We start from the raw sequence: 72,089 nt of genomic DNA on the forward strand, positions 1-72,089 counted from the left end.
TCTCACACTTCTTCAGCCTTATCTTCCAATATTTTACTTGTATTGAAACTGGGAAATATGTGTTGATACTTTCCTTGAAAAGGAGGACTTTCTATGGGTACGCTTTTTCTTTTTAATGAATATTCCTATCTTGTGCAATCAAGCATTCTTCATGTGTGTCTGCCAGTCTTCTGTTCAGTACTTGTGAATCCATTAACCACTTTAAATCAGTTCTGATTGAATGATAATAGCCCCAGTAATGCAAAATTCTTGCAGGTTCTGTGGAAGTAGATGACAGTTTTTTTAATTAAAAAAAAAAAAAATGGAGAAAATGTCTTGGCTGAAGGAAAGGGTTTCAGTGTGAACTGAACCCCAGACGGTTCACACAGGATTATGTAGCTGATGTATGAACCTTTGATTATTGCACTCTTTAATAAAGCAAAGCTGTAGGAAACAGTGTTTTATCCTTCTGTTGCTTTAATATAACTTCAGTAGCTACTTGTTTAAAGTGTTCGTCTCTGTACTTACTAATGCATATTATTATCCTCCACTTCTGCATGATCCAGCACATAGCTACTGGTCTGATCGGAGGTGATAGGTTTACAAATTCTAGCTCTGTCCTCTATGGCGAGAAAAGATTTAAGAGGAAGTACTTTTTCAAAGAATGGAAAACGTTTTTGGAGGCAGGAACAAAAACAGCTGTGCCATTAGATAAGTAGAACTTAAGATGTGAAAGATCAATGTAATTGAGATGTGATTTTATACACGTATGTGTTTCTATGTGCTCTGCAGCCTGAAACATGAGGGGTTAAACAGCAATTGTTTTCTTTAGATGCCTTATCAATCCACTTAGAAAGTGGCAAACAACTGTCATTGCATCCAGGAGGTGCAAAGCCAACAATCTGCTGAGAGAACTAATGTTGGATGTGAGTTCAGATGTGGAACTGTTCTTTTACCAGCACTGCTTATAACAGGAAGCTGCATTAACATCATCTAAGGGCGGTTTTGTTCTGGAGCAGACCCAGAAAGAGGTATAAATATATGTTCCAATCATAGAGGATCCTTGTTCTGTTGGATTAGAGATGATTAATGTCACAGCCCAATCCATATAAGTCTAATAGATTTACAATGTATTTTATGGGAACTGCCAAGTCTCCTGCTGTCATTGCTAGAACATTTTGTCTGATCTTAGTTCCATCTGCTTCCCGGTCCAGTCTCTTCCTGGCATGATTGGAGTTCTTCATCCATGGACCTCTAGCTACTTTTGATCATGGTTTTGCCACGTTATGTCAGAACAGGGCTCATGGGGAAAACAAACCTAACTGAAATACTGATCTGAAAATCAGGGAGATGCAGAGATTTGACCAGCAAACACCAAACCCTCCCAGTAATCCCTTTTCAACTATTTAAAAAACAAGCATTGTCAAATGTCATCGCCAAGAGCCTCTTTGACTCCCTGAGAAAACTGAATGATGGCTTATCATCCAGGCAGAATTCTGTTCTGATATGATTCTGATATGATTTTGCTAAAAGATGAGCATATTTTCTAGTCTTTGGCAGACTCTCATTTTACAGCACTAAAGGTGATGGACTAAGATCCTTGGCTAATGTGAAGTAATAATGGTTTTGCCCATGTTTGTAGATGTAGACAAGTTTAAATGGCATGAGAAGCTGGATCAATATTTTAACTGCAGTTTACTTCTCTTGCCCTTGCTATATACCTCTCTTTGCATGGGAAGAAAACTATCCTTCAGTAGTAGTGCAAGTCCCATCTGAATCAAACCATTAGTTGTTTTTTTTCCCCCAATACCTCACTTGCATCCCAGGAAAAATATAAATTCCAAGCTTTATACATCAAGATTTTTTTTTTTATTTTTCTTGGATACAGCTAAGTAACTTATTTTTTTTCCCCCCTTCGGGATGAACATAAGGAGTAGTAGGCCTACTTGGCATCTGTTGAAGTGTTTCCTCAGACAAATCTGCGTGGCTGCTACCCGAAATTCTGTTCACACATTTGCACAACTCGGTGCTCTTTCTTGCCTCCTAGAAATAAAGATTGATTTAGAGGGCCAGTTCCATGCTCTGTGTTTAATTAAAGCCTACACTGTCCTCCTTTTCACCATACTGTCTTTCATGTCCTGGAACTCTTTACAGAGCGTATAACTGGTGTTATTCAATTTACCCTTTTGTGATCTTATTTCTTACCATTAATCACGGTTTTTTCATCTTTACTGCAAAACCTTCCAAATCCATCCATATTCTTCAGTGTGGGCTTAATTTCTCCCTGCAAAAGCTTGCAGACTTTTCTTCTATCTCAATTTTCTGATTCTGAAGACCTTCAGGATATTAGTACTCAGCTTTTCCACAGAAACCCTTGTAGCAGCCCTACTGATTTTTTAATGGCCATCAAAAAAAAAAAAAAAAAACAAAAAAAAAAAACCCAGATTTTCCTGTTTGTTATCTACAGCCCATTAAAATACTTGCCTATCTCTCCCACAGCTGCCCAAGTACCTTTTAAGAAAATAAAAATAACTTTAAAGTTCTTTGTCCTTGAAACTGCAAGGCTGTATGATTCCTGGCTGATGTGCATGCTCTTTTTTCCTCAAGGATATATTTTTGCCTACCAGCATTTATTTACTATGTCTAGGGATGTTCTCTGAGAGAACATTCATGTGCATTTCTCAATTTTACAGTGCTCGTGTGAGTGTGTTACAGAGCAATCATTCCTAAGCAAAGATTTGTGGCTAGCACTCTTTTCTCTCTACCCAGCAGTTTGTAAAGTTTCCCTATTTCTATTGTTAACAGCCTATAGTAGAAGAAATTTGATATTAAATGAAGTTTTAAAGGGCTCTATGTTTCAATAAAGATTCATAGTATTCTTACATAGCTAAATATTTTTAAAAACCTATGAACAAATTTATAGTAGGTATCTCTAACTGTGTTTCAGGGTATCTTCAATGCAGGCATTGTTTCACGGTACAATTTGGATCCTAATAGTGGGATACACATTTCTGTGGGGTAGATAAACATACATTAAGCTCCTGTTCATATAGCTCCCTCTGACACAAATATACATATGCACTTGTATATGTTGTATACGTTAACAACTACACATGAATATGCACGTTGTTATTTAGAATACAAATCCAGATTCTTACATTCAGCTTTTAATACACTGACAGTCCAAAAGGATGGTGAGATATTTCACAGTTACACAGGTAAGCATGGGTTAAACCACACAGACTACTACTAAAATATGGTTCCTTAATGTATGTAAGTGGAAGTGTAAAGGTTAGCTGAAGGTTGCCTTCGAACACAGCTGCTGTTCTTAAAAATCAAGAACTTCACAAAGAGGTTTTAAAATACCGATTTTAATATAAAGTCTATTAAAAGTGGCATTATGGTACTTTTTATATGTTTCTCAGACTGCCACTCTGAGAACAATTAATGTAGCTTAATCCATTTTTTATTCATTTCTATCTTTTTGTCTTTCATCTGGCTCTTTACTTCAGCATGAAAAAAACACTGAATTACCAACCCCACTGCTTCAGCTTCTACTCTAAGTATATAACCTGTTTAATGCAGCAAAAAGAATAAAGAAATAGCAACAGTGTGTGTAAATGTTGACAATTTTGAAATGCATCAGGAACTCTTCAAAGTATTCTATCATTTTGAAAAGCTCACTGTGAAAATTACTTTGTATGGTTGGCAGTTTCAATTTTTCTACCTTGACTTGCTAATACGAGGTTTTTCCAATTGCAATGAGCACAGCTCAAATGTGAAACTGATCAAAAACATTTTAGTTTTATTTCATTGTCCAATTCAAATGGAATATTTGAAATAAATAAGATTTAACTTAAATTGGCATAGATACTATTAGTAACAGAACATAATTTTCTGTAATGGTTACTGACGAGAAATCATGATTTCTATGAGACAGCATTTGGTCCAATGTTGAGCAAAGTCTTTCTAATGTACATTAAACATCTTGATAGCTCAAAGCATGTTTGGATTTAAATGAATCATGATAACATTTCAAATGAATGTACTTTATTTTTTAAAGCCTAGTGTTTCTTGACTGACTGATATTCACTAACGCTGGCAAAATCTCTACACTAGTGAGAGTTTTCCAAAGGTAATGCTTAAATGATTTCCCTGGGTAAGGTACTCTGAAAGTAGATGGCAGTTGTGAAGTGTATGACAAATTCCTGCTTCCTTGAGATTTTACTTCTGTAGCTACTGTAATTAATAATTATGCAGCCATTAGGATTAAACATAAATGTCACACTGATGCTATTCTTAATGAAGCAGATTTCATACACTCAAAGATGAATTACCCAATTATACATTTACAGAGGTAATATTTGAGCTGTCACTCAGTATCTGGTGATGCTGTGCTTACTAAGATTTTATACTACTTTGCGCTCTTCAGCTTGGCTTAAAACTTTTCCTAAGTGTTCTCTTTGAAAGTACCAATTCAAATTGCTCTTGATATGACTAGCAGTTTCAGAATTGTCTGTATGCTGCAAACAAATTTTGCCCTTCCAGTATCAGCAGCCTACTTTCTGAGCATCTGATTAATCTATCTAATCTACAGCACTCAGCAAGAACCTAATGCCATCGCATAATTATATTTCCCAATTAAATATAGATTGATTTCCTTTGGAGAGATTGACTCTTCATGGTGTGGGTGGGTCTCAAGGAGTGTTTAGAAAAATCAAGCTAACTATCAGTGGAGCTGGTGGTTGTAAACCCAAGAGAATGCAGGCAAAATGCTAAAGAATGTCACCAGCCCATGCAGGTGGTTAGGGTGAACAGATCAGACACAGGAAAGTAGCAAGTATGAAAGCTGGAAATAAAAAATATTTCTACTGAATGAATGTATACATTCATTCATACTTGGATGATAAAGTTGGGTCAACTGCTGTTGTCTACATTGCTTTTATATATTTCTCACACCTGACTTTGGTCTGTGTCTAGCAGTTGATACACAAGAGTGCTGTTACCTACAATAATAAGACTCCAAATTAGTAGTAAAACACTTAATCCTCTCTCACTGAACTTAATGCTCTGACTATAATGCAAGAGAGTACCTGGATGATGCTAACATTTGAAAATAGCTGCGCTGTTCACTTAAGAGTTGCAAAGTAGAAAGTGTGTCCAAGTTACTGAATGAAAGTCCGTGAAATTTTAGTAGAACAGTGATTTCTGAAACTGGGAATGCTTGACAAAGTAGGGGAAAAAAGTCTGTTACAGAAATATTAGCATGAGATTAATGGAGAGACATAATTAATCATTTTAAATTAGGAAGGCATTGATTTTTTTTATTTTCCGTTTTTGATAGAATGTGACTCAACTTCTGAAAAAAATGAACTTAACCTATTCATTTTCATTCACTCTAAGGGTAATCGTGATTAATCTATTTGAGATTAAATGGGAGGGGAAAAAAAACTGAAACAAAACATTGTAGATACTATAATGGACTCTCATCCACCAAACAGACACTTAGCACTTGAGAAATAAATAGATATGAAAATAACTGCAAAAGTATTTCAAAATGAGACTCATAGCAGTGAGACTGCAAAACTGTTGATGTTATGAATACAGAAATAATATGTAATTGATTTCTACCAACATTTTCAGCATGTCTATTTGCTGTATGGTTCTCTTCAGACTAGTTTCAATCTTTGCTCTTACAGCAAGTCTTTACCATGGTGATTAATGCCCTTTTCATATGTCTGTGGAGACTGACCTTTCCATGCTCTCCTGTTTCACTTCCAAGTCTCCAGTGAAATGTTGGAAGTTCCTTTTCTTGTGCTAAGAATTACCCTGCAATCCTTAGATAACACTTGTATGGGTGCACACAGCTCCAAGCAGTTGCACTACTGTGACCATGTCACGTAAATGGGAACTTTACTTATACCAGCAAATAAAAAAAAAATCCCCTTAGTGTTTGCACTTCCCCAGTAATTCACACCTGCCTCCCACCCAGATAATTTAATCTGTGGAGGCTTCAGGACTCCATTTATCATCTCTCCCTCTTCTCGTTTACTAGATAGCTAAAGTTATCTCCACCTCCCCCTGCCTGAGTCCCATCGCCCACTTAATCCATTTAAATCCTTCCATTATTTCTTTCTTCTGCTAAATCCTCAGCTTCAGCGTCCTCTGTGTCTCCTCTTAATGTGTCGATAACCAGCACAAAGCTACTGGAGTGTTCTTGCTGAGACTTAGCAGAGCCTGCAAAATAAAGACAATTTATCTTTTGCCCATCGTCTGCTGTTTATGACTACGCTTTATGCTTTTTTTCCACTTTTTTTCCATTCTACCTGCAAGATCAGGATTTCAGGAATTCAGTCATAAGGAAGGGAACAGCTCAGACTGGTACTCTGCTAAATTTAATAGGCCATCTTTAACATATTCAGAATTGCATCTTTAAATGTTTTGTTTTTTTTTTCTTTTAACCTCAACTTTAGTTGTTTCTATTTTTCTTCTTTCTTCCTTTCTGACTAGACCTGCTTTAGAGAGACAGCAAAGACAAAAAGGCAAGCCTTTCTCCTCATCTAAATACACATTAATCTTTTTTGGACGGAGTATTTCATGGTTATAAACCCTCTGCTGCATAGCCAGATCTTCACCACTCCTCACAGGTTTCAATTTCCTTGTTTGCTTCCTAAGGGTATTAACAGGACTTCATGAAGATGAGGCAGTCATGGAAACAACCTGAACTCAAACCCTTGGAGCTTTGAAGATATGGCCTGGATTTTGACATCAGTATGCATTTCTACAGTGTGCTAATGCAAATTGCAAAAAATGCAAAAAGCAGAGTATTTGGTAATATACAGTGAATAGTAGGAACTAATATTGATCAGTGAGATGCTCAGTAAGGTGTCCTTGCACTCAGATAGATAGCAGAGCCACACCAAGGCCTTTTTCACATCTGTTCTCAGGTTCCCAATGCACTCGTCAATGGTTTTTAGAACGGTCTGCCTCTCAATTTCAGAGAGTACATTGCCAATTACAGTTAAAAAGGATACTGTAGAAGCTGTCGGGGTTATTAGCTTTACCCTTATTTAGGTTGCAGTGGCTTCCCACACACTCCACAGGCACACACATAAAAAAAATATCTTCTGTTCTGATTGCTGCTTTGCATTTGTTATTTCATAATGTAGTGTTTACTGCAGCTCTACACGCATCTTCCTTCATATTATCCACGTCTGCTAGCATTTATAGAACAATTTTTGAGGACTCCTCCAAAAAATGCTATTAATGTCCACAGTCTGTAACTGCCCTGAAATTTAATGTCAGCTTTCTGTTCAGCATTATGTACTTGCTGAAATTCTCCTGTGTGATTTTCAGCATGTGAAGTTATATGTGAAACATACAACTACGTTTTGTGGGTACATTTTAGTCCATTAAATACCAATTTTTGACGTGCTGGGACAAAGAAAGTAGCAAAGTTGCTTACTTTGACATAGCCTTCTCTTCCAATATGCACAGAATGTTCTGAATCATCTTACAGTGTTGCATGAGAAAATACAATTTGATTTTTTTCTTTTCATTTCTTTTATAGAAGGAATGATTTTAGATTCTTTCTATTAAATCTATTAATATCGTCTGGAAAATGGGAAAGAATTTCTTATTTGGAAAAGGGAATAAAATGTTGCTTATCGAAGTAGACTCACGATCAAACTAAAATTGACTTCCACATTAAATGCAAATTTTTTTTCAATCAACATTAATTTCTCTAATTTTATTTTCAAAGTCTAACAGTACCTACCTAGGAATATATTTTAGCTTCTCTAAGGAATATATTTTAGCTTCCTTTTCTGGATCTAGAAGATCTGTAATTAATCTAAGCAAATGTTCATAAATGTGTTAGAAAAGCGCTAATCAAGCTGTATCTATTTCATAGATACAGCTACTTCAGGAGAAGCCAGCTAGGCAAAGCTTGAAAGGACAGGCAAAATTAAATCCTGTAAGTAAGGAGTAAGATCTTACTCCTAAAGTGATGAGTTATGGAGTACTACAAATTTAGGAAAACAGCAGAAGTGCTTAGTGCTTAATGAAGCAAGTGCTTAGTGACCTGGGATATTCTATCAAATGGGCAGTTTGTCTCCACAGGGATTGCAGAATAGTGTTTAAAATGCATGAATTCACAAATACCAAGAAATGGTTTTGAGATAGAGTAAACTACGTTGAGAGACAAATGAGTTAAATTGACTATACAGTATATCAGCATGACTTCTCACACAAGGAGCATATGAGCTACAATGGGCTTAGGGCAGAGGTCTCCAAGAGCCCATACAGTGAAAGGGATTTGGGTTATTTACTACTTATGGTTTAGTCTGGATAGCTCACACTGATTCAACAACACGTCAGTCAGACCTGGCCAGTTAGAGCATTGCTACCTGGTATTACTGAAGTAGTACAAAATATTTTGGTACATCTTGCTTTTGCTTGCAGTTAGACCAGGCTTAAGAAAGCAAATAGGAAATATTTACTATCCTTATTGTACTGATGGGGAAACAGAAGCAGATAAGGTTACAGCAGTTGCTCAAGATCACAGAACGGGTCAGGACAAGCATTCAGGTGCTGATGAAAGTAGTGAGATTACATGAGCAACACACAGAAAGAGCATAAGCTATTTACACACACATTCCTAATGCTTACAGCTTAAATATTGCCAACACAAATCAAACACTACTTGATCAGATTTCACTAAGTTTGTATAAAATCTTGCTTCAGTATAAATTCTTCTGTTATTGTATGTAGTAATTTTGATTCTTCATATAAGCATTATTTCTTATTCGTAGGCATCTGTTTATCTTTTGTCATGCACAGTCAATGATATTTTGACAAATATATTTCTGGTCTAACTCACATAAAAGGTCATTTTCTTGATTTAGTTTTATTATGGCTTACTGCTGACAGATTTTTTTCTTTCCACTCCACAGAAGTTTTCATGCCATCATTTAATGACATTTAAATTCTCTGCAGATCCTCATACATTTTTATCCAACATAACTAGTTACCTACTGCAGCACAAGTTTTTCAGAATTTTATACCTAATAATTAAGTTTGACTGGCATCATGTGTTGTCAACTCCTATTAAACAGAACAGTAATGTTATACCATAATTCAATTGCACAAATACTGGTTAATATGCTACTCTAGGGCAGGAGGAAGCTAGAGTGTATTCCAAACCTGCACAATTAGCAACATTTGAGGTTCGAATGACATAGGCCACTACGTTAGCGTGCATTTCTTAGATTCTCTAGGCCACCGTTTTAAACTTTAGTTCTGTTTAGTTGCCCAAATATTGCAATGTATTTTGCAGACAAACAGCTAAACCCACACTCAATATCACAGGTTGAGTGTCAATTTTTAAACATAAAATCTGCCTCTATGCAAATAGAGCAGATGCATATGCAGATACTAAAAAAATGTTGCAGCAAACCCTGGAAGCTATTGCCTGAAGTACTGGGCATGAAAGTGTCACTCTGCCCATTGACTAAATTTAGTGATCTCCAAATCTAAACGGAAGGATGGTGCACTCGTGTCAAGAGAAAGGCTTCTCCAGAACCATTTCAGAGCATTTAAACTGGGTTCTTGTTGGCAATAGCTACCTGAAGAAACCACATTTTTTGTTTTTTTTTTCCTGACAGTGTAGTAGTGATGAGCAATTGCACTAGTAGCATGATAGTGTCACAGAATCATGGAGGTTAGAAGGGACTTCTGGAGATCATCTCGTCCAACAGGCATGGGCAGCATGGCATTTCAGTTCGTCCCAATTCTGTTGAGTTACAAAATGACCGTGCCCGAAAGGTAAGGATGCATGTATGAGAGCTACCCTCTTGCCCTTTTGGTGGCTGCAGGATATATGCAGTATTTTAAAGAGCCAGAGTCTGCCAGAATGCTGACCTGAATGTATCAAAGGCAAGTTATCTTCAGTAATCCAATCCAAAGCATAGTAGCCATTTTTCCACCAAACAGCAACTGGCAGATATTGTAGCAGCAGTTCTATAATAACCTATAAATTAATGCTGTTAGCCTGGAAGTGGGAACAATTTCTTTTTAAAGAGGAATGAGGATATAGCTCTTTCCTCTCCCATTCAAGTGTTTGAACTACTGCGTTATCATACCCAGGATCTTTCGTTTAATTTTTCTTCAGTTCCATCATTCTTGCATCCTTTGTTCACAGAGATCCCGCTTCAATAGATGGGATAGATAGTACCTCTACCCAAATTACTGGGTAATGAGGAAGGAACTGAAAGGAACTATTATACTTCCTAACTATATTCTTATGTAAAATAACACTATTGCCTTCATCTATTGAAAACCCACACCGCTGAGGAAAACTCAGCTAGAATAAAATAGCATTATGAATAGAATTATGTTCCATTATGTTTTTTTTTTTTTAAAAAAGGCAAGAAGAAGCATCAAGGGAACTGTGTCGTCAGTGTCAATTCAGGCTGAGACCTCATAAAGCACCTCTTGGGGTCAATTTCCATGTAGTCAGGCAAATCGTGCTGTGCCTGCACAAACTGAAGGGGATCCACAAACATGACAGTAGGTGTCAGGTTGAGCATGAGCTCCTTTGCATACAGGACTTCCAGATTGCTCTGTGGAGGAATTTTGTATGATACCATGAGGCCTAAAGAATATCTCACCCTGGGCAGGTTTTTGAGCTGGGATCTAAATATTAGTGTCACTGAAATTAAACACTCATGCCTTTGCCTAATTGTTTCATGTGATAAAGCTTCCACTGTTTGCTTGGAAAATTATAATGTGCTTTTATGTCAATGTTCCTGTGTAATATCAGGTCTACACCATCTTTCTTTACCATCAAATTCACTAATTTCACCTGTCAGAGAAAGTACCTGAATTAATAATGCGTAATTATGCATGAAAATCAGTAAGTTACAGTTAGAAAAGTAGTTAAAATGACTGCTGCAAGTTGGCAACGATGCTTCAGATCCACCCCTAGAAACTGTTTATTTGGGGATGTGAATGCATGTTTACCAAAAGCTCTTACAAGCTCCTGGGATCTGCAGCTCCACTCCCTTCTCGCGCAGACGTGGCACTGACTTGACGGGACATGCAGCACCTAGACAGCAGGACCAGGGCTGGGTGTGAGTCATACACAAAACAGAAAGCAGCCAAACCGATAACACTGCTCCAAGCTATGTACAATGCAAATGTTTTTATGTGAACGCGATTACTCAGGTTTTGATGACTTTAAATATCAGCCTTAGTCCTACCTTCGCCATCACAATTGATTACATTCTCTGGCCTATCAGAGATGATTTATCTTAAAACAACCCTTCCTATCTGAATAGTATCATATTTTAACTGCTAACACATTAGTGGTCTTTACTACCGTTCTGGGAAAAGATGCTGCAATTTATTTAGAATGCGTAATAGCTTTTTTCTTTTAATCAGCCCCTTAGATTTTCCAAGTATAGATTTCATAAAGTTAGAATTTTTTTGTTTTATCTTTTTATTAAAGTTTCATCTCATTTTCTCAGTGTTAGCTAGTATTTATGACCATAAAATTAGGCCTGGAAATGCATAGCAGAAACCTCCCACTGTACCTTAAGATCAGGTTCTTGAACACATGAAATGTGTCTTCATTTAAGCAGCCAGGTTATTACCACCTCAGACCACAGAAGCTACAAGAAGAGTATATTTTTTTCAGGTTGGAGATTTTGATATGTTTCATCTTCTTCTTAGTGTCTGCTTGAGGTCTTATCTGTCAGTCTTGGAGTCTGCAAGGTGAACCCAATTATATCGTGGTTGGTTTGCTATCTATGTCAAGTTGAGTTATACAAAACCACAAAATAAGGTTTGGTTCTTATCCTGTCTCATTAACTACAGCATTGCACAATTGTATCAGCAATATCTGACTCTTAGCTATAATAATTCACCAGGATGATGTCATGGAGGCTGTGGCATTAGACATAGGAGGTGCTATGCAAATACACTTGATAACAAAATTCCTTCCTTGCCTTTGAAAGTTGACTTCGGGGTCTTACTCTTTAGCATACAGATGAAAGCTCCCAACCTCAACAGCTGTGCCTTCTTTTTTTTTAACACTTCCAACATTTTTTACGATTTTTTATTTATATTTTAATTATTCAGTGTCTTCATGCTTCTTGCTCCTTCAGTGTCTATATGCTTTTTGCTTCCTAACTAATTCAGGCAGGCAATGCAAGGGCCACTGCGAAAATTCACCTTTAGGTCATATATGCATCCTTTTGAAAAGAAGCATGCAGGTCATACTTCCCACCTTGCAATATTTTGTCATCTTTTGAAAAACTAAAAATCCCCCCACTGAGAAGGGTATAACTGCATTCTAGACCAATTGCATTTTTCCTGGTTTTTATTCCGTCCTTTCAGCCTCCTTTCTTCTTTCCCTTTGCCATTCCCACAAGTAATTTCCATTCACATTAGTTGTAGAACTGATCTGAATGGAAGTTTTGCTCAAATGCATGATTTTGAGGGGATGCTTATTGTGTGTCTTCTGTTCCATGCTAAAATCAAATTACTGTCATCTATTCAGTTGCAGAATTTATATATTAGCATGGAAAAATTAGTATTTTCTAGTCGTTGTCTACAATGCAACCTTGATTACATTTAAATATCTAATTTTAGCAAACTACACTATAATTCTTACTGTTCCTGTTGGATGTTGTGGAATCTAACAGCAATTTGTCACGTAAATCAGTCTTTGCATCCCAGTCAACAGGAAAGGGGGAGCTCCTTTTCCCTTAGGGTTTCATCATGGCCCAAATTCTCATTTTTTCTGTTTTGTTTCCCTGAACACCCACCAGCCTAATACTTGTGTCTAAGATGTGACATGTCAGCATCTCGATCTTTTTGGTGTGTTTGTGTGTTTGGTTTTTGTTTGTTTGTTTGTTTGTTTGGGGAGAGGGTCTTTGGTAGATTATTATTTGTTGTTTTTTTTGCACTCTCACTCTGTCAACCTGTTTTGTCTGCAGCCAACTCAGCTGACCAGAACTACAATTTCATCATTCTAAATGTTATCTATCACTATTCATTCGCTGTTAAGAGAAAAACAAAGGGGAGGTGGAGTGGAAGAGATTTAGCAGTTCAAAGGCTCTCATGAGGAGGTGCTGCTAGGAAAGAAAAAAGCTTAGAGAAGACTATTTGCCTGAAGTATGTAGTCTAGAAGAGAAAACAAATACATACATATAGATGTATATATAAAACCAACAAAACCAACACTTTTTCTAACTACTATTCTTATTTCTGTTTCTCCCCCACTCCCCATTGCTTTGCAAATTCGTAATTCAGTGCTTCCAAAGGTTCTTCAAACTTGTTCTACTGGTTTCCAGAAGTAGGCAGACTTGTTTTTCTAAGCTCTTCAGTATGCCAAATGAATTTATCCTTTATTTTTCCATTTTATTCCTACAGAGAATCCTGGGACACTCCTTGAAGGGCAGTAAATGAGTGTGCCATATTGCACGGATGTACTTGGTGTAAAGCAATGCTTTAACTGCCTGGTGTTCAAAGCCGTACAGAGGGAAGGCTCTTTACCAACCATAAAGCCCCTGATCAGAAAGTAATAGGAAAGATCTTAGTATAAATAACGTGGCCAGCCCAAGTGGCGAAATTTTAATGGAAACCGTTCCCCTCCTTGCTCTCAGGCAGCCAAATAAGGGGTGAACTCCCACTTTCTCCCTGCATGTAGGCTGCACTGTGAAAGGTTGCTGAGCCCAGTGATGTTTCCAGCCCTGTCAAAGGGACCTCACAGCAGTTTTCAAGGGTATACAAACTGAAGGAGGGCGCAGGAAGGCAGCTGTGTTACCTGGGTCTGTATCAGTCCATCTGCCCCAGGCTGGAGTGCTGCTAAGCCCACACTCAGGCCTGCAGCAAATTTGGAAAAAAAACGTGTTTTTCAGTATGCGAGGTGTAAGGAGCAAGGGGAAAATTGCTTGGAATCACCACATACGTTCTATGAAGCTGCACTGCCTCAGTGCACGTAGCAAAACACTGCCCGGGATGGGCTGGTTTGGGTGAAATAGGAACAGGCAGCAGTCAGGCAAAGGGAAAACAGCTATTAGGCCTACTCTTTTCTAGATTAACAAAAGTAAGGAAAGCTGAAGTCGTGCACTAGAGAGATGGCATACATGATTTACACAGTGCGATTACCGTGCTCTGCGCGTAAGTAAAACAAACGGCCATCGATCCAACCGTTCGCCGAGAACCTTTATTTTTCAAGTTTCGATGCTCCCGCCCCCCGCAGTTCCCCTCAGGGCGCTCCGCCCCATCAGGGCAAACCCCGCGACCGCGCCCCGGCGTCGGGAGCCGCGCTGCCGCCCCCTGCAGGGCCCCGCCGGCGGGGGGCTCCGGCCGCTGGACGCCCCCTCTTCAGCAGCGGCGGCGGGACAAAGCGGAGGGGCGGTGAAACGCCCGCCCGCCGTCTCCCTCCGCCCAGGACTACTTGCCGCCAGATGTCGAGCCGGCAGGCGGGCAGGGGGCGGGGCGTGAGGCGGGAGGAGGCGGGGGCAAAGCGAGGAGGCGGGGTCTGGCGGAAGGGGTCAAGGAGTCGCGGAGGAGAGCACGGGCGGGCTGAGGCGCCGCGGAGCGGGCTGGCCGCGGGCTTGGCACGGCGGAGCTCGGGGGCGGGAGCCGAGTGGCACGGAGGAAGAGGAGGGGCGCGCCGAGCGGCTGGGAGGCTGGAGCGGCCGCTGGTGGAGGTAAGCTGAGCGGCGGCGGGGAGGCCCCCAGCCCGGAGGCCGTTGGGGCGGTCGGCGGCCGTTGGGCGGTACCTGGCGGAGGTGGGCAACGGAGTGACAGCGGCGGGCAGGCGGCTGCGGCTGGGGGCTTTGTGCGGAGCCGTGCTGGGGGAGGGGAGCGGGGGGGGCACGCGGCCGTTCGCTCGGCTTCGGGATCGCCGGCGCGAGTCGGGTGCCCGGCCGGGGAGCCGCGCTGTGTGGGGCGACGCAGCCCGGGCTGAGGGCGCGGGCGGGGAGCCGCTGGGGCTGACAGGAGCGGCAGCCGGGGCAGCCCCCCGTCCTGCTGCGGGCGGGCGGCGAACAAAGGGGTGTGCGAGGAGCCGTGGGCACAGCCCGTCTGTGGGATAAAGTTCCCGAGAAAGCCGTGGGCAGCGGCTGGAAGGCTGCGCGCAGGGAGGGTTCGGCGCTGGAGCCGTGGGAGAAAGAGTGAGCGGAGATAAAGGGAGCGTTCGGCTCTCGTAGGGAGGAAGTGTGGGGCTCGTTGTGCTGTGATTCTGAGGCCGCTGTCACAGCTGTCTATTGTTATGTTTTTATATATAACCGATTTTGTACCTTGAAACAACATTTTTTTTTTTCCTTTTAAAGCAGCTTTTTAGGTGAATAGTACGGGCAAAACTAAAGATAAGAGCCATTGACTTCACTCTTTGTTGTCTGCTTTGCAGCTGACTGAATTACGACTTGCATGCAGGGTTAAAAGTGCTGTCTTCTTTATTTCAGAGCTCTAGGGGAAGATGTTGTCTCTTCTGACGTCTCTCGATTAAGATACCTGAGAACAGGTTCAGTAAGAATCCAGGTTGTTGAAGAAGACGCTTGCGAATATACTGAAATGAGAAGTTGTAAACACTTTTTTCCCTTTCATCTCTACTGCCTAAGAAACCATAATCCAAAGCACTTCTGAGACGCTTGCCCAGATACGTGAAGTCTGCAAAGTTTCTTGTCCAAACTGACCGTTTCTCAGTAAGTTGTGCATATCCACATGGTTGGGATATGTATATAGTACTCTGAAGAAGAATTGCTTTCTGTATAAAATTCCCAGCAGGAACATTTTGTTATGGACAGCTTTTTCTGGATTTATATCCGGAGAGATTAATGCCTAGAGTTGAAAGGCATTTAGTATACACTGAAAAGCTGGCTTCCCTTCAGTTTTTCCAGATGTAGTGTCTCCCCTGTATGCTGGGAACGTGCACAACTGCATAAACTACAGATGTAGCCATGGAGCTGTGTGGACTTTTGAGCCATAGGAAAAGTATTGTTGAGCGTTGGTATCAGATGCTGCTTCATGATGTCAGCTGAGCGGTGATTGTGTTTCACTACTTGTAACAGCATTCAAATGGAGTAACACCCTTTGCGAGAAGATGCTGTTAAGTGTTATGTGGAAGGTTAACTGATTATATTATGCGTTGTCAAGTTCTGAGCAGAAGATCTTCCTCTGCAAGATGAACCCCTGCCTTCCTGTGCTAAGATGTTGAAGGTGTACTACTGCTTATGACAAGTCCAAGAGAAGAAGCTTTGTAAAATGGCTCAAACCAGCTTGCTACAGGGAAAGCAGTTTTACTGTAGGGAGTGGGTTTTCCACAAACTTCAGCACTGCCTCCAGGAGAAAGCTAACTGCAGCGGTAGTGCTGCCAACAAACCATCTCTTGCAGCGAGTTCTGGGAATAATACTGGTGTTGTCTCTGGGAGAGGAGCTGCCTGGGGTGTATTGTTGGTAGGAGGGCCCGGTAGTGGGAAGACAGCCCTTTGTACTGAGTTACTCTGGCCAAGCTCACCTGCGAACCTACAAAGAGGCTTACATCGGCAAGCCCTAGCCTTCCATTTCTGCAGAGCCCAGGACTCTGACACTCTGTGTGTTGGAGGGTTTATCAGAGGTTTAGTTGCACAGATCTGCCGCAGTGGACTGATCCAGGGATATGAGGACAAACTAAGAGATCCTGCCATTCAAAGCCTCTTGCAACCCGGGGAATGTGAGAGGAACCCTGCTGAAGCATTTAAAAGGTAAAAACTAATAAACAAAAAAGCCTTGCCTAAAGCAAAAGCCAAATAATAATTAAAAAAAAAAACCTTGTTTCTATTTAGGCTTTGCTTCCAAAGAGTCTACAGTACAGAGGGTTATTACATGCCTGTCTCTTGGTTTGTTATCTCTGCAGATTACTTAGAGCTTTCAGACCTACTGTGGAAAAATGAAGTTTGTCCTTATAGCTGATATAAATAAATATTTGCTTTTAAAATAAAATTTACTATTGATAGTGAGTTTATTTACATTACTTTAAAGTAATGGACTTAAGGGTGGACAATAGCTAGGATAAAGTCGGTGGCCTTCATGTTCTGTTAAAGGTAGGGTAGTTATTCACAGATGTGAAACAGACCTTTTAGGACCCTTGTGAAAGCTTCCAACACTGTTCTTTGTCAGAGAGGAAACTGGACTAATGGATCTCTGGGTCTGATCCAGCACATCAGTTTTATGTTTGTCTAAAAACATGTGGTAGGAAAATGTCAGTTAACTCCTGATGTTACTTCTCACAGTGTGGATGAATTATGTCATCTTTATCACTATTTATAAAATAAAGGCTTTAAAGTAGTAGGTGGATCAGAAACTCATCAAGAGAGTTTACCTTCCTCCTTCTTAGAACATGTGTCAGCTAAGCTGAATAAAAATATTAATTTACCAAAGTTTTTTCCAGCATGTTGTTGGGAATTGTATTTCTCTGAGAGTACTTGTGGTGTATCCATATCCCTTAAAGTAGTCTGCCATCTTGAGCATGGCATTCACATCAGTGTTCCTTTGGATCACAGTGAAGGAAAATCCGGCAGGGTTAAGCAGTAGAATTTCTGCTGGTTGTTAGCTAACCTGAAATTTCTTACTGTTACATGGTGGTTTAACTGTTGTTTTTCTTCTTCGAGGACTGAGACTGGTCAAACAGATACCGAGGTTGAACACAGTGCTTGATCTTAATGTCATGATGCTGGAGAAGAGCCTTCCAGCTCTGGTGGCTGTGCTACCCTTGCCTGGTTAATAAACAGGATGCAAATCTACGTTGTTCGCAGCGTAGTGTCTTCGAAATAAGCAGACTAAACTAAGACTAATTCTGAATGATTGTTGTTGTTGCTAACTAAAGATGCAACTTCTAGCAACTCTTAAGGTCCTAATTCCAGAACTATTAAGTCCTCTCGGTCTCTAATGGCTAAAAAGTGGGAAAATTGTCTATAAACAGAATAACAGACTGTCTGGCTTTAAGCAGTCTTTTAAAGACATGGAAGTGGATTAATCTGGTGAATGAGAGCTTGTTTACATTTAAACATCTATTACCAAGAAATCTTACTAATTTAGAGCAAATTCTAAGAACCTGAACCTTGCCTTTATTCTAAGCACAACTAGCTTGCTCAGAAAAACTGTGGCTAAGTAAGTGTCCTTAGACAAAAATGCAGCACAGAAATATAAAAGATAATTGTAAGCTAGACTTAGCTTTTGAGATAAGACTGCTTTATGAATGCAAGATTTAATGATGGGCTGTTTGAGAATTTAGGTGTTTCTACAGGATTGTTGGCTTTGTATTGGAAAAATGAGGTGACAGCATTCGGTAGCAGTCTCAATTTTTTTAGCAGTGATTGTACCCTCTTAAGCTAAAAATACTGAACAAAGTGCAGCAGCTTCAGTCAAGTGTTTATTTTTATTACAATTTTGTTTTTATTACAATTTTGTTTTGTCTCTTGCTGCCCACCAACCCTGGTCTCCTGCTCCCAAAAGCAGCTGTGGTAGCTGATATTCATCTTCAGATTTAAGGGAGATGAGATGTTAGTGCTGAGGTGCTGTATGTTTTCACTGCTATGGCAGGGGACCAGCAGGTGGCTGCTGACAGCAGTGCCAGGAGCTGGTTCTGCTGCCCATATGGTGTAATCCCAGTGCACAGACATAAGGAACGTGGCAATACCTCCTCACCCTGACGTACCTCAATCACTTGCTAATATATAAAGCGTGGGAGAAATATTTATCAGAAATATAAGCTTTGTTCACAAGCTCCAAGATATAATATTCCAGACATATCCCAGTCCAGTACATTTATGTATGTTTCCTGCTAAATGCAAGCTGTATGTGAGCTTGAAGAAGACTTAACAGTCAGCTGATGGCCTTTCCTATTGAATAATGGCCCTGAAATGACACAAAGCTTCCATCTCAATGCTCCATTGACTTTACCTTATTTTAATTTTCTTTCTTCAGTAGAAGACGGCAAAGACCTTTCTTTAAAATTACTGTCAGTCTTTTCTCTGCTTTGCACAGCAGCTGTAGCCCAGCTATGCCTTCATTGCCTAAAATGGAAAGTCTTCTCTTTATAAGTGCTAAGCAAGCTCACACTTTTCTATTTTTGTGCTAATTTTCCTAGAAGTAGAAAGAAAGATAACTTGCCAGTGCCTTGTAAAGTGTCAGTTTATAAACAATGTAATTCTTTAGTCACTTTAGCCACTACTAAATCTTCTCATGATGAGCATTTTTAAACAGATTTCCAGAAAACCTTATGGTGCCCTGTGCAAGTGGTTACCCATAGAGCTAAGTCTTTTCCTTATTTGAATCTCTGCTCTTTAAAAAAAAAAAAAATCTAATGTATTTATAATCTTTAAGTGCTCTAAAAATTCTTTCAGGATTGGATCTTACCAAATTGCAGGTCTGGAAGGTTTGCTATGTACAAGTGTATTTGGCAACTGTTGCTATCCTGACAGCTGAGAGAAAGAAGAGCTACTTATGGCACTGCTTCTGAGGCATTTCTCCGTGCATGTGGTTCTGGAGCATGAAGCGGTCTTAAAAACATGAGGGAGAAAGCCGAAATCTCATGTTCAAATTTTAAGTGAAAATTAAGACGAAAGCGTAAAGAAAATGAAAAAAATATTGCATGTTCCAAAATTCAATGTGTTTAACTGAACAAATTTAATCAAAAAAGGGCTGTTAAGTTTTTCTTCCCCATATGAATAGAAAAATTAGAACCAGAATACCCCCGGATTTTGCCAGACTACACCTAGAGTTGTGAATGGGGGTTATTTTCAGTTCTTTTAGAGCAATCTTACATTTCCAGTAACTGGTAGGGATACAGGGAGCTGTCTGTTCAAAGCTATAAGGAAATAGTGGAAGTCAGATACAAACCGTGGATAGTACTGAAATGGTTTAAGCTTTGGTGTAAAATAACTCTTATCCTAGTTTGTTTTTCAGAAAAAAGCGATAGCATTATACCAGGCAAGAGGGAAAGAGTGCATCTGCTGAGTGTTGGACTGCATCTGGTATTAGGGACAGAAGAATGGGGTTGGTTAGGTCCCAGCCCAGAAAACTGGACTGTGCTGGAGGTGTGGGACCAGTTTACACCACACAGCTGATTTCATTTCCAGCCTGTTGTTGCTCTGAGTTTGAAAGACATCCAGGACCAGAGCTCATGAGTCAATTTCAGAGAGAGAACATCTGTCTGTTAAATAACATCACATTGTTAAGTTTGTAGTGTGTGTGTGTTGGTCTGGTACAAACTTAAGGAAAAGTCTGGATGTTGTCTAATGTTTGGGTGAATTGATGAAGTGAATAAATACCTCAAAATGGTGAATTACCACGTCTCTTGGAAGGCTGGTGTGAATGGAGCTGCTTTCCTCTCACAGTGAAGTTACCTTCTGTCTTCTGCATCTCTTTTTAAGAGGCTTCAAGTCAAGTCTTGTGAGATTTTGCACAAATGCTGAATGATGCCTTGAAACAGTGGTTGAGCACCTGGCAGAGAGGCAGGGCTAACCCGGGGGAGCTCAGGTGCATGCAGTGTATCTGAGTGACCAGAAGGGGTGGAGCCAGGATCCATCCCTTCCCAGCCCTCATTTGAGGATTGGCAGTGGAGGCAAGGGGATCTTGCTGCACTTTCTATCACGTTACAGGTCTGTTATGATTTTTTTTATTTGCCCTAGAACTTTTAGTATTAAGGGATACCTATACAACTACTTTAACGTAAGATGGACTTATCAAAGGGATGTACGTACTAGAAAAGCGAAGCTGAAAATTCTGATCTTTACTTGTTCGCATTGCTGAAATTGTATTCTCATGTAGCTAGCTGTCCTAGATCACTAGGGACCCAAGAAAAGAGCAAAAATGTTGAGTGCTCTTCTGTGAAGTTTTTATGCAGTAGCATATGCAAGCGCATGTTATATCTTCACCAAGAAATGAATGTAGCAGAAAGAACACAATAGTAATGTCTTCCTCTGTGTTTCTTACACTTCATCTGTTCTACTTATTTGAAAAATAGTTCCTGTGAAGAGTTAACTAAAATAAGCAGCTGACAAGAGTCACCTATACCGTGTATCAACCCAAATTCTGGAATTTTCAGTCAAAGCTAACAGGCACTTTTATCCACCCTCCACTCCCTTACCTGTGTTGGATTTCCATGTCGGCAATTTTATTTCTTTCTACCACTCTGTTCTCTGCCAAGAGTTGTGAATGGTTGGAAGGGTATAAATTTCAGGTGTACAAAAGAGTTTTCAGTAAGGGGAAAATTCTAGGCTGTTGTAGAGGTTTGTTTCGCAAATATTCTGTGATAGTTGTCCAAGGTCTTTAAATCTGCAATATGAAATGCCATTTTTCTTGCAATATGTTTGGAATAGATGAAGGTAAAGGTTTAGAAAATGAGTCTTATGTGGTAAGATGAAATGTGTTGAAGCTGTTCTTTTTGAAACTCCTTGTATGATCCTTGAAGCCAGTAATATAATTAAAATTATCATTGATTGTGTGGACTTGATGGAGCAATTAACTACTGGGCCTCTTCACTTTTTCAGAGTAGCTTATTCATAGTTGTAAAAATTTTTTTTTTTTTTGAGTAAATCTGAAAAGATGAGGGCCAGCTCCTTTCCTTTACTTTCTCTTTTTTTTTTTTTTTTCTTGTATCAATTTATTTTCACATTGCCTTTAGCTAGTAAGTTTCAAACCCACCTTGATGGCTGAGGCAAGAGGTTAATTAGAGCATCCCAACTTTCATGAGAGCAAGAGGAGTTGCTCTTTGTAAAGTATTTAACTTTGTGTTTTTCTTGCTAGTGGCAAGTATATGCTTCTGCTGCTGTCTGTAGCTGGTAATTTATTGTAGTTTTATTGACAACAAAATTTGTGATTGCTGCGAAAGTAGTCATAGCATCATAGAATGGCTTGGTTTGGAGAAGATCATCTAGTCCCACCCCCCTGCTGTGGGCTGGTTGCCCCCACTGGATCAGGCTGCCCAGGGCCCCCATTCAGCTTGGCCTTCAGCGCCTGCAGGGATGGGGCATCTACAGCTTCTCTGGGCAGCCTGTTCAAATAAGCAGTATTTGTTTTACTCTGAAGGTAGTGAGGGGGTAGTGTGGTATTTACTTTGTGGGGTTTTTTGTGTAAATGCATTTAGTAAAAATATGTTTCTACCATGACCTTAGGAAGTACGTGGAGAGGCAGCATACTAGAAACAGTTACAGGTGCCTGGGCTCATTTTTTTTGGGAGACTTGAACCTATTGGAATTTCTGCTAATTTATTCTGTAAAACATTAGTAATTCAGTCTTAATCTTTCTATATAAAAGAGTTGCTTGACTTTTTTCATCCAAGTCTCAGACTCTCTGGAGGTGATCTGCGTTTTAGCTCTGATCACCTGCTGGCTGCAAGGGACTGCACAGGCCTTCCTGCTGCCTCTGCAGCACCAGTACAATTTTGTAGCTATAGCTTTGCCCCAATTGCAAGGTACCATGAACGTGAATCTTGTCAGACTCTTAATTTCATGTAGCTATAAACAATAGAAATAAAGCCAAAACCTGTGTCCTGTTTCAGTGGAAAATCTGAAGGCATAATGAATTAATTTACAGGATCCTTTTAAGAACTTCACAGTGTTTATTCATTTACCACATGTAAAGTTCAAACATACAAGTAACTGACTTCCACCTAGATAGAGAAGGGAGGGTTGGAGGTCACCTCAGAAAATGAAGTCCATGTCCTTGTTCCAGGCAGAAGCAGCCAAGTCTGAGAGATATGCTTGTTTCATCTACTCTGAGAAAAATTCCCATATGCCTAACTTAAGCTTTTTTTACTCTAATCTGAGCTTGTTACTAATGTTACTAATTATGGTATTCTCCAGAGATGTGGAGAATAGATTCCTTCGTCTTGTGACAGCTTTTTACCTATACGAATACCATCTAATTTCTTTTATCTCATAATTAAGTTCCATAATGCTCATGGGTTAGAGCTTCCTCAAAGGTCACACCTAAGAATGTGGCACTAAAAAAAATTCCTTGGCTAAATTAAGGTTTGTTTTTTTTTTTTTTTTTGTATCTAGATGGAAATGTCATTAACAAAATTTTAGATGTGTACGTGTATATCATTTTACTTCTATACATTCTCAGAATTGTGTCTGTTCCTATATCATTCCCTTATGCTTGACTGGAATCCTGAAGTGAGTTGGATCCTAGCCCAGAGAAGCTTGAACTGGTACAAGATTGAATTCTGCTTAAAATAGTGGCCATAACCTTTTCAGTTAAAAGCAATCTCAGAGATGATTTGTTTTGTCCTGGGTACCTTTTGTAATCATCCAAGGATTGATACATCTGTGAATTGTTCAAGATCTTAGCACCTGCAACTTGCCAAAGGAGAAGCAGGTTTCTAAAGAGTCACAGAATCGTAGAATGGTTTGCGTTGGAAGGGACCTTTAAACTCATCTAGTTCCAACCCCCATTCAATAGGCAGGCGTACCTCTAGACCAGGTTGCTCGAAGCTCCATCCAACCTGGCCTTGAATGCTTCCAGGGAGGGTGCATTCACAATCTCACTGGGCAGCCTTTTCCAATGTCTTACCACCTCATAGTGAAGGATTTCTTCCTGATATCTAAATCTACTCTCATCCAGTTTAAAACTGTTTCTCCTTGTGCTGTCACTACATGACCTCCTATTACGTTTTTGCTTTCCGGGAGGTAGTGGAAGGAGAGCGCCTTGAGTACTTTGTTTAGTTTTGGGCCCCTCATTATAAGAAAGACATCAAGGCCTTGGAGCATGCCCAAAGAAGTCAACAAAGCTGGCAAGGGGTCTGGAGCATGAGTCTTATGGGGAGTCTGTGAGAGAGCTGGGATTGTACAGTCTGGAGAAGAGGAGGCTCAAGGGAGACCTTATTGCTCTTTGCAACTACCTGAAAGGAAGTTGCAGTGAGGTGGGGGTCAATCTCTTCTCCCTCATAACTAGCGATAACCAGGGGAGGTTCAGGTTGAATAGTAGGAATCATTTATTGTCAGAAAGAGTAGTGATTCATTGGTACAGGCTGCCCAGGGAGGTGGTGGAGTCACCGTCCCTGGAGGTCTCAAGAAATGTGGAGATGTGGTTCTTAAGAGACATAGGGAAATATTGGTGGTAGATGAATAATCAGACTACATGATTTTGGCCTTTTCCGACCTTGGTGATTCACTGATTGTAAGAGTTGTGGAGCTCAACAAACTTACTTCTTTTGAAATTGTACCTTTTTCCCTTATTCAACTAGGGGAAACAGTATGGCACTGTTTCTATCTACTTTTCAGAGAATTTGGAGGAGAATTAATTTTGATTGCTGCCATGAGGGATATAGACTTTTTAATTAATGGTGATAAAGTTTATAAATGTGATGGAAAAAATTGTCTTCTGAAACCTTTCTGCTGTCATTGCATTGATTCTGATTACAGCTAATCATTGAGACTTTGTAGAAAGCCATGTATTCCCTTGCTGTCCCCTCCAGAATTTTAGAAAGCTTTTTTCTACTTTTTTTTTTTTTTTTTTTTTTTTTTTCCACTATTGTTGTTACATCTTCCTTCCCCTATATATTTCAGAATATAGATATTGGGTCTTAAAGGCTGGAGAAGAGTTCTAGGCTAAGAATTCCTAATTTACAAAGCATATGCAGGAGGGTAGCTGGAGTAGCCTTCTGAATCCTATCCTTTTTTAAAATTTAAATTTGGTGGTTTGTCCCATGTAGTCTAATTTTGAAGTTCTGTGGAAGTTGGGTGTTGGAATGACAGGTTCTCAGCTCTGTGACTACAGGTTGAATTAGTGAAAATACTTCAGTCTTTCTACTTTTTGAAAATTATGAGACTACCACTGCTGGTATTTTGTACTCAGCCATAATGGAATAAATACCAGAAAGGACATTGAGGTGCTGGAGCAGGTCCAAGGAAGGGCAACAGAGCTGGTGAAGGGCTTGAAGAATATGTGCATGGAGAGTATGAGGAGCGACTGAAGGATCTGGGGCTGTTTGGTCTGGGGAAAAGGAGGCTGAGGGGAGGGAGACCTTGCTCTCTTCCAATATCTGAAAGGTGCTTACAGCGAGAGCGGGGTTGGTCTCTTCTCACTGGTGACAGGTGACAGGATGAGGGGGAGTGGCCTGAAGTTGCACCAGAGTAAGTTTAGGTTGGATATCAGGAAACACTTCTTTACAGAAAGCGTTGTTAAGCACTGGAATAGGCTCCCCAGGGAGGTGGTTGAGTCACCATCCCAGTGGAGGGTTGTTAGAGTTAGGATATTATAGTTAGATTGTGGTGGACTTGATGATGTTTAAGGTCTTTTCCAACCTGAGCAATTCTATGATTCTGTAATTAGATCTTTTAATACCTGATTTCTTAACGTCAGAAGTATCTATCTTCAAAATCAAGTGGCTAAGGGACTCTTTAATTAAAATATTTACTAAAGATCTGCTTAAACAGCACAAGTTCTGCGGGTTTCATCAGAAAGTCTGGATGGTTTTTCTGACTTTAGCTCCCTAGTAGGGTATTGTTCATATTGTGGGGCTTAAACTTAGTGATTGTGTAGGGGGAGACGTAAAATATTAAAAACAGCAGACAGCTTTCACAGCCCAAAGTCTTTTACTACTCTTCATAGGAAGCAGCTGCGTGTAAGCTGATATCTGCAAGATCAAAAGATCTTTTGAGATCTAATGAAGAAAAATGGTGTACAAGACAGTTTGTATGAAAGAAGTAAGGAACAGCATAAGAAAATCTTACACAGAACTTTAGTACAATCTCCTGCGTGGTGGTATGCTTTGAAGATGTAAGCAACTACAATGAGTGAATACTAAATGTGTGGTAAAATGCTGCTGGTCTTCAGTGTGTGGCTTACCAATTACAGCAGTTCAAGTAATTACTAATTTCTGTGCCAATTTTCAGTTTTGTGTAGTATGAATCTGTTAATTTAGAAGTATTTACATGCTTTCATTGTGTACCTTATGGAGACTTACAGTAAAGATAAAAATCTGTCTATATTTCAATTACTCAGTAGCACAACTTTATGCTCAGAAATGCTGTAGGAGCAGAACACTAACAGAAGTTCTTAGCAATTTATGGGTATAGGGAGAAACTAGGTTTTTCTAAGAACTTGCACAAGAGGTTAAAACAGTCTGCTAACTCAGCTTGTATTTCCACCGTGTTGAAATTGATGTTCTGGAAGGTTAATTGGTGTTTTGGAAGCTCAGTCTGTTGAAAGTATTTCTGATTCCTGTAGTCCATGTAGTGTTTAACTGATGCTTTGGGCTTTTGCTGTTGCTGGGTTTCATAGGAGATTCTGTGTTCACATGCTCTACACTATTAGAAAGTTGAGCATTGCATGAAGCTTAAGTACTTTGTGGCATGTTTCTCTTTAGGCTTTTCCCTTAAATCTGTGGAGTTAGTGGGTCACGTAGCAACAGCTGGTGTTTCTGCAAGAGTAAGTTGTATGTTGTTCTTTCACTGTATGGAAGCACAGCATACAAGGTGAACGTAATACCATTTAAGGTTTTAACCTTTTCAGTTTGAATTAACATAAGAAAGTTTCCCTGAGGCATTTTAATAATGACAACTTACATAGGCCTTTTTGTCTTCTACTTCTATAGGCATTAACATTTTGCCTTTAATCTATGTGGCTCAGTCTTAAATCTTGCAGGTTTCCCTATAAGCCGTTTAGTTAGATGGACCTTCATAGCAATTCTCACTTGTTAATTATTTCCCTTCCCTCCTGTTTTCTATGCACATGTTCATAGCTTGTGCAAGGGTTTAAGTTTCTTTTTTGTTCCTTTCTAATGAAAAAAAATGAAAAGGATTTGGAGGATTGTGGAGCAGAAGGGATTTAGTGTCTAAGATACTGGGAAAAGTTACCATTGAAATATCTCTTTTTGAAAGTGTTAGTGAAGCAGTGCATTGAAGAGGTTTCAGTTTCTTCTATGTGATGATGTGTACAATGCACTGGGAATGTTCAGAAACCTTCCAAATGCTAAGAGAAGGTGTGTTTTAAATATTTAATGCAGAAATACTCCAGGACTGATGAATCACCAGTCGGAAAGAAATAAGGAAAAAAAGTGATTTAAAAATAATAATGATTGAACACCTATATATATATATATATATATATCCTTATTTCAAAGGTGTTGCGGGGGAAACATTGTAAAGAATGTAGGTGGGTGAGTTCCTGGTACATTTGAATGACATCAGAATGTAGCAGAATAGCATGAAAGAACTGAAAATGAAATTGCGGAGAGAACCAATAGGGAAATTTTACGTAGCTAATGGAGCAAATGGTGCAGAACACTTGCAGTCAGAGTTCTCTCCATAGTGCATTTGCAAATGCCTTCACACAAAGGAAGGACCAAAGTATCTTTGATAGAAGGTGATTACTCTTGGCTCAGTTTTGGTTGCTGTTGTTTCAATGGACAGGAGTGGGAATTAAGGATTGTATGTGAGTGGACTTCCAGGTCAGCGGTCATTGTAGCATCTTTTCCTTTTTTTTTTTTTTTTTTTTTCCTCTCACTTTTGTCACATGCTAAAGAGAATTGGTTATAGTGGTGCACATGCAGAGGACAAAAAAAAATGCCAACCACCTTGCACAGAAGCAAGTTTGTGTGCTAAAGTTCTGTGGTTGTCTTAGATGAAAAGTTTGTAGGAAGCAGCATCCAGGACATGGATTTGTCTTGGAAAAAGAAAACTTTTGTTAGTGAAAATAGTGGCTGTGTAGAGATGGCTTTAACAAGTGGATATGAATGAACCTCACAAGGGAAAACTGCTGAGAAAAGGATTACAACATGATTTCAGTCTTAAAGCAGCTAATTAACAAATCTTGGATCAACTGCATTAACTCTCCTGTAGTGATATAAATCATTAGTCTGTCTACCCTTTTTTTGCGCTTTCAAAAGTGCTGTTCAGCAGGACAGTGGAAAAAAGGTGTATTTGTGGGGCAAGTGAGGTGAGAGGAATTGTCCTATGACTATGTGTTACGCTGTATAAGTGAAGGAGCATTAACGCTGCCTTCTCTACCAGATATGTGCTTAAGTAGTCAGCAAAGCAAAAAATGTTAAGTTTCCTTACAGTTGTCTTGGTGTAAGTTATAGGAATTGTACCAACACATCCTAGCTTTGCCAGTCCTGCCGAAGCTTGGGTGAACTTTCCCAACTTTTACAGCATTCTTTTGCCAATTGTTTGGTTTCAGTAGTTTTACTTTGTATTGGATAGTGCTGCTGTGTTCTTTGCTTTGGCTTTGATCCATTTAATTTGTTGTTTTTAAAAAGAGGATTTTTTCCTGCAGTGGATTTATAGCATGTACTGCATGTTAATATTAAGCTCAATTTTTAAAACTTCAGGTGTACTTTATTTTTTTCTTAGTGCCCTGTATTTTAATTTGTGTTAAAGATGCTTTTGACAGTAAACTCTTTTTGTTGTATAGAGTGTTATGGATGAAAGAAGATCAAGTGAAATACATTACCTTTTGTAGTTAAGACCAAAAATAGATCTAATTAAATATATAGCTCCAGAATTGGTTCCAAAGCTAAATGCACCACTGCTGTGAGGTAATAGAATCAGGTGAACATGGTGCTAATCTGGCAGTGTGTTTTTAAAGCAAATTACAAAGAGCTAAAAGGGACCCATAGGAGGCATAAAGTCAAGAGAAGCTGTATCTTTTGGAGGATGGTGGGTGAGAAAGGGGAAGAAAAAAAAAAAAAAAAAAAAAAAAGCCCAACAACTTTACAAGGTTATTAATATGGACTCTGAGTGATATAGGAGGTACATCTGCTTTGTTTTCTACTTTTGGGAGTGTGGTAGAGTAATTTTGACTGGGGCGCATAAAAGCTGCTCCATCTGCTGCCTCTTCAGATAAGACACTGCAATTAAGGGTTAGGACAATCCCTTCAACTTGAGAAAATAATTTGGAAAAAAGATGCATGGTAATGCAAATATAGAAGGAAAGCTGTCTTAAGTGCATGACTCATAAGGTAAACTCTTAACAGCTTTTCATCTAGTATTTGTGCAGAGGATTTTCTGAGAATGAGGTTAGTATTATCCTGTGATCAGTACAATGATCTGAAGTAGGGGGTGCAAGAAATGAGAACGGTGGGTATATAGCAAGCTCACCAGGGAATGACAGAGATTTCAGAGTTTTCACTGTTTGTTCAGTTTCCACCATTTCAGGATCCCCACTTGAAGAAGTTCATCCCTACAGCCCTTGCAACACCTCTTCTTTGTGCATCCTGATTAATAATGCATTTTTCATCTGAAATCAGGTGTGTAAGAAAAATAACATTGTGATTGTCGGGGTGACTGTTAGCTATCGTAGTAACTGACTGGTTTTGTGTTGTCCACGCTAAGCTGTTGTCTTTTGTCACACAGTTATGGGGCAGCAGAAAATAAATCTGGCTGGACGGTAAACTAGGATGTAGCCTAACAAAAGCCACTCAGTTGAGTGTATCCAGTGTAGTTTTCTAATTGTCTCCTCTGTTGTTTTGTTTTAGTTTTTAGGGATAACACTTCTCTCATGTCAACAAATAAAATTGTATACATGGAAAGCAAAGTCTATCTCTTCAGCTGTTTATTTATGTTCTGCATAAGTTGAGGTACAAGGAAGAAATGGATTTTGTCTGCCTCCAAAACACAGAATAATGCCAACAAATTAAAATGCCTGTTAGGCTACAAGAATTTGTATTCAGCTGTATATTAACCTCTATAGATAACACTACTTCTAGTTGAAGCTAGATTTGATTAACAAATAGAGGTTAATTTTTATATGAAAGAACTAAAGGACCAAATGATTGATGAGAAAAACTGAGAAGACTATATTTTTACTTTGCTGTACCTTTCATTTCATAAATGATTTAAATCTTACTTTGCAATTTTAATATGTTCTCTTGCATATATGAGCTTGTTAGTTTTTGTTATTATGGTACCCTATAGCTACCTTTTGCATTTCAACTGGAGACTTCTGAGTATATACAAATGTATTATCATAACTTCTCACAGGTGTAAAAAAAAAAAAAATGTGCCTTATGGGTAACTCTCTCATTTCAACTTGTAACTTACAGTGAGCCTGATTTGATACTTTCTTCTCATGCATTGATGTAAAACGCAGTTTCTTTGACTTTTTTTTTTTTAAAGTAAGTTATTCATATAGACAGTGAGAGTATAATTGATTTTTCAGAAAGAAAAGCAATGATTTTCTAGCCTAACAAGAGGCATCTTTTAAGCTACACACAACTGATGACGAATCCTGGGGATAAATATAAATAAGAGTAACATGGACAGTAGCTCAAAAACTGGAGGTGGAGGAGGGGAGAAATGAAGGGTATTCAGGTGGCGTCATGGGACGGACAAAGAAGATGAGGCAGTTAATCAACTGTCATGAATATCTTTAATAGAAAAAAAGGTATGGGGTATAAAGAGACAGAACTGGAAATCTTAGTACACAGAGTCAAGGTTGATTTAAATGCTTTTAAAGATCTCTCAGGATAACTTGTGTGACTGGTGTTTTAAAAAAAAACAGCTTGTTTAGGAGTTGCTTTCTATATTGTAAGCTTGCTTTGAGTTCTAGAATAAACTAAATTTAAAATTACTGTAAAGTCTGTCAATGAAGAAATGCATTTCATGTGGGGATAGTTTTGTACATATGTATATCTATTTAAAGGATGAAGGTAGCACTTTATTGGAAAAAATAGACCTACCCTATTAGACTATCTTGTCTATTTTAAAGATTATCTGTATTGGCAGATTATAATTGTGGTCAGTAACTGAGAAATTCCCTTACCTCTCAACTGTGTTTTTCTAAAACCTAAATGTTTTACTCTATCAAACCAGCAAGATCAAGTAAACTGACTTTCTTTAAGAGAATAAATGAGTTGTCCATAGCATAGGCTTTGGGTGAGAATGTCTATGTGGCGGAAGATATTGAATTGTCGTAATAGGTAGGAGATGAACATTATCTGGGAAATAAGAGTCTGTCAGTGATAGATTTCTAGTGTGAGAGAGGAGAAAATAATGAATAGAAGGACAGAAATCTGCTTCCAGCAGATTGGAAAGAATCAGATGAGAAGATGAAGAGCAGCTTTTGTTGATGGTGACTGTGAAATGATCTTAAACGCGTGATTTTTAGAAGAGAAAGAACAAACTAAAAGCAGTGGACTTTGCTCTCAGGTAATTTGTGGGTGAGGTCTTGTGACTGCAAGTATAAAGAAAGGAAGGAATTAGCTGGAAAGAATACTAAGGTCTCAAATCCCGGTGTATTAAATAGCAGTTTAGTGAGACCAAGCTCCTCATCATATGTTAAATCTAAGAACAAAATCAGGAAAGTAGATCAGCTACTGAATATGAATTTAAGATTGCAGAAAAACATCCTGGAAGAAACAGCAACAAAAAAAATATAGAGTAGGTGAGATGATCTTCAACAGTCTATGAGTTGTCACTGTTGTCTTCAAAGGACAGGTTATCTTTTTCAAGATGGCAGAAAATGTGGTCTTGAAAGAAGAAGATACTTAATGTTTTGCTTTATAAAGGGATAAAAAGACATTAGAGAATTGTAGGCCTGTCAGTTGAATAAAAAATGCTGGAACAAATGATCAAGCTATCTGCAAGTGGCTGGAAGATAAGAGTCGAAATGACAGCCAATGTGGCATGACATGGTTTGTTTTTTACAAATCTCACTAATTTCTTGTTGTAGAGGACAATAATAGTACTCGTGGGTAAGGGATAACCATGAATGACATTTTTACTTCCAATAGGCATTGGGGATGTTTATATGATTCTGCTGCAAACAGGCAGTGCTCTAGGTAGACTGGCGTTTGGCTCCACTTGGAGGGATTTGGGTACCTTGGGAGTAACTAGGAGCAGTTCACAGTGACACTGCACATCATGTTGGGCATCACTACCGTCTGTCCTGCATCTGTCCCCTCAGTGGGCTAAGTGACCTCAGCCATTGAAGCATTGTCTGGGAGAATTTGTGTAGGATAAATAACAATTCTATACTGTTTTTTCAGGAAATTCTTTATAGGGGTTCTCATGCTCTCCTCCTCTTTCCCTTTGATAGAAACACAGATTTTTGTATGTTAGACTCTGAGAAGTTAGAACATATTGTGTAAGTAAGAACATAAGGCAAATACCTTCAGATAAAAAAAGAAGTGTGCAAAGACTCAACCTGCTCCTAGCAGCAGGTGTGAGTGGGTTTCAGCCACACTAGTCTTTCCTTAATACAGCTGAGTTGTTTGCAAACTGCTCTAGGCAGTCCAACTATTAGAACCAAAATATTTGCTCTTAAGGCTTCTTTTTCTGAGTAAATCTACCAGTAGATCCACCTGCGGAGCTGTATAGAAGAAAATTACTTATATATTTGTATGAGACAGTGGGAGATCTCTAATCAATAAGCAGGGGTCCAGCATGCTGTGTTTGTGTAAGTGATGGTGCTGGCTGTATGATAAACTCTGCTTTTGTCTGGCTCTATACCCTGGAGCTAGCTTTTGTGCTCTCCTTGTGGGATTGCAGCTCTGCTTTACAATGGCAGATAAAACTCAGGTTACTCCAAGGCACTGCAGGATCAGGTGCTGAATTGCACAGCATGCCTTGCCTGCCGTTTCTAATTTGCCGGTCTGAAAAGCCTGGACCTGAAATTTACATGCAAACATTGGAGCTTACTTAATGGGTGATTCTCTGCAGGTTTTTTTTCCTTCTTTCTGCTTCATAAGACTTCCTTTTTAAATCTCCCTTCAGTTGGTTAGAACCGCTAGGGCTGGTTTATCTTTCTGTGCAGTCTGTGAATTACCAATTCACTTGAAACAATCACAGGTATTATACTATCGTTCCTTGGTGTGTATAGTTTCAGTATTGTGCTTTGTCAGGAAAGTCATAATCAGTTGCAGGCATGCTTTTATCATGTTGAAATATGGCTGAACAGCCACCTCAATAACTTGACCACATGTCTGAGTATGTACACAGGTGTGCACACAAAATCAAGCCAGGTAATTTTACTTTCACAGAAGGCATCTGTTGAACTTTACCATTAGATTGAGCCTCAATCCGTAATTCAGAAACCATATAACAATTAGTCAGGAAGCGTGATGATCCAGACGAGTAAGCTGCTGCTGGTTGTGATCCAGAGGACCTAGAGGAAAATGTGCGCTGATCTAGAAATAACACCATAGGTGATTTGTGAAGATGCTCTTTTTCTTCTGAGTTCAGCTGCTGCAAGTATTCTCAGGAAGGAGTTAATATTTCATCAATTGACCAGCTAAAACTGTCTGTTTAATTAGAAGTGAAATTTCCCTTTGCCTCTTTCATTGTGACCTGTGTCCCCTATACAGTTCAGAAAACAAAAGAGAAAAATTCAGCACCTGGCTTTATGGATGCATATGCTGAGATGTCTAGCAATATTTAGCACCTTTGTCCTCCCTATCTTCAGTCTGCAAATTAGAAACCAGAATACTGACAACCTCACAAGTTTACATTCTGCTAGTTGACCACTGAAATATAATATACAAATGGTACAGGAGGCAGTGGGAAGAGAGGTGGGCCACTTGCTGTCACATGTGAAAATTTTTTAAGTAGAGATTTAAAGAATAGTGATCTGGAATTCTGAATTTTGCCTTCTATTCTGAAACTGTGGATCAGTGCACTTTAAAGCATGATTATTCCAGTTCCAATGGAGCTAATAAAAATCTCATTGCCTAGAGCTTTATGTCCTTTGGCACTTGTGTCCTTAGGTATTGTGCATTGACCTGGGATTCTCCCTGAAATGATTTTATAAAATAATTCCTTCCAGCTGTGATCTGGAGAGGATTGAGTTTATCTTCCATCAGATAGAGCCACCAGGAGCTGAGTTGGGATGCCTACTAGGCTTCTGCATGTGATTTTTTTAGGCAAAAATTCCAGTAATTCTTACATTGCTGGCAAAAATTGTTATAGCATTAACTTAGTAAGCATAATTGGCTTACTTAAAGTTTCGTTTATGTATTTTGTCTTCCTGAGTTTTCTGATACGGCGTAAATGAAAATGTCTTAAAAGTAGTATAGCAGGCTGCTGTGGTATATCAAGTAGTAAGTCATCCATAAGAAGAATGATGATTCTTTGTTTTTCCAGAGATGAACGCTGATGTTTGAAGAAATGTCTACTTAGCTATTGAAATGTGTGTATGTGAGTATATAGGGAGGTATTTATCCATCCAGTTTATATATAGACATCCTTTACAATTATTTCAGTCTTCAATAACTCTTTAGATAAAATGTGCAGTTTTGTAGGAAATATGCAAGGCAGTCTTATCTCTTGCCAAGGACAACACTGTGTAGTCTCTTTCATGTTAGGAGAATGTTTTATGAGGTTCTATTGGTAAGTTTTTCGCCAATGTAACAATAAATTCAGGTGAAATTCATTGTGATATTGATTACCGATACCAGATGATCAGCTCCATTATGTTGCTTGTAGTTACTAAACTTAGTTTTCTGTGGTATTATGATTAAATGTTTTGTTTTGTTTTGTTTTGTTTTTTCCAATGAATGCAGTTTTCAAAGTTGTTTATCTGAAGTTGGCTGGTATTTTCCAGTACTTAGTGGGATCACAAACTGGGAGTGTGATTTCTTGCAGTTCAGAATAGTTGCAAGCAATGTGGCATTGGTGTTAAATTAATTGTAAGTACCACGTATAAACCACCTCAGTGACAATGACTGTTGTCTTCCTTTTTGAAATGTCAGATATCTTTGGAAAAGAAGAGAATATGCAGAGATGTCTGTAGTGAGGTGCTGGTGGTTTCAAGTAGGAGAATGACAATTTACAAAAATTCTACAACTCCTAACTGAATGGAGGAGACAGATTTGCTAAAGGAGTGGATAACAGCCTTACCTGCCAGGTGACAGTAAACATCACTGCTGAGCATTTAGCTCAGCATGACTTGGAGAAGAATTGCTTTTTTTATACTCTTTTCCTGTAGTGTCATTTTGTGTACGTGTGTGTATATATGTGTTCCTCTATGTCCCTGCTGTTCTACCTGAGCAAAAGATGCCCAGTGCTATGCTAATGTTGTTTGCACCATCTTGGAGACTCATTGCACACTTGGCAAAAGTAGCAGCAAAGCCTGGGAGAAAGCAGGAGGCTCTCTAACCCTCATGAGAAGTTGTTTTGGTTAGCCTGTACAGAAGTAAATTTATAGTGCTGGGGAGGCAGTGTGTGTGCCCAGTCATTGCTCTCTTTGAAAGATAAGTCTATTGCCTGCTTCTTAAAACAACTCTCTTCTAAAAGAACAAACATTGTAAATGTATAATGGGCATATTATGTAATGTATACTACATATATCACACGTATTGGTGTAGTAGTTCTTTGTGACAGCAGTGACTGTAACTGAAATGCAAGTGCTGAACCCTAATATATAGGCAAGAAAGTGGCTTGAAAGGCAATTTGTAAAAGAAATGTCATACTGATATAGAAAACGAAATGCAGGAACAGTAGTAGCAGTTAAACAGTTTCCAAATTCATTTGTATCATTATGAAATTTGAAATATTTTGCATTTTCCTAAAAGTAGCAGTGCTTAGACTTGGACAGGTATTGGATTTCTGTTCCTTGTTTTCTCCTGCTACTTTGTCTAGGAGGTGAGTTTCATACTATTCTTCTGTGTGCTTGCCAGTAGTGAGCACTAGAAGCTGGCTAGAGGAAAGGGACCCTTTTGAGGGATAAGCTTTATTTGTGCTCTAACAGAATTTAAGTGGGGATGTAACTCTGACTTTCCTGTACACCAGAATCAGTCACATTAGGGGCGTTTATAACAAAGTAGGCTTTATCACCCTTCTGCTTCTAGAACTGCTCATTCATTGTTACATGGCATGTTTGCTTTTTTTTTTTTTTTTTTTTTTAACAAGTATGTGCATTCCACTGTGACTTTCAGTCTTTGTGGACACTGCTGCTATCCCTCTACTTTCTTCTGTTGTGTTTCAGCATTTTTGTGGATCCAATCTAAAAATCTCAGGGATAATCATTTGCAGAACTTCAGCCTTGCTGTTATATATTTCTTCCATATGTGGAAAATCATATTTGCATGGGTTCAGTCAACTCAGTAGCAGTCTGAAGAATTTTATGGGAGGGTTCATTGTTCTAAGGACTCTCTATTTGCTTGAGAGCATACAAAACATAGCTCTGCATAAATAAGTCATTACATTACATTCCTGTTTAGCAAATTCCATTATTTAAGATACCTAATTGTGCTGCTTTTTCTAAAGATATTGTAATTTACTTAGCAATTTCTATTTCAGAACTATTTTGTAACAGGGAACTGCTATGTAATGAGAACCACTTTTATATCTGTATTGGCTGTAAAAGTAGTGAAGATAAGGCTGTTTGCTTTTATCCTTTCAGAAGGTAAAGAAAACTCCTCATCTTTTGAAAGGTACACTGCAACTTAAGCAATCTATTACAGTGCTCTGTAGTGGAATCACCATTTACAGAAGTCCACTAGAGACATGTATTCCATGTTGATTGATGTGATTTCCATATGCAAGAAAGATGTTATGGGAGAGTGGGAATTACTAGGTCTTGAACGTCTGAAAAATTTCCCTATTATATTATCTGGCACTACTCTGAATTCAGAGATGGAAAAGTCTAGACAGAAGTGAGGTTATCAAGTGGTTCCTGTGAGCACTTTCAGAGAAAGCTGTATCAGTGTCTTGTCAGTGCCACACTTTGAGTAATATAGCTGTGAGCTAGAAGATGTCGTCATGTCTCATTGAATATGTTCTTGTATGTGTATGTTTATATACATAGGGGTTTTTTCCCCAATGGAATGGAAGTTATGCTACCACTCAGAGATGAAAGTGTTGTGAAGTGGAAGGGATGCCAAGTGGAAAACTAAATCTCTGTTCCGCAAAGCTCCTGCAACCACTGCGGTCTCAGAGATATGGAAAAATGTGATTTAGTGCTTGCGCCTCTTTTTTTTTTAATACATTATTCTTTGGACATTTTCTTCCAACCCTGTTTGGAGGCAGGATGAGCTTTTGGTTTGACCTACTGTGGCCAACTATTGCATACTGTAGAATAATTCAGCAGAATAACTTGGGACTCTTTCCCAGACGTACCTGTTAGCTTCTCTTGGTATTTCCTCCAGGTAAATACTAACACACGAGAACATTGTCAGATTCATCTAAGGTATTGCATAGGTGTTTTGTGACAGTCACTCAGATTTTAGGTGTGATTTTGCATTAAGGTATTATTTATTCACATCTCAAAGCAAAGTAAATAGCTGGGGATACAACACTGTATTCTGCTGGGGAAAGAGGTGGAAAATGGAAAATGATGCAATTTCAGGCTGCCTCCTTTCATTGTGGGGTTGATATCACTTTGGAAAGTAATTTTAGCCTTATGGCTACACTAATTTCCTGCTGTGTAAGTTAGTAGCTGCTTAACTTCCTAGCTTAGAGAGCAGAGATTCTAGCTGTGCTGCAAGCATCTTCTGAAAGAGGGAGCAGCTTTGGGAAGTAACAAAGAATCCAAAATAGTTTTGCATTTCTGGAAATGTGAGGGGCCAGAGTTAAGTATTTAAATGCAACTAATAGTGAAAGCTTTCAGAACTCATCCTTTCTATTCCTTTGGGAAAATGTCACCAACTGCAATAGATTGCCTAGCTGGCTCTGCTGGATCCTGCTGTTATTGTCAACAGCGCACCACTTTTACATTTCCATTTTGCGCTTTTCTCAGGCAGAAAACCAGAAAGCAACATTGTACTAGTGGTGCTTGCAAATCATTTTTGACTCTGGGTGTGTCTTTCCATCAACAGGCAAGATTTGCCGTTGTTCTAATTTGCATGCTTGATAGGTAATAATTAAGTCATCAACCAAAGTGTTCTGAAGATAAATTTGTTCAGTAAAACAAATGAAATATTATTATTAATATGGCCTTAAGTCAAAAGTAGTTGTTATGTCTGTGCCATCTGGACACAAGCATAAAGTCTGCAAAAAGAGGGAACTATCATGCGCATGTATGTATTTATACACTCAGAAAATGAATATATTTCACACCATGCTTAATTTTCTGAGTCTTATTGCTTTAAAGGCAAACATTACTTGTCAAATGTATTTAAAGATCATAGAATGCCCTGGGTTGAAAAGTGCCACAATGATCATCTAGTTTCAACCCCCCTGCTACGTGCAGGGTCGCCAACCACCAGACCAGGCTGCCACATCCAGCCACGGCCTTGCATGCCTCCAGGAATGGGAGATGGGAAATGTATTCAGTGGAACTTAAGGGCCTGAATGAAACTTGTCCACAAAAAAATAGTGTTGCATCGAAATGCTAGAAGGCATGTGGCAGTTACATATAAGCACAGAGTTAGATATCTTTTAACAAGTACTACTAAAAATAATAACTGTACATGCAAATATGAGACAAACTCTGGATATTAGCTGTGCCAATGCATTTATTCAGCTCCTTGTTCTGAGAATGCAAATAATCTTTTTTTCAGTTACGGGGACATGGCAACTCCAATATAAATAAAAAGCAGTACCTCACCAGCCTGTTTGCTAAGAAATTAATTTGCATTTTGTTTAAGTGTGGTACAAGTGCAGAAATTCAGATCTTTGTAAAATTTGCTCACTTGGGGTTAAACTTTTGAGCTCTGATACTTCAGATGTCTTTTTACTTAATTTGATATCATGACCAGCTTCTGATAAGCAATAGTAACAAGTTTGACAGAAAAAAAAGAGTAATGTACTTTTTACATTTTAGGCCAAGTAAATTCTGGCATACTAAACTATGATTTTTCTAAGTATTCTTATGAACATTGAACTATGTTACACTGTTTTAAAGCACTGTTAGAAATATCAAGTTCATTAAAATGTAATTTTGCCTAAGCAAAAATTGCATCACTGCTTATTCAAGTATTTGATATATTGTTACACTTACAAGATTGATTTTTGTTCCTCCTTCCTTGCAGGTGCATTCTGCTTCCTCTTCTGGGAATGAAGCCCCCTCAGCAGAGCCTCTTCTTGCTCGTAGACTCAGTGGATGAGGGCTGCAACATCTCTGAGGGTGAACAGACCTCTACGAGTCTATCTGGAACGATAGCGGAACTGTTAGCTGGCCACTTCGAGTTCTTCCCTCCCTGGTTGCTCCTTCTGTGTTCTGCCCGCAAGCAGAGTAAAGCTGTTACAAAAATGTTTACAGGTAAGTGCAAACCCCGGGAAGCATCATTAACTCTGTCTACAATGAGGAACTGGTATTTACAAAACCCTTGGTGATGGTTGAAAGCACTAATGTGTGCATAGTTCTAAAAAATGATAATGGCAAAAATGGTAATTCTAAAAACTTCACGTTCCAGTTTACCTATCAAAAGCCTGAAGTGGCATTTAGAGGTAAATTATGTCTCTGCAATAGAGCTGTTGGTGGCTTTCAGTTCTCTTTTTGCCTTGCTGCTTCTAAAAAGCTTTGAAACCATGTAGGTAATGTGTAAGTACATAAGTATGTTGGCTGTATATGCCCATTCTTCACAACCTCAAAAGATTTTTTTTCATCTCCTATTAAAATTTTTCCCCTTATATTCAGAAAGCAGTGAATAACCTTTGAAGGTGGAACTTGAGAGGGTAATGCTGTCCATGTGGATTCTTAGCGTATATTTTGGCAAAGGTTACTCGGTAAAGAATTCTTTACAACTTCTTCATCCAGTCTTTACAGTGTCATGAGAACATTTCTTCACTATAATCACATTGTTTCTGGATGTTGTCTGAAATTTAATAAAGGCCAATATCTAGACTGGATTTCAGGCCTATGTATAAAGCCTGTGTGCATTAAGGCAACGATTAGGACAAAAATGTGATTATAGAACATAGACCCATAGGCTTGCTCGTTTCCACTGTGGCAAAAGGTCAATGTGATAATTGCATTCTGGAATGTAGTCCTGTATTAATCAGCAGCAGACATGAACGTTGGTATTTAGGGGTATGTGAGAACTAAAGGAAGCTTTGGAGTAGTTTCATAAGGGCTCTTTTGGATGTTCGTATGGGAATAGTTTCATCAGAGCTTGGCTGATTAGATAGGTTGTCACTGCCAAAAATACTGACAAAACTTTTTTCAGAGCAGCTTTATTTCCTTTCCACTGAATCGTATAATGTTTCAGACTAGTCCTAAAAAACTGTTGTTGTCTTTTAAGTATGCTTCCAGATGGAATTCTTGACAGGAAAACTCAGCAGAATTAATGGTATGCCTTTAAAATAAATTTAATTTGAAAGACTAAATTTCTCATTTACACAGTGAATGATTTGATGAATAGCATAAAGAGAGTTGGCTTGTGATGTTATATTGCTATCTTCACTGTGAGAAAAGGTGCAAAAAAAAAAAAAATTATTACCAAAGTAATTGAACTTAAAATGAGATTAAGTTATAGGGCCTACTAGGCCCTAGGGGTGTTGTTGCTGCTGTGGTGGTGGTGGTTGTTTTTTGGTTTGGTTTGGTTTTGTTTTTCAAATAGAGAGCAAACTGTGATGTTACATCCCACAGTACGCTACTGGATGATTTTCTTCCTTATAGCCAACATAAGAAGGAAAATTTCAAGTATGTGAGGAGTACGATTGAAGCTTCTGTCAACTTCAGATACGTTGGAACTTTGTGTTGTAAAACTTGAAATAATATTAGTTTTCTTTTTTTTTAACCTGCAAAGGGTAGGCTGGTGTTAACACTTCTTTTGGGGTGCGCTTTTCTTCCCCTTTGCACAATGTGGATGTTTACTTTTAGCCAAGTAAATTTCTTTTTAAAGTTATTTATTTGATGAATATGCAGAATTCAAGATTGATGAATGCAGAATTCAAGATTGATGAGAAGCTTTTTTGCACTCGTGACTGAAGAGATGATGTGTACAATAACGTGCAAAATACTCTGGAACACCATTATATTGAATTTCTAATGCTTTCTTATTTCTCAGCAAATGGTCGCAAGTGTAACATCATAATCACTGCACATCTTCGGATGTGTTTCTTCCATTTGGAACAAAGAAGTTGGTTTTATGCTAGTAAGATAGGCTGAAATATTTTTAGCATTACTTCAGGAAAACAAGTCCATCTGTAGGCTTTTGTGCTAAAAGTTTTAGAATAAGATGTAATGTATGTACTAGCCAGTATTTATTTAATAATTTGTTTTTTATTGGCTTTCACTTAAAATTTTGATGTGTGAAATCTTCTTCCAGAAATGTGCTGAAATAAGAGCTAAACCCATTAGTCAGCATGTGGTGTGAGTGATTGGGAGCAGGGTTGCTGCAGTAGTGTGGCCTTGACAATGTTCTTTATTGGGTGTTGAATACGGACGAGTTCTGCATGCATCTCTCCAGCCAAAAATAGTCACGGACATGGAAGAAAGAGTGCAGCCTTTCTCATCTACTGTCATCTTGCTGCTGCCAGCGGTGAATCCATCATCCCCACTACCAGATACCAAGCAAAGGAGCAGATTTATTCTAGTCCATTTCTTTCCTTTTGCTGGTGACTTATTTATGCAAGCTGAATAGCTGTGCTTGCATCTGTTGCAGCCCTGTGTTCAAGGGTGTATTGAGAGTTTCTGTAGTAGCACAGAGCACTACACATTTTTTTCCTCTCATACCAGATTCTAAGTTTTCAATAATTAAAAATAAAATGTTTTTTGCCTCTTGTGGTTGCAAAGACAACCTCAAAAATATGAACCAAATGTAAATTGATGCCTGCATGAGTCTGCGGTCACCCTCCACAATGAGCGAAAGCCAGCCAACTGGGGAGAAAAGGAAGAGAACAGATAATGCATGTCCTCCTGCCTCCTCTTGTATGCACTTCATCAACTGTCACATCATGCCTATTTACTTTTCTTACAGACATCTGTTTTGAAGGTTGCTGTTCTTTTTTTTTTGTGTCCGTGTTATCTTGATAGTCCTCTGCGACATCATTTGCTCAAAAGTGTGAGCAGTCAGGCAGCTGCATTAAGCACAGTCTTTCCAACCTTTTTATTATTTGTTAGAAGAAATTTTATTTTTCTAAATAACCTCAGAAAACTTTTGTAAGTTGCATAGCTTTATGTTTCAGCTAACTGGCAAATAGAAATGTTTCCTCCAAAATGAGGTTAAATATTGAAAGTGTATCAGTTATTGTTGCAAAACTAAATTCTAAATTCTTTTTCTAAGTTCTATCATAAAAGTTAAAGATTTTAGGCATTTTAAATTCTGGAAGTTTTACTTAGGTAAACTGGAGTAAAAATGAGGTATTTCCTCATTTGATAGCATAAAGGCAAACAGAATTGCATATGTACAAGTGCTCTATTAATTGGTCTGAAGAGGCATTTTAATAGTCACTTATTTGTTTCATGAATGTTGCTCCAAAGAAGAAATTGTCTTTTGCATCTGGCTTGGTTATACCACTCAATTAAGCACTGCCATTCTTGATCAAAATAGTTCCTTTTCACACCTAAGACATGCGTGCACCAGAGTTGTGCAGCCCAGGTGAATGGCATGTCTTAGGGAGCTGTAGTTAGTATAAAGTTAGATACTAGAAACTAGAATAAAAAGAATGAAAAATGGACATGCAAGCATTCACTGCAGCATCAGGGCAGCTTATACTCCATTCACCCACTTATCCACAGGCAGAAGCAGACCGTTTGTCCTTTTTCACTCTTGCATTTGCCTGTCATTCAGCTCTAAGTGCACAGATATTCATCCAGATTTACTCCGAATTAACAATCTTGAGAGCATCAGTCTTTCTGTGATGTTTTTAGTTTGCCAGCTCTGGTTGGAATAAATATAGAGGATTGTTCTTTTAGCCTTTCTTAAAATTAAATAATGAGCAAAAATATGAAAACCTAAGAAAAATGTACTAAAATAACTCAGTTTCTGCACCAGAAAATACAAGCTGCTTGGTTAGTTGTATTGCTTGCCAAATTTGGAACTGCACCTTTCTTCTTCAGCCTTCCCATTCCAGAGAATAAATAGCACGAGACTGCTTTAGGAGAGATTGCTTTAAATAAAGAAAATCTTAAGTTTCACCATGCTTTAGAATTTATGTAGGCAGTTTCACATACTTTAAAGTCTTTGTAGGAGTTTGAATTTTGACAATAAAAGGTTATTTAGATACATTTAAATATGCTTATGTAGTTGTACATTTTACTTCAATGTTATTAAAGCTGTGAAATAATTTGTTGTTGTTGTGGCCATGACTCTACTTAAGATTTCCTTTCTTCTTATTCTTTGGATTACCACTTCAAGAATGTGATGTTAGGGATTTTATTATTTCGTAAAAAAAGGTTTCATGTAAGTTTTCTATACAGCAAAGTGGACCAATGGCAGCAGCAGGATTCAGCCCCAAGGCTGGTCCTGTGTCTCTTAGTGTCTGCGATGGATATGATATAACTTGTAATGGATTGTACACCGCAAATACGCTACAGACTAAGCATGCTGCTTCAGTTTTCAAGTGCTTTTTACTTTTCTGGATATGTTATTCTTTTTGAGTGGGTGTGCGTAAATGGCCGTAGAAATACCTAACTTAATGTATGTTTAGATCACCAGTGTAAATCAATAATGTCAAAACATTGCCATGTTTTTAATCATTTAGGTTATATCAAAGTTATCAGTTTAGTTAAAATGGGGTATATCAAAGTACTTAAACCTTCAGGGCAATTAGATGTATTTAATTAAAGATACAGAAATTGAAAGAGATTTAGAATTATTTAGTGGAACCTGGTTGCTAATAGTTTATTTTTTTTATTGTTAAAGTTTGAAAAGGTTGATATAGTACAAAAGTATTTATATAGCCTAGATACTTTTTTTCCTTTAAATGACCACAGACCTTGCCAAGAAACACATTTGGAACTGATTTGTTTACAGAAGTGCCAGGAATTTAATAAATCAGGAAGACCCATACTGGAGCACCCATTGGGTTGAAAGTGATGTGTTGGAAGAAAAATCTTCACAATGCAAAAGGCAGTGTCATGGGACTGCAAGTTCTGTCTGCTATGCTGCTGTTCTGCTGAGCTGAAGTAGTTCATGGGAATGCATCTGAAACAAATGAGCTTTCTCTTAGTGTTTTGATGCTTCTTGTCCTTGAAAATAAATTATTGTAGTTGGTAGGGTGGGAAAGCAAGTTTGCATAATCTTTGTTTGGAAATGTAAAATGACTTATTTAGACAAAAGCTTCAGCAAAAAAAAAAAAAAACCCACACAGTTTTATTTTGCTCCTTCACAAGAAGAATATCAGGGTTTTGTATTTTTTAAATCTCTTCTATCTGTAAAACTTCTCTTTGGATTACTTACTGTACTAATGCATGGTACAGTGGTTTAATATAACAGTCTACTTCTGTTCAAAAGGCTGTTACAAAGGAAGTGTATTAATCCCAGCCCTTAAGGAACATACTGTCCTTGGGACATGTGAAGGCTGGGAGACGAGGGGTGTGAGGAACAGTCATTAGCCAGCCCTGAGCACTGGCTGATGTATCTGCATTGCTGTCCAATGGGTCTGTCAGAGGCTTTCTGGCATGGCTGAAATGATATCAGCTGCTCTACAAATTGCAAAAGCAGCAGAATTATTTGAAAAATAAAAGTAATTTGGGTGCGTATGTATTGGAAGGAAAGACTTGGGCATGGGATGGCTGTGAGAGATGGGGATCTGGTGTGAGGAGTCCTAGGGCTAAATACACTGGGAAGAACTTTGCAGAGCTCTGTGCCTGCTTTTCTTCAGATGTAGATCTATCAGGAATGTTTACTTCTCTCATATGAGAGAGGTATAAGAAACTAGCAGGTGAGTGAATGACAGTGGCATTTGCTCTGAATTGAGCAAATCTGAGCTGTTCCCTTAGTGTGACGTGGGCTAATCTAAGTGATGCTAGGCTGAGGGCAGCCTGCACATAGGTATGGCTGTGAATGCATGCATCAAGTATTGTTCTCTTTTTAACTTCACTGTTTGCTTTTCTGTCTTCTGAATGCTCATAGTCTGGGAGCTCAAAAAGAAGTCTTGGCACCTGCAAAATTGAAGGGCACCAGCTATCCTTACTCAGCAATGTCTCTTGGCTTATGTGAATTGGCTTGTGTGAATTATGGGCTCTGCAGAACTGCGCACAGAATATTTTAATGAAACGCACAGTCAATCAGTGAATTATGCTGTGCTGTGTGGGTCAAGTTAGTACATTGCTCAAAGTTGTGGTGACAAATTGCAGTGGATAAAGATAGTTCTGTATTTTGGAAAGCCAGAAAAAAAAAAAAAATGTACCTGTAGAACGGTGAGATCCTCCCGGATCTTATTTTCTCCCTTCTTGACATTGAATGCAAATATCTACAAGTAGAAAGTCTTATTGTTCTTCTAACACGAAAAATGACTGCGCCAAAAATATTCTGTCTGCTGATTTTATTTTGAGAAGCATACTTTTAAGTGTTCTATTGATTTAGTCTGGTCAGATTTGTCATGCTACCGTAATTAATAAAGGAAGAAGGAATAAATATTTTTAGTAATCGCTCTAAACTATTAGCAGAAGTTGTTGAATATCCTGTTCAGAATCTCTGCTGAAGACATTTGGGAACAAAAAACAAAGCTCAGTTATTGGAGCAAACTTCCAGACTGAGCAGTTTGATCCACAGAATGTTCAAATATAATAAAAACAGAGAACTGAAAATGGCATTCTTCAGGGTGTCACTTCCAATTATTTGTTCCATGAAGCTAAGGCCAAGATCGCATTGACTGGGCTGCCCTATGGTTTCTTTTCCTTCAGGATAATTTGGGGATTAGTAACTGCTTTGGTTTGCAAAGCAAAGCTTTTTTGGACTAGATGAGCTGACTCTAAAGAAACTTTATGCAAACTGCTATGCTAGAGGAAGAGATGAGAGCTTGTCCTTGGAGAAGCGAGGTGCAGTTCTGGCCTAAAATAGTTACAAACCTGGTCATTCCAGACACTATGACTGCATCCTCTGCAGTTTTCCTCTAGCTTCCAAAAAAGCAGCATTCAAATAACGTAATATTTCATTAACGTAGTTATATAGCTGTGTATAACATGGCACAGTAACATCGTTCGTAAATACCATTCCTGCTTGGTCTCAAGAGCTTGTACTTTGTGAGTTGTGGGAGTGTGTATGCAGGGAGGAGATGTACACAGCATACACAGATGAAATAATTTCCCTTTTTCCTCTTAGAAGTAAACAGGCTGAAAGAACAATGGGACCGTATGAATCTCAGAAAAACTGTTTCCTTAATGCAGTGTGCCAGCTGTCAGAGAAGTGGGCTGTTTATCTAAAAATCAGCCCTTATTTGAAAAGATATGTACTAGTCATAACACACAGATATATAGGTATTTTAAAGTAGTTTTGAGTGTGTCTCTCTCTCCTAGATCATAAGAGTTTTGGAAAGAAGCAAAGGTAATCACGTTAAAGTGATTTATGTTCATTTCTTCATGAATGTGTACCACACGTGGATAATATCTTCTGTAATTATATTAAGATAATGATTGTCTTAATCTCAGTAGCTGAAAATTATTTGGAATTCCACTGTTGACCACGTTGGATAAATGATTATTCCATAATAATATAGCAAGATTTACTAATCTTAAGTTGCAGTTTTGATTTTACTTTATACTTTATTTTTGGTCTTACTTAGGTGTTCAGTATTATCCATGGCAGACACAAAGTGTTTGACTCAAGGTTTGTTTTTTTTTAAATGTTCTTGTTTATTAATGTGTATTTTGCATTATAGCAGATTATGATTAAAAAATGTGTTTGTTTTGTATCAAAGTGTTCTGCCGTTATTAATAATGATTTACGTTCAGTATGTTTGCATACAAAATATAAGTGGGTGTTTCCTACCTCAAAATGTGTCTTTTTGCTAATGACTTTCTTCTCTTCCAATAGGTTTTAGAAAAATAAGTCTAGATGATCTGCGGAAGGCATACATTGTGAAGGACGTGCAGCAATATATTCTGCATCGTTTGGATCAGGAGGAAGCACTGAGACAACATCTAACAAAAGAAACTGCCGAAATGCTGAATCAGCTTCACATCAAAAGCAGCGGCTGCTTTTTGTATCTGGAACGTGTCCTAGATGGAGTCGTGGAGAATTTTATTATGTTACGAGAGATCCGTGACATTCCGGGAACATTGAACGGCCTATACCTTTGGCTCTGCCAGAGACTTTTCGTGAGAAAACAATTTGCAAAGGTGCAGCCTATTCTTAATGTGATTCTTGCAGCCTGTAGGCCGCTAACCACGACGGAGCTGTATCATGCGGTGTGGACCAAAAACATGACATTGACTATGGAAGACTTTCAGCGCAAATTGGATGTCCTGTCCAAAGTTCTTATTGATGGACTTGGGAATACAAAAATATTATTTCATTATAGTTTTGCTGAATGGTTGTTGGATGTGAAGCACTGCACGCAGAAATACCTGTGTAATGCAGCTGAGGGGCACAGAATGCTAGCCATGAGCTACACCTGCCGAGCAAAGGATTTAACACCGTTGGAAGCTCAAGAATTTGCGTTGCATTTAATTAATTCCAATTTGCAGTTAGAGACTTCTGAGCTGGCCTTGTGGATGATATGGAATGGCACACCTGTCAAAGAATCCCTGTCAACCTTAATTCCCAAAGAACAGGAAGTGTTACAGCTCCTAGTGAAAGCTGGTGCTCATGTCAACAGTGAGGATGACCGTACATCCTGCATCGTGAGGCAGGCTCTGGAAAGAGAGGACTCCATCCGCACTTTGCTAGACAATGGGGCATCAGTCAACCAGTGCGACTCAAACGGGAGAACGCTCCTGGCCAACGCTGCCTACAGCGGCAACCTCGATGTGGTTAATTTGCTGGTTTCCAGAGGAGCAGATTTAGAGGTAGAAGACACTCATGGTCAAACAGCACTTACCTTAGCTGCAAGGCAGGGGCACACCAAAGTGGTGAATTGCTTGATAGGGTGCGGGGCCAATGTAAATCACACGGATCACGATGGCTGGACAGCATTGAGATCCGCAGCATGGGGTGGGCACACCGAGGTAGTTTCTGCTCTCCTTTATGCCGGAGTCAAAGTGGACTGTGCAGATGCTGACAGCCGAACTGCACTGAGAGCAGCGGCCTGGGGAGGACATGAAGATATTGTGCTGAATCTGCTTCAGCATGGGGCTGAAGTGAATAAGGCTGATAATGAAGGCAGAACAGCATTAATCGCAGCAGCATATATGGGGCACAAAGAGATTGTGGAGCACCTGCTGGACCATGGTGCAGAGGTGAACCACGAGGATGTGGATGGAAGGACGGCACTGTCAGTTGCTGCACTTTGTGTTCCAGCCAGCAAAGGGCACGCCTCGGTGGTCAGCCTTCTCATCGACCGAGGTGCTGAAGTTGACCACTGCGATAAGGATGGCATGACGCCGCTGCTGGTGGCTGCTTACGAAGGACATGTGGATGTTGTTGACCTGCTCCTGGAGGGAGGAGCAGATGTGGATCACACAGATAACAATGGTCGTACACCGCTCCTGGCTGCAGCCTCCATGGGCCATGCCTCGGTTGTAAATACGCTCTTATTTTGGGGTGCAGCTGTTGATAGCATTGATAGTGAAGGGAGAACAGTTTTGAGCATAGCCTCGGCACAAGGCAATGTTGAAGTAGTACGGACTCTGCTGGACAGGGGGCTGGATGAAAATCACAGGGATGATGCAGGCTGGACACCTTTGCATATGGCAGCTTTTGAAGGTCACAGGTTGATATGTGAAGCTCTTATAGAACAAGGTGCTAGAACAAATGAGATTGATAACGATGGACGTATACCTTTCATATTAGCTGCACAAGAAGGTCACTATGATTGTGTGCAGATATTGCTGGAAAATAAATCCAACATTGATCAGAGAGGCTATGATGGGAGAAACGCTCTCCGTGTTGCTGCTTTAGAAGGTCACAGAGAGATAGTTGAACTATTGCTCAGCCATGGAGCAGATGTAAACTATAAAGATGCTGATGGCCGGCCAACACTCTATATTTTAGCATTAGAAAACCAGCTTACAATGGCTGAGTATTTTTTAGAAAATGGTGCAAATGTAGAAGCTAGTGATGCTGAAGGAAGAACAGCACTCCATGTTTCCTGCTGGCAGGGCCACTTGGAGATGGTACAGGTGCTGATAACATACCATGCTGATGTGAATGCTGCAGATAATGAGAAGAGGTCTGCTTTGCAGTCTGCTGCATGGCAAGGTCACATGAAGGTAGTGCAGCTTCTCATTGAGCATGGAGCTCTGGTTGATCATACATGTAACCAAGGTGCTACTGGACTCTGCATCGCAGCCCAAGAAGGGCACATTGATGTTGTCCAGATATTACTTGAGCATGGTGCTGATCCAAATCACGCCGATCAGTTTGGGCGCACTGCAATGCGTGTTGCAGCTAAAAATGGGCACACTCAGATTATTAAATTACTGGAAAAATATGGTGCATCTACTCTGAATGGCTGCACTCCATCTCCAGTCCACACAATGGAGCAAAAACCCTTACAGTCAGTCTCCTCTAAAATGCAGTCCTTAACAATGAAGTCAAATAGTTCAGGGAGTACTGGTGGAGATATGCAGCCTAGCATGCGGGGCTTATCTAATGGGCCTGCTCATGCCTTCAGTTCTCCTTCAGAGTCGCCCGATTCTACGGTTGACCGTCAGAAGTCATCTTTATCAAATAATTCCCTGAAAAGTTCCAAAAACTCTTCTCTCCGTACCACGTCGTCGACAGCAACTGCTCAGACTGTGCCCATTGATAGTTTCCACAGCCTCTCCTTTACGGAACAAATACAGCAGCATTCCCTGCCACGCAGCAGAAGCAGGCAATCTATTGTTTCTCCTTCTTCCACAACCCACTCCCTAAGTCAAAATCATAATTCTCCAAGTAGTGAATTTGAATGGAGCCAAGTGAAACCTAGTTTGAAATCAACAAAAGCTAACAAGGGGGGGAAAACAGATAATTCCAGCAAGTCTGGATCAGCTGGAAAAAAAATCAAACAAAATATTTCCTCCCAACCAAAAGTGTTAGAGTATGAAATGACTCAGTTTGATAAACGAGTACCTATTGCCAAATCTGGGACAAGCGTGCCACTCAAATCCATGCCACCAGACCCACAGTGCAAAATTTTGGTGCCGCCAGCTCAGCAAGAGGTTGGTCGATCTCAGCAGCAGTTCCTAATTCACCAACAGAGTGGAGAACAGAAGAAGAGGAATGGAATCATGACAAATCCCAACTATCATCTTCAAAGCAATCAGGTTTTTCTTGGTAGGGTTTCTGTTCCACGAACAGTGCAGGATCGGGGGCATCAGGAGGTGCTGGAAGGCTACCCTTCTGCAGAGACAGAACTCAGCCTTAAGCAAGCCTTAAAACTGCAGATTGAAGGTGGTGACCCAAGCTTCAACTACAAGAAAGAAACACCATTATAAAAGGTAATCAGTCCATTCACAAAGGAGTAAAATGTGTATTTCGTCACGTGCGTTTTAAATAAGCTGAAAATGCACTTCATTTTAGCTTAACATTGTAATTGTTTTCTTAATGAAGTATCTGTTTTGCTGTAATTTAAAGCACCAACTTTGGAAGAATTGGTTCAGGGCTATATTTTCTGTTCAGTAGTGATTGCTCAAATCTTGCCCCACTGTTCTTGATATGCAACAGAACAAAATACAAAGTTTCACGTAGCATAAATCTGGAGTTATCCAAGGTAAGAATAGCTGGGAGTCTTAATGTGTGGTATTTTCAGGTATAGTCATTATTTCGTGTAGTTCCACCTATATTGAGTAACTATTCATGTTTGTAAAGATGCTTTTCAGGAAGTTTATAAAGGTTCTCACAAGTTACAGGCATTAAGCTTCTGTGAATTTGGATTTTGAATGGGAAATCTCAGATATATCTACAAATTTGCATAGTACCATAAGGCTTTAAATTTATATTTCTGTTACCGCAAAGTAATCTCCCATGAAAGAGATTACGTTCCTGATAGCAAAATGAGAGTCTCTCTTATTATCAATTTCCTCGCCATTCTGTAGTATGAGCTGAAAATCAGCAGAGTTCACTTTGGTTTTTCACTCTCTCTTTTACTGAATTATATGCTGAGAAAGAAGTGTTGTGTACCATTTTCAAACGTAAGTTGTCAGCAAGTCAGCAAAAAGTGGGCTATTTTTCTGCCTTATCCTGATGAAGTTTGTTTATCTCAGCGTATTTGGATTATTAATAATTAATATGTACTATTTGAATTTCAAACAAGCAGCATCTTTATGAAATGTATGCAGCTGTCTTTGCTTATTTGCTTATTTTGAAAACAGTTTTTTTGTTTGTGTAAATGCTGCCATTTTTCCAGACCAGACAGCTGCTACTTAGAACCAGAATGTTCTTGGTAGCCAACTCAGTTCTGCTGCTGGTTATTGAAGGCTACATTTTTATAAGTCATTTACAGATGGTGCAGAATCCACAGATGGGAGATTTTGAGTTGTGGAAAAATGTATTGGCAGGTTTTTTTGTTTGGGTCGGTTTTTTTTTCCCCAAACAAGTATCTGGTGAATAGAATTCACTTTAATGGAACTCATCTCTCTAGATGTACCAGCAGTCTCTTGTGAACTGCAGAGTGCTGGACTGTGAGGCTGGTATCTTGGTTAAATCAAAATATTTGAAACAATGCAGTGTTTCAAGAAGGTATATACTGCAGTCTAACATGCAAATGCTAGTGTTGTTTTCCAAAAGGTCAGGTGAACTGTGAAGCAGAAAATAGCAAAGAGGCAGAACTATGGAAAGAGAGAGGAGTAAGCAAGAGGAGACAGGCCTGGATATTAGGAAAAGTAAAAAGAACTTCAGATTCATGCAGTTCTACATCATGTCTAAACCAGCATTTAAATGTGTCATTTTTCCCCCTTTTACATACCTGCACCTGATACTCAGTGCAGGCACTCATGTGGACATACTCTTTATACTTCTGACCTAAGATGTATTGATTTGACCTGACCTGTCATCAAAATACTAGTTTTGATGCATTTTTCCTCTCTAGATTTTACAACAGAAAGCACGGGGAGTTTTTAACACTCTATATACAATTCTACAACTCAAGCTGGGCTTTTTTTTTTGTCAGTAGCAAATAGTACTTCTTTAAAAAGGCCAGTTTTCCTGCATGAAGCACTTGTTTCTGCAAGAAACAGGTGATATGATGGATAACTGAATTGTTTCTTTTGCTTTTTTTCTAATGATTTCACATAATTTTAAATCTAGAAGTGTAAAACAATTGTATGCATTATGGATTGCTTGGTGCAGGCTGTAATTTACCTCCTCTTTTGCCTAGTCTTGAGCAAAAAGGCAGTTATTTCCTTGACCCCTGAGTATGTTAGTCACCTGTGCAGAATCACATCAGCAATATTCTGCCAGAGCACCTTGAGAAACAGCTTTCCTTCCCCTCTTGCTGCCTCTAAGCTGTATTCAGAAGCTTTCTTGCTGCAGGGACCTTGTTGCTGCTTTGGATGTCTGCAAGCACAGGAAATCCGTCATGTGATTTGAGTTAGTCAGGAAATGCTTTCCGTCATTGGCATGCTGTTGTGTGCTTTTAACTCTAATTAGAAGTTACACAGCTGTCTTGCTGACAGCACTGCATGTATTATGGAATATTTCAAAACTTGGTGTGTTTGTTTTATACTTCTAGGTCAGTTTCATGATGCCGTGAACAGAAGCGCTTCTGCTCCAAGTGATTTATCAGCGGGCTGGGATGGAAGCAAACAGTTCTTGTTTAGTCCACCTAAAAAACTCAAGAATGTGAATACTACAGTACAGTTACCTTAATTACTGTAACGTGCCTACATTTTCGGGCTGCCTTCCACCATATTACCCTCTGTGCTTCAAAAGTTTATTTTGTGTACTTCATATTTAATACACAGAATGAGCACTTTTTTTTTTTTTAATTGCAGAAAGATACATGCGATATTTCCCTGAAAACAGCTGAAAATAGTAAGAACGAGGAATAGTGATTTCCTCTTCCAGAATGCTTGGCAAAGGTGCTTGTGCCAGAGTGAACTGTATATGAGAAGGCCATTTTTTCTGTATTTATTTTCCTGTGGCTAAAGGAAAGAAATGCAAACGCTTTGTCACATTTGCATTGATGTAGTGTATGGTCAGTCTTTTCTGTGTGCTTCAAAAAGTTCTCTCGAGAAATACAAACCTTGTAGTGGGATTTTATAAATGCTGTACTTGTATGTTCTGTCTATGTAATAGCTGGTCAGTGGTAGCAAAGGAGTTGGACTGCAGCCCTCTGCAGTGTCCTTGGGATTTTCGAGAAACAAAATCCAGTGTCTGGTACTACAGCACCAAATCTGGATGGCAGACTGTGACCACTGAAAGTGATAGGTGAATTTGGTCTTGGACTCCTGGTCTTCAATAGCCTCAGTTATTGTTACAATAATGAGGTAACTGAATATGGGTATTTCTTAGGTGCTGAAGTAAAAGGTCTGATCCTGCTTTCCTGTATGTCTTTATACATTAGAAACAGCTCTTTATTTTTCCAAGGTAAAGGACTGCATTGAAAATGTCAATAAAACCAATGTGGAAAACACAGAAGCTTTGTTAGGCTGAAAGAATACACAATGAGAGTATAATGGAGAAAGAAAAGGTTAGGAATACCGTTGTCTGTGGACTAGAAAGATTACTGAGTTATCCCTGTCCTGAGACAGTAACTCTTTAAAGCACAAACTTGTATGAATGTGGTTACTGCTTCTGATGGATTAGGTAGAGACAGTGTGCTTCTCTGGACACAGAGCATGGTTAATCAGCAGCGTGCCTAGTCCCTCTGCAGGTAATGGAGACCTGGTTCATTGCTCTCACAGCTGAAAAGCATTACAAATATAAGGGAGAGCAAAGTCAAGAAGACCGTCGTCGTGAAAGCAAACACTTTGAATTTTTCCCTTGAATGTGTGTATCTTACTTGCACAGCTCTGAGTGATAGAATGAAACAAGTGATTATTTTCTCCTAAAAATGTAATCTATATTCTGCTATTCACCTTGACATGGTCCTGCTCTTTAGAAAATAAGCCTATTTTTGTAAGTCAGTATTTCTTCTAAAGGCTTGAGATTCGTCTTTTTCATACTCTGATTCTGATCATTCCACAAAGAAGATGGTACAAACCTGGCGTTATTTTTTCATAGAGGAATTAATTAGATGTGTGGCTATCGTTGAACTTTGCTCAGTGGCCCTTGATGTATATGTAGTACATATATGTAGTGCATATTATGAAGCACTAAAGGTCATTGTGTTTTGTTATCATAATTAACAATCGTCAGAACATTTTCTGAAGTTTTTTGTGGGTTGTTTTGTTGCTTTTGTTTTTTTATATCTTGCACCTCCATTCTTATTCACTTGTTACTAAATGTAAAAAAAACCTCTTTCAAGGTCAGGCATTCAGTGCATAGTAAGATTAAATGTTGAAAGTTGACACACAGCAATATTGATTATTCTGTATGTTTCAGGCATTAAATCTCTTGTCCCTGTGGGACAATTATAACATAAACATAACAGGAGTCTTGAAAAAAAAATTTGAGAGAGTTAGTGGCTCAGTAAAGGGAGAGTACCAAAATGTTCTCAACAATTGTTCTGAACCTCAAGTACAGTGCATTTGCAATGCTGTCAAGAATAAAACTTTTTTTGGTTGTTAGGTGTATGTTTTGTTCTGTAGAAAGGGATCCCGGAATGCTGTCATTTTTCTACTGACCTTGGCTGTCATTGGGATTATATTTATTTAATTTTATTGTGTTATTAATTGCACCTTGTGGACAGAGGACATAAAAATGTGGTCAGTTTCACAAGGGGCCACCATTTATAGATAGCCTGATGGTTTTCGTGTGAATAATATTTACATTTGAAACAGCTGTTGAAGAAATCCTGTATCCAAATCAGCAGAAAGCAGACCTCTTGAAAATGTTTTTAGAAAGAAAATAACAATTCTTACAGATTTTGAACATTAGCTTTGGAACAGAGCATGAATTGCTTTAAAGCATCTAGTTTCTCAGAAGGTCTGTGTAATTCCACATTGCTGTTGTGTGTGAGTTTTTTAATCTTATTGCTTGTGAGGTTTCTGCGTCCAAAGGCAAGTTGCTGTTCCCCCGTTGTTCTCTCTGTTCTGCTCTGCTCCTTTATATCTGTACAGTCTGGCAGAGGTGAGTGGAGTTGCATAGCTGTGACTCAGCACGTTTTCTTCTGATAGTGTGACGGTCCTCCCAACCCCCCAAAAAAAAACAAAAAACAAACGAATAAAACATGAATCCTCTTTCTCTTCATCACATTTCACTGCTCCCTCCAAGGTCATCTCCACAAAACATCTGAAACTCCTAGTGGTGGGAAAGCTAGGGAAAAGACTGTTTTGTGGACAGCGATGTCAATACTGCATGCATGTGGAAAAACTCTTCAAAAGAGAAATTTATTAAGAAGTATAGAGGCACAATGATGCATTTTTGTCCTCTCTGTGATCAGTATTGAAAACATTACCATTTATTTAAAAATAAAAAGGTATTTTCCCTCCTCAGTTACTCTGCTATGCAAACGTCTGTTATACTTAATATTCCCCATCTGAACTCCTCAGTTAACTTGGTTTGCAGATAGACTTTTTCCTGGAGTGGGTTGTAAATAGCCTTTAATGTACATTGAACGAATTTCACATTGTAAAATTTTTATTTTATTCCTTGTATTATATTAAGTGAAAATCCCTGTGTATATGAAAGTGCATAATAAATATATTTGCTTTTCAGCAGACATCTAACTGTTTTAATTTTACTACCTCATTTCCTGGGATATCTCAAGAAAAGGCTATTAAACTTGATTAACATTTGTGTGGTACTTAGTAAAACACAATGTATGCGTCAGGCTGTCTGGACTAGCAAGACTCAGAGACCAAGATTAGTTCCTACAGCCCTGCTTATCACCCTACTGACCTTTCTCTTTTCCCCATTAAAAGCGAGTCAACATTTGCAGCCATTCTTTTGGTTAAAATGACAAGTTATGCCAGCTGTAGCAGAAGGGCCAATAAATTAACTATTTCATTTGCTCTTAGTTCTTTACCACCTCAAATGATATTTATTAATCATCTGTTTGTTCAGTGTCTGTCTGTAGTACTGTCACTTTTAGCAAAAACTTGCAGGATTTCTGCCAGCACCATCTTTTCTTGAACTTGTAACTAAGAAGTAGTAGAAATACTTGGAGAAGGGAGAGATTTTCCACTCACTGCTGTAATCTCATTTACCCATCTTACTTCAGATCATATAGTGATGGTGATCTCTCTGCAGAGTTTGGAGTGTGGAGTAAGAGTCTGCCTGTACTTTCTGAGGGAACGATTCAGGTTTATCTCCACACATGCTGGTTCTAACTGACTGTAGCTGCTGCCGCTCACCAGCAGCAGACTGGTTTGTAAGATTAGGAGAGTGACATGAAAATGTCGGTGACTGCTCACTTATTTTCTGTACTGTATTTTTGTGGTTTCCCACTGTATCTATTGACACACTTCTGTTAAGTTCTTTATGTCTGAAATGGCAAAGTATAAGATGCATTTGTTCAGTGGCTGTTTTTCACAGAGGCAGAGACAAATATGTACTATATTATGTTTCAGAGACATTTTCTTCAGATAATCACAGGAATAATATGTAAATGATTATTCAACACCTCTTTTTAATCTCTAATCCTACGAAATATAAGCAGTCAGGCTGAATAATCCTTCAAATCTTCTGTGAGAATCTTTGTAACAGTTTGGCTTGTGTATTATATATATTTTCCAAAAGAAATCTGGGATTAGTTGGCACAGCGAACAAGAGCATGGCTTTGCAGTCAGAGGCCCTGTAGACAGCAATGAGAATTTGGCATTGATCTAAATCCTGACTATTGTACACTACAAAGAGTCACAGTAATAGGGCAAGGGACTGAGAAATCTACTTGGCACATCATCTTATTGAAAAAGTCTCTGAAGTTATATGGAAATAATACAAACAAATTGACCTTTATGGTGAAAATTTAATGTACTGGTGTCCCAGAAAGACCCGCTGTTTTCACATTTATGCTTATCAGTTACTAAGTTTGTATTAGACCAGCCAAGTTATAGAACTACAGATACAGGCAGATTTTAACCTAGAGAAAGACAACTTCTAACAGTCTCCTGTGATATAATCTTGAGGAATTTGATTTGATTTGTGTTCTGAAACCCTTTCATACGGATTAAGAATGCAATAAAGGATCTTGTAGTTCGGGACCTTTATTTCTTCTCTGTCTCATCAATTCATCTTTGACTTTCCAATCTGTTCTGTACTTTCGTTTGGGGGCTTTTTCCCAAAGTCCAGTATTTGTTTATTATTATTATTATTATTATTATTATTTGTTTTGTAACAGAGCCACAATAGGTTTCAGCCATTTATAGTGCATACCATTAAAAAACTTGACTTGGCAGTCTCTTACAGACATTCTTCAGTTTTCCTTGCTGATGGCCTATGCTAAATTGGTGAGGAAACCCTTGGTACACTCTGTTTACTGTCCCTGTGCTTTTTGAAAGGGTGATGGTTCAGAGTTGACATAAGAAGTCTGGCTTGCTTATTGTGGATAAGGTGCAGCCTCATCAACAGTGATTTTCAAACTGGTCTGCAAAATTCTCATGATTCATGACTGAATTTTAGTGGTCCATAAAAAGATGATAAAGAAGAGTCACGCTCATAAGGGAACCTGCCTTAGGCATTTGCAAATCAGAAAGCCACAACTCTGAAGTTCCAGCTAAATAAAGTAAGGTGTTTGTGGATAGAAATATTTTATTTTCAAGTTACTTTAGGAACAAACTAATTTGCTCTCCTGGGCACTTATTGCAGCTTGTCCATTCAGAACCTGGCAGTTGAGTTAGGATTGAATTTAAAATTAGGATTGAATTTAATTAGGATTGAATTTAAAATTAATTGTATTTCTAGTTAAATCTTGTTACTTACAGACTTAGGACAGACTGTAGACACTTTGTTTTGTACACGGTCATTTCTGTGTGCAAGGCTAGTTTTCTCAAGGAAAAATATCACAGAGAAGTGGTGGTCAAATAAGCTGGTGAGGGTTGTAATGCAATATTGTCAGAGTGAGAGTTTCCATTTTTAAATTGCTAGGTTGGTGATGATGTACTGTCAGATAAGTATGGAGAAGACAATGTTTGGAACTGCCAAGGGAGCAGGAGATTTGGGGACAATCCTTTGGAAGTTGTTTGGTGTATTTATTAAGGAGTGTGCAAGCAAAACAAACAACTTAGTTCCCAATGAAATTAAAGGTTTCTCCATGAAGTTGAAAATAGCGAAATTCCACAGAGGAGAGAGCTGGGGACAAAACAGAATAAGCTCTTGAGTGAGGAGGGCTGCTTGTTTGTTTTACTTTCTTTAATGCATCCTGTTTTCAGTCAGCATCTCCTAGAGGGAAAGAAAATAATAATAATACAAATCAAGTAATATAGTTATTATTTTCCTTTCTGTTTTGGTTCATGCACAGCTGTTTTGTGCTTGCTGTGTCTTGACAAGCAGTAAGCAACCTCTCAGGGAGACTATTTAAAATTCTATGCTTTGTTCATACATGCTAAGGATAAAGTGGACTTTTATTATGATTTATTCTGTCATTTTTCATTATACTGGACATTCAGTTTGCTCTTTTGTGTTCCCCAACTAAAGAAGAGTCCAGGCCTGTTCAGCAGTTTTATCTGGATAAAATGCCATGCTCATGCTTGAGATTGCTCTAATAAGCATGACGTAATAATTACACCAGTGATTTTCTATATTGCTCTTCTATAAGATGTTACTTTTTACCAGTAAATCTCAAAACACTTTGCAGAAAAGAGCAGTATTGAGGTAAAGAAATTCCTGCTCTCTCAGACCAGAAACAAAGCCAGGAAAAACTGCTGGGTCTCTCCCAGCACTAGGCAGATCTGTTGCCTTGAATAACCTGTTGTCTAGCATTAACTCATCTCCTTTTTTTATTTGCTTTCTTTGTGTTTGAAGCATAACCCACTGGAGGCTATCCACACAGCTGGGTACAGCCAGCTCTAACACTCTGGCCAGCCATCAGAGATGAGTCAGCTCAGATTTGGAGCCTCTCAGACAGCAGATCTGTATTAGGTTGGGCACTCTGATGCATTGCTGCAGCTATGGGACATTGAGGTCAGATCTGGCATGCGCTTGAGAAACACAGCACATGAGAGAGCTCTGTATGTAGTTGTATTCATTATGCTGCTACAAGCAATTCTTTCAGAAATCCCTCTTAAAAAAATCAGACTTAGCCAGGAACATGATTGACAGTTGTAGGAACATCCAGACTTTTCAAATGCTGTGAGAAGCAATAGTCGGCATGCATCCCAGCTTTCATATTTGGTACTGTTTTTGTCTTTTTCCTCTCTGATGTAATGTTCTGAATTGAATGTAACGCACCGTGAATGATTCTGTGTCTGCTAACTTTTGATGTCTCCCTTGGGCAACTGTCAGTCTTTCGACAAACTAATGGGTCAGTCTATTTCTGAAGGTCATCATCTTGACTCTAGTTGAGATCTTTTGTGTGTACAACGTCCAAAGAGTTCTTTTCACAAGCCTGATAGGACCGAGCTGTCTGCGTGTCTTTCCAGTTGCACTGTTTTTGAAAGGTGGGGAGCAGAAAGCAAAAGAAGTATTGAGGTACAAGCTTTGGTTACATAGGAGAAAAGCTGAGGGCAAGACAGATATCTCAGAAGTCTTCAAAACAACAATTCACTCGTTGCCACATCCAGTAACTTCCTTATTAATACAAACCTTGGGATTATTAGTGGGTGAGTAATTAACAGCAAGAGTCCCCACTTGTCCACCAAAGGTGATCAGTGCAGATGAGACACAGGGCAGAAATGCCTTCCCTCTGGCTCTGTTGTGGTGTTAGCCCAGCAGTAACCCACTGCTAATTCGGTCTGCTTGCCTTTGGTTGAGATTTCCTGAGAGAGGGTGGGATTAAGTTGCTTTTTAAAAGATTCTGTTAATTAGTTTTTTTACATGTGCAATTAAGAAAACTATTCAAGGGCATTCTTAATTACATGGCATAGAAACTCCTTCCTGGAGTTACACTTAGTTTTGCTGATTCTGTCGCAGAACTCGACGCGCACACACACTCGCCAGAGAGGTAGGAGGATCTGCTCCTAGATTGCTGTTGCAGTGCTTTTTGGCTTGTGCTACCAGCTCATTTACATGAAGCCTGTTTTTATAAAGGGTGAGTCTCTCTTTGCCAAGATGGAATGATGAATTTAAGAAGGGTTGCTTTGGGACATCAGAGATCTCTCCAGCCCAGCAATCTGTTTTAAGCAATGACCAATACTAGCTATAAAGAGAAGAATGTAAGAACAGGGTAAACTTCTAATGATTTTTCTCCTGAGCGCTCTCCAGCAATCCATGGTTTGAGGATTTCCAAACGGGGAGGCTGTGTCTTTATCTATAATATTTTATATGTTGGTCAATATTAAGCAAATCAGAGAAGCAAAGAAGGAAAAAGAACACTATTTTTTGTTAAGAAGTATGTAAGATTTGTTCTTTAAGAGTGAGATTGCTGAACATTCGGCCACAAAAGATAAGATTAAAACCCTAGGTAGATTGATATCAGAGCTCTATATTTAAAAAAAAAAAAAAAGAAAAAAGTTTATTATGGAATGAATGTAGTTCATATTAGTAGCAATTCATATTAACATTATACAGAAACTAAATATACTATTTGAGACAAAAGAATGTCTCAAAACACTTTCAGAAAGTGTTTTCTTGCAAGAAGCAAGAAAAAACATTACCATGGATCCTTGTAGGGAAGCCAAGAGGTTTTTCTGCATGGAGACAAGACAGACCCAAGAGTGAAAACATCAGTTATTGTGTCCTTATTACCTGTTAGCAACAAGAACAAGTTTCAATATTGTTTCTCCACCTCTTAGTCAAACACATCAGTGAAATGAATATTTCCAAAATTAAAAGTGAAAAAAATACCCATAGCTCAGCTTTAACATTACTTAATGATGTCCCATTCTGGAACTGTGCTTGGTAGAAACATAGCATTATTTGTAGTCAAAAAATGGGAGCAGAATGCTTTTTAAGTAATGATCCAGTATTCTTAAGCTGCAGCCCAGCATTGCTGGCACACTTGAGAATGCTGGCCCTGCATTGGCCCTGCAACCCCACTTAGTGGGGTTGGCAGCAGGAAGAAGCTGGTCAAGCTTAAGCCAGCTGCAGGAGTGCTCTCAGTTTCAAACTGTAATCTGAACGCTCATCTGCTGTCCACAGATTTGTTTGGTGTGCTTTTTCCACCACTCTTTAATAGTTCTCACAAGACCATTAGTCTGCTATACTCTTACTGGGAGACTGTGTCATTTCACCAGGTTTTATAAATACCTCAACCATCAAGGATGAGTTTCTCTGTATTTTGCCCTATGGTTTGAGCAATGCAAGTGAAACACCAGTGCATGAAAGCTGAGCTGAATACCATGAGATGAAGTGCAGATCTTCTAGGGAACAGCAGAGACACGCACCAGTTGTGCTTGCTTCACTTCCCAGCCAGCAGTGAGCAGAGACACTGTGACAAGTCAAGCCTGTGACTGCCATAAAGCAGCAGTCCTGGGCACAAAGGGAAACACAGGTGCAAGAAAACATTGCTGAAATGCTTCTCTTCCGTGTGACCTTGCTACTCAATAGTAACTGGGTGAAGAGGAATCTAGCACGCTTATTCCCTCCTGCATTTCCTGAGCTGCCAGTTTGCAAGCCTTTTTGCCAGGATCAAGCTGCTATCCAGCAGAAATAATGACTGTCTTATCAATCTGTTTTCACTTGACTCTGATTTTTGCAGATTATAAGAACAATGACTAGAAGTTGACAAGTATTGTCAAGCTGATTTAAAGTTGATGTTCCCTCATTGTACTGGAATACTGGAACCGTTAGGTCCACAGGCTGAAACAATCATTGAGCACCTGGTGAAGGGGCATAGCCAGCCCTGGGAGCACAGGTGCAAGCAATTCACTGGGGGATCCTAACCACAGCTGGCAGCTGAGAAGAATCTCTACTTGGAGATTGCCTCTGCGAGTTTACTACTGAGCCTGGTATCCACAGAAAGGGGTAAGATATTCCTTCTTTATTACTGAATTGTGACAAATACTTTTCTTGGATGATCTGAAAACTGGTTAATGGCAGCAGTATCCTCTGCCTTTTACAATACATTAATGCTTGCAATTCACTCCTTCTGAAATAGAACAAATTTCTACAGTGTAAATAACATCTTGGTCAAAGTATTCCATGGCTGCTCCAAGCTTTCTTCCTCCTATCTGTTAAATCTGCTCTGTTCTTCATTTAGACATACCAATTATGGGGCAAAGTGCTGCTGCACTTGGAGCTGGACAAGCAAAGCAGCACGCTGTCTCTCACCACAACAGCAAGTACCAACCTCAGGCAACACATATGCATTTCCTAGGCTAGGAAACAGTGAGCCAACAGAACTGATGTCTGTTCTTGCTTGCTTTTTTTTTGTCTTGGTTTTTTTTTTTTCTTTTCTCTAAGCTGAAGTTTTATCAAATTTTGAATTCTTCAGTGTAAAAAATAATTATTAAGAAGGCTTGTGGAGGGAAGAAGTCTTTTTTTTTTTTTTTTTTTTTTAATGTGGATGTTTATTACTTTCCCAGCTATGAGAGAATAGCTTGTTTGAACATCCAGCACCACAGTGGGCAGTACAGTCTGGACAGAAGAATGAGCTGAAGATTTAAGATTATTTTTAATATGGCAGAGGAAGGGATGCCATCTAACAAATTTATGGCATAGCAAGAGCTAGAAAAACTGTCACTGAACAATTACTGCAAATGGAAATAGTAGAAGGTGCAAGACAGAGGCGCTCTACGTTCTGAGAGGTCTTGTATCCAAGAGTTTGCTGAGAGTCACAAAGTAGGAACCTAAAAAAGAAAAGTCTGAGTTGAAGGGTTCAAGGGGAAAGCAGGTTAGCATACTGTGACTGCTCCCTTGGGATGTGGGCTTTAGTCCCCGCTTTCATTAGTCTGAAATTGCACAAAACTATTTAAGTGGGTTTCTTCTGTATTAAGGCTAAATCCGTTGTGCAACTGAAATCAGCCTATTCTATGTGATGTGACTGGCTCTGTAGCAGGGTCACTGCATCCAAAGCTGCTTCTGCCAGAGCAAGGCAGCTTTCCAGGTGTATGTTCTGTCTGCCTACAGGTTACTCCCAGCACACCTCCTGTACTCATGGCTGTGGGGAAGGTTAACTGCATAGGGCTAAGTCCGTTTGTTCAGGGTTTATTCAAAGAGCTTGAGCCTAGTTCTGCATACAAAATGCTGTTTATACCCCAATCAATTCTCTATTAGCTGAGATTAATAAAAGACTGAGTTGGCATGCTGTGGCCTGTGCTTGGGAATTGCAGTGTACACACATCAGCTGGGCACGTTTGTTAGCCTTGAGGCAATGCTGGCTTTCCCTTGCCTGCAGCCTCCTGGCCACAGGCTTAGCCATTCCCTATGACTCACCGCTCCCACTTGGCATTGCCACCATGAAGAGGCATCCACGCAGGGCTAGTAATCCTGTGGGATCTCGCTGTTTCTTAGCACCCTTGCACTCTTCTCCTGGTATGGGGCACAAACCCTGCCATAAGGAGACCACCTGTGCTCTGCCCTCCTGAGCGAGCATGCCCTATCACATCTGCACCCCCCTGCCAGCCAGCCCCAGTCCTGTGACCAAATTTCAACCTGAGACCTGGCTGCACTGATCTTGAGATGAGAGCATTGTGGGGTGCCCTGAGTGACCCTGCAATTACCGGGCCCCTTGTAGGCCTGGTGGGCCTGTGAAGAGTGAGGCCGTGTGGCCCACATCTCATGAGCTTTGCACTGGGCCTTTCTGTCTTAGCTGCGCCCATTTTTTGTGGTTCACAAGTAAAATTAGCTTCCAGTCATAGGGTGTGCTGTGATTAGCATGGTCCATGCTTGCTTTCTGAGGTAGGTAGCTATCAGCTTGCTGGCACAGCTTTCTCTCTATCATTAGGTTGTTTAGAGGAAACCAGAACAATATATCTGTTCATTTTAAGTACCACTTTAATCCCAAAATATCTGCTCAGGCTCAAGTCTACTGCAAAGTGAGAATTAGTTTACTTTTAAAGCATTCTAAATGGAGCATGATTGAAAACGACATAGCCAACTGCTTGTGCACCAACCAGCCGGCAAGGGGCAAAACATCTGCACAGACATGGAACAGGCTGACAAGAAAAGGAAAGCTGTTCACATAGCGAGGCCCAGAGCCCTTTTCTCCCACCAGGTTGCATGGCTGTCAGAAAGAGCAATGCAATATGATTTGTTTAAACATAGGCTTGACTCCCAAATGTTTTCCCTTGTTCTGTTTTTATTGTTGCAGTAGTGGCTTGTGAAACGTGAGTGTGAAAAGGCAAAAAAATGATAAACTTGGAACCTGTCTGAATGGCTCTGTTCCTGTGCTTCTATGTGCTGTTGTTCTATGTATAGGCACAGAAAGAATGACAACTGTTTATCACTTAGTGATAAAATTGCTTTATTACTAGTCACTAGTGTCAGTTCAGAAACTGAAATTCCACTGAAAGAAAGATATTTTATTGCTGAGTTCAGAACCATGGCAAAGCACCTCCAGAAACACAATTGCATTTTAGTCTGTGACAAATTACAGGGGGTTTGGACAGTCCTTGGTATTAACCAGATACAGTCAGATTCATTTTTCTCCATTGTAGAAGAAAATGACTCACATATTCCACTTTTATCCCGAGGGACAGATGCAAAACTGATTGCAGACTTTTGTGCTGCTGTCCTTTCACGCAGTTGGGCCCATCCTCTACTCAAGCTGGGTTTAAAAAGAGAAGATGCTTGTGTGTAAGAGATGAAGTATGTTCACACTGTACTCATTAGTTACTCCTGCCCATGGTGCTGTGCTCAATTTGCGGTGTGCTCCAGTCCTGGGGTGTGATTACAGGCTGAATCAGTATTGCATTCCGTTTTCACTCTGGTGTTGCTCCACTTGCTTTGCAAACTTTCTGATCAACAAGGTATGGGAAACTACTGCTGCTTTAATCTGGAGTCTACTTCAATGATAAACATGCTATATTTCCATGGAACTTAGATCTAATGAAAGTTTGTCCCAATTAAATTATGTTTATATTACAGTATTTTGAGTGCTCTAAGTGCTGATGAGACTCAAAGCCAAATATAACTTGCAGTCAATGCAAACCCAGAGAAATTGTTTTCAAATTCATGCCAACAAATGGTGATTAATTTGTTTGTTGTGATACAAGCTCACTTCTGAGCATGTTCCACATTAGCTTGACAAGTATCCCATGCAGACGCTGGTGCACTGCAGAACAGATCAGCTCTTCCTTGTTGCACTGATGGCACAACACATTGCAACCTCCCTGAAAAGCTCTGGAAAATGCTATGCTCTGAGGAGATGCTTATGACCAGCCAAGATAAATGTCGTTTCTCTTCCTGGTCTGTATTCAGCAACAAGCAATGTTAAGGTAACGCATCTTAACTCTGACAATTAAATGATACCTCTCCATAGAAGTGACTAGCTCCCTTGTCCCTCAGATTGTATTGATTCTAGAATAGTCAGGAAGGTTTGGAAAGCTTCACATATCACGCAGGTTTTGTTGCTGGGAAACCCAGGGAAGGTCTGTTTTCTTTAAACAATTCCCCTGGAAGTGGCAATTTATCTGAATTGAAACTGTTCAGTCAAAAGCATATATTTAGAGAAACACCCTATTTTAGTTTTCTCCGTAGTTTGAAATCACTGGAGCATTTTCTTTGGTAGTTTGACTACCTCTCCTTTTTAAAGTAAAATTCACAGCAAAAACAGAAGTAAAAGAGAGCAAATTGTGCAAAATGCTAAAATAAGCAGACAGGACTTTTTAGCTGGTCTGAGGTGGTTTCTTCTTTAGATTCTAGGTCACATTAACACTCAGGTGCTGACCCCAAAGTATAAGCCAATATAGGCTTTTGCCTCCTTTCAGTTTGCTTTTTTTCTTTTGTGAAAATCACTCAGAAGTATGAGCAAGCATATTCCAGTCTTTCATCATTCTGCTCTCTGACTTTCCTTTGGCTGCTTTCCATTAGAGAGAATTAAAAAGCCACAGATGCAATGTGGCTCTAAGGAAGCAGAGGTGGGGTTTCAGAAACTACTGAGACAGGACCAAAGGGAAAAAGAACGTGGGTGAGGAAACACATTTCCTCCTCCTGCATATTTTTCTCTTGATTTAATCATTCCAAGGACTCTGTAGATATCAACTCTGAGCATGGGTCCCTTATCTACTCATGTATAAAGTTTCAGAGCTTCTACTCCACGTAAAATGAAATATGTGTTCTTCCACAGAATAGATTAGCTCATAATTTCATAGAATAAGTCACAGAATAATAAAGTCATAGAACAAAATGGTTTGAAAGAGACCTTAAAGACCATCTAGTTCCCACCTCCTACTGTGGGCAGAGTTGCCAACCACTAAATTAGGCACCAGATCGGGTAATCTCATGTTCTTGGCAAATGTTATAGTGAACTCCACTGATTGGATTTAGAATGATGGAAAATAATGTCTTTGCTTCTCTAAAATAAACATAATTATTTGTATAATCACAGTAATCTGTTCAGAGCTAATTTCAGAAGATCAAACAATTAGTTTATGATCTTAGTATGTATGATGACTAGTCTTTTGTTATACAGACTCCATAAATACCAGATTCCAAATAGTTAAAGTAACTGGTAGAAGATCATACAAATTCAGAACCTAGTGCAGCTTTAATCTGACTGGAAGTTGTTACACGGATCTTCCAGTACTGTTATTTATGGCACTATGATCTTTTTTACTTTATGACTTAGAGCCGTGACTGCCTGAAGTCATATCGTCTTGCACTGTGATCAGTTTTCACAATCAAGTGGAGTCACACCAGATATGTTCTAGGGTGGGAGTCCTTAAAAACACACCTAGTTTGCTGCAAGCAGAGGCCCCTAAGCTAGAGAGGAATGCTTCTTCTTGGAGGTCTCTTCAGATGGGTGAATCTTAATCTGTCTTCTGTATACAGCACAGCTACAATAAGAAGGGTGTAGAGAACAGACCCTTTCTTTCATTTCATAGAATCATAGAATCATTTATTTTAATGTCACAGGGCAGAATAGGATGGAGTAGAATGGAATTAATATAATAATACAGAACAGTTTAGTTGGAGTAGACCTAAAGATGTCGTTTGATCCAACTGCCTGACCACTTCAGAACTAACCAAAACATAAAGCATATAACCAAGGGCATTGTCCAAATACCTCTTGAACGCTTCTGGTACCAACTACCTCGCTAAGAAGTCTGTTCCAGTGTACTGAGCTGTGGCTCACTTCCCAAGGGACAAATTTCGCTACCAATGCAAGCCTGGTAGCTATCAACGTTGTAATGTTGTATTATGACTGTCTTTGTTAGTAATGAATTTGTTCTTGTTCTAGTGTCTAGGTATTTATCGGCCTCTTAAGCATGTAGGACCCAAAAAACCGCTATAGCTCCCCCTGGTTCTTTGTTTCATTAAAGAAGATGTTGAAGCTAATTATACAGACGCCAGGGCCATTACTGGCTTCATTCAGAAAGTGGCAGGCACAATAAGTGTTAATGAGAGTGATTTCTTCTTCACAATAGCACTGGGCCTGTTGCCTCTGGGTCTCAATTGCGTGAACTCTGGGATGTATTTTTATACCTTTCAGTTTGCCTTAGCATAGTCTTGCACAGACTGTTCGACAATAACCTTTAATTTGGGGAGAAGCTACTGCAGACTATAATTAAGGCAGCCTTTTAAAAACAACAACAAAACAATTAACCAATAGAGTATATTTTTAAAGAACAGGAGTCCTCTCCTGATTAAGTTGTTCTGAGAGGATATTTTTAATTAGGGCATCTCTCAGAGAAGTAATATGCTTTAGCTTGTGCCTTAAGCTAACAAGTACGGAGCCTTTTTCCTCAAGAATGAAAACAACCCTCGTTTTAAATATACACAAGATATTCCAGAGAGAGTCTTTTTGAAGGCAACTTCTTAGCAAGTATTTACTAATATAACAAAAACAAAGTTGGGAAGTGTTCTGATTATAGCTAGGCTCAGATTTCATTTGAAGGAAGAGTCTTTTGATTATGTCTTAAATAATAGCTTGCGATAATATAAGCTCCTTTGTAATGGTTAGTTGGAAACAGTTTATATAAAAATAGAGACATTTAATGTAAAATAAACCTGATCTTGTCTGTATTTTGAACAGTGATATGCTTGATGCCCAACTAGGAAATCAAACAATTTTCATCTCAGTAGATAGCTGTTTAAAAAGCAGACCTAATTAGTTGCATTGTAATGCCTAACAAATATCTTAACCATTTCAAGGCTTGCTAAGAAAGGGATGCAATAACTTTGACAACTTAAGCTAGAGTAACTCATAAGAGTTTGAGTGTGTGTTGCTAAAAAAGGGAAAGATTCTTTTGTTTCTAAAAATCTTTTAAAAATCAACTAAATTGCAAAGTCGTTTCAGCTTTAAAGAGGTTCTGCCAGTAGCTGTAACTGCATTGCTTGATTTCAACACCAGTGTAAGAGGAGGTCAGCGCTGAAATTCTTGTGTTGTAGGGAGGAAACCCAAGGCACAGAGGAGGAGGTGAGATACTGAGAACTGCTCAACCCAGGAAAAGAAGTCCACCAGACATTCCACGTGGCAGCCTGGGCTCCCTCCCTACTGTGGGACAGCGTCATTCACAGACATGATAAGGCTAAAGGAGCAAGTGAAAAGGTAAGAGCAAACAACCTAGTTCTCAATGGGTTGGTATGAAAGGAAGGATGATATTAGTGTGATTTCTACCCATTTTGCATCCATGGAGTCTTTACAACCCTAAGGATTGCTAGGTTTTCTGATATGTATGCAAGAGACTTCATAGTAACCTAAGAAAGTGGATTATGGCTAATATTGCTGAGAAGGTTTCTAAGTCTAAAACAAGGAAAGAAATGATATTTGTGGATCAGAAACTAAAATCTAGGTTGGATTTTCAAATATATTTCAGATTTGTTATCTATACTGCTCAATAACACTACAGTCTTTGGATTTTTTTTGCTGCAGTGAAGTCAGTGTTCCTTGAACAGAGAAAGCGATGCTGATATCGCATGCTTTCTCCAAAACACAGAATAAATCTTAGAATGGTTTGAGTTGGAAGGGACCTTAGAGATTGTCTAATTCCAACGCTACAAAACATGTTCTTCATCATAATGAAGATGTGTGTTTTATACAAAGTCACACTCTTTTTTGTTTTGTTTTGAAAATATGTGAATTCTCAGTTGTACTGTGCTAAAAAGCTTGTGACTTAATTTAGCAGAGAAAAAAACTGTGATACTGGACTGGCTATTTCTGACTTAAATATAATAGTTTATGCAAGCCAGCCAATTGAGAAACATTGTGTAGGAAAAACAGAAAATGAGATGGCTTAGATCTGAAAGCCAAGTCTTGAAGAAAATTAAGCAAAGCAATTATGATATATGTATTTTTAATTAAATTTCATAGATTTTAAATGTCATTCAAAGAGATGAGAATTCCCAAGGCTAGCAATTATTTTACACAATTTATAATATCTAGAAAGTACTGATAACTTTCATCAAGCCAATGATAAAAATAAAGAAAGAAAATGCCTTTGAGTGTAATTTAGGAAGATTTATAGTACTGGAAAAGTTTGCAAGAATGACAATGTTAATATCCTAGCTTTAATTTTGGTGATGTTTGCCATTCATTTAATCTTTTTGCTTTAATCTCTGCAAGTGAAATTGACTTAAAACCTCTGATTTTTGTTGATATCTAAGCTAGTTCTAGGTCGTCCAAAAAAAAAATCTGTAATAAAGATGCCTGAAGGATGATAGAAATTGCTCTGTTTGGCAATTGCATTAATGCAGGGTGTGCTTTGTACTATAAGCAAAAGTGCTACTGGTTTATCATCACATGCGATCTTTCTCTGTTTTCTTTCCCTTCCTCTCCCCCCCCCCCCCCCCCCCCCCCCTTGTATTTTGGTTTATATTTAATTTCTTCTTGGTATGCATGGAACACAGCTCTCCAATAGCAATATTCAGTTAGCCCGTTAAAGAAAAGCCCAAGGACATATTTCTACCAAGTAAAAACTCTGAAAAGAAAGGGACAACTGTTAAAGTACCCACAGAAACAATTTCTCCCGAAGATTCTGCTTTTGATAATATATAATTATCTAATCACTTCCATCCTGGAATGAAGCGCACAATTATCTGACATCTTCTTACAAGAGAACAATTTCAAAAAAAAAAAAAAAAAAAAGAGACATTCTCTTACAAGAGAACAAATGCAGCATGGATTCAATTAGAAAATTATTTAATAAAGATGCTGCTAGAGTTCAGTGCAAGAAGATACTAGAGGTATTCTGATTTCTTTGCCCTCTCGAATCATGTTTATTGTATCTCTTAGCTTGCTCAAGACAAGAATTCTGGCAGCACAGGAAGGCAAAACATGAATCAGGAAAACTATTGTTTAAATAAACTGGTAGACAATGCCAGTCAGAATACATTCAAAACAGCGAGGTATACAAATGATTCTTGCTCACCTAAGATCTTGAGTTTTTGATTAATATGGCCAAGAAAAGCCATCCGAGCAAGTTCAATGACTTCTTGAGCAACAGTCTTTAGACAATATGGTTTATATCACTATGAACTGAATTACATCAGCATACTGAAATGTAGGAAGATGATAATTCTAAATAGCTGGTAGTACATTTGGTATGTAATGATTTGTTAAATTTACACAACGAATCATTATATACTTAAATACATAGTAACTGAGGTTCTGGCAAGTAGCAGTTTGTAGCTTACCAGTTATGAGATTGAAACTAATGGAAAAACTACTACGAGTAAAATGTGAAATCTTCCAGAAAAATAATGCTACCACGTGCAATAGAGTATTCAGCCCTAGCTTCTAATCTCTTCCTTGACTTCCTCTTCTCTAAAGCAGATCTTTTGAATTAATGAAATTCAAGTGGTAAGCAAATGAGAGCTTTGAGAGAAAATATTCTTTTAAAGTGTATGGATGTAAAAAAAAATACAGTTAAAACACAGAAAAATAGAACAATTATAATTCAATATGCTTTGCAAAAAAGCAAACCTGTATTTACATGTGGATGTACAACAAGTCAAAATGCCAGTTATGCAGTTTTCTTTCATAACTGAACTGTTGTGATATTGCGTGTTGTACACAGCAGATTCGTATCTGTAATCTGGAGTCAATGACACAGCCAACAAATGTATTTGTTTCATAATCGCAGCTATTTTTCTAGCGTGTGATCTCTGAATCTGGTTCCAATTTTGCTGGCTGTGTGCATAAAGAATTATTCCCAACAGATATCCCTCTGTCTCAATGTCTGTATTAGTTTGGGATGGCCATCTGTTAGTGAGACCCATGTGGGCCTGGAGGGCAGGAATGAGGATAGGCCTTCAGTCCTTGGTTAAGCAGAGCTCAGTGCTTCAACTGTAGGACCTCCTTAGAAAATGCTGGTTGTATCTTTACAAAAATAGCAATTTTTGCAATGAGGAAGATGGGGGGCACGCCACACAGGGAGGCACTGGCCAGGCTGTGCAGGGTGCTGTCTGTCTGGCTATGGGATTTCTGCTGGCCTTATGACTGTTAGCAAAAGACCTCTAGTTTCTAAAGTGGTACTATGTCAACCCTAGACTTCCAAGAATTTTCTTCTCATTTGTAAATGCAGTTTAGTGGGCTAGGTTAGGGGTTTCATACCATATGGCCTCAGTACAGTGCTGTCTGCTTTGGGTTTAAAACAGATTTTTTGTCTTGTTATTTCAATTTTTTTCTTTACTAGTATCTAGAACTTTTACTTTCTGAAATGGACAAAGCATCTTAGAAAAGGTGCAGGAATATTAAGAACACAGTTTTATGATAGCTGTAAAAACTGTTGATTATGTATACCTTTATATTTTGCAAAGCATTAGTAACTGCATCCTAGCTACAGGACATAATTGCATTGCTTGGTACAGTATTGAGCATTAACGAGATTCTTTCCATCTGTCTAATTATTCCAAGCCAAGGATACTATCATGTTTTATTACGGCCATTTAAAAATTCCTGATGCTCTTGCAGACTCACTCAGGATATGATACTACACGATTTCACCCAAAGTAT

The 72,089-nt window shown here is 39.0% G+C and overlaps 1 protein-coding gene across 1 annotated transcript; it reads left to right on the forward strand.

Moving 5' to 3' along the window:
• Positions 1-16,257: 16,257 nt before the first annotated feature.
• On the forward strand, positions 16,258-50,328 carry ANKRD50 (ankyrin repeat domain containing 50; the record flags this gene model as incomplete). Its single annotated transcript, XM_079534823.1, has 3 exons — positions 16,258-16,736; positions 38,891-39,120; positions 46,784-50,328. The coding sequence occupies 3 exons, from the start codon at positions 16,258-16,260 to the stop codon at positions 50,326-50,328; spliced, it is 4,254 nt and encodes a 1,417-aa protein (XP_079390949.1).
• Between the last annotated feature and the right edge of the window lie 21,761 nt (positions 50,329-72,089).

This window comes from Tetrao urogallus, assembly GCF_951394365.1.
Source record: "Tetrao urogallus genome assembly, chromosome: 4".
Lineage (NCBI taxonomy): Eukaryota > Metazoa > Chordata > Aves > Galliformes > Phasianidae > Tetrao > Tetrao urogallus.